The sequence below is a fragment of the Dipteris shenzhenensis genome, chromosome 19 (assembly GCF_047967505.1).
Source record: "Dipteris shenzhenensis isolate YYH24624 ecotype China chromosome 19, Dip_SZ_1.0, whole genome shotgun sequence".
NCBI lineage: Eukaryota > Viridiplantae > Streptophyta > Polypodiopsida > Gleicheniales > Dipteridaceae > Dipteris > Dipteris shenzhenensis.
This window is the reverse complement of record NC_141614.1, coordinates 44,382,126-44,454,214: the sequence shown is the minus strand read 5'-3', so window position 1 is coordinate 44,454,214 and position 72,089 is coordinate 44,382,126. Positions and strand designations below refer to the sequence as shown.

The 72,089-nt window shown below is 45.9% G+C and overlaps 1 protein-coding gene across 1 annotated transcript; it reads right to left on the bottom strand.

Moving 5' to 3' along the window:
* Positions 1 to 11,367: 11,367 nt before the first annotated feature.
* LOC147890517 (uncharacterized) lies at positions 11,368 to 71,757 on the bottom strand. The gene is made up of 5 exons (XM_087390309.1): positions 71,426 to 71,757; positions 71,170 to 71,343; positions 31,889 to 32,059; positions 12,145 to 12,300; positions 11,368 to 11,564 (listed from the first exon to the last, which is right to left on the bottom strand). Exons 1-5 carry the CDS (start codon positions 71,547 to 71,549, stop codon positions 11,368 to 11,370), a joined length of 822 nt encoding a protein of 273 aa, XP_087246435.1. The 5' UTR covers positions 71,550 to 71,757.
* Positions 71,758 to 72,089: the final 332 nt, after the last annotated feature.

The window sequence follows — 72,089 nt, the reverse complement described above, 5'->3', positions numbered from 1 at the left end:
TTGTAAAAGAGAGTTTATGCATCTCTCACAAGGTCTCGGTGCTTTCACACCCAATTTGCCACCTCAATGTTTTTTATTGATTAAGGTTACCAATTTTTGCATTCCCCCACTCTTGATCTGCTGTAGAAGATGAGGAGGTGTCATGCATAGGCCTTTCTTAGAGCTGAATGCACCTTCGTCCGCTCTAACCTATACACACACACTTATGATCTAACACTCTCCTCTTTATGTATTCATAGGTGGATCCTGGTGCAACAACTCTTCCATTGTAGTCCTAAAGGAACAAAAGGAGATGGTTGTGAACACAAGTGAGCAAGAATGTGGTCACGTAGAAACTCCAATAGAAGGTTCGATGAAATGAAAGTACAAGTACTTGGTATTTATAGAACCCAAGTACAACACTAGCATGATGCGTTTGTCATCAAGCTTTGATCTATGCTGAGATGGAATCAAAGCATAAGCAATTGAGCCAAATACTCTGAAATGATGAACCTTTGGCTTATAGCCACAAAACCTCTCAAAAGGTGTCACATTGACCAATGCTTTGGTAGGGCATATATTATGTATGTATGTGGCTGTAGTTATGGCCTCTCCCCAAAATGCCTTTGTATGTTGTGGTGTGTATGGCAATGTCTTGTGATGGTTGATCCCTTTTTCCTTCAAATACCCTTCAAAAGCATCAGGAGGAAACTAATCTTTTAGAGTTCTTCCAAACTAGACCTTGCATCCAGACTTGTGGTTGTGAACTAGGTATTATTGGCCACTGCCTGGTTCGTTTGCTCTTGTTGGTGCAGGTCTAGAGGTTGTATCGCTCAGCTCATGAGACCTATCAAGAACTTCCTATGGAGCGGTTTAGATGGCAACTCAGATGTAGTAGCTAGGGTGGCTTGGTAGACCCTCATTCTCCCCACAGAAGGACGTCTCAATATTATTGACCTGAACTTGCAGTGTATGGCCTTGCTCTGCAAATTTGTAGTACGTGGATTGATGCCTGGATAGGAGCCCTGGAAGGATTTTTTCACACGCAGCATTCATTCTTGTACTCCATCTCATGGGGGAGATTGGATGGACAGCATCAGATGGATCTTTACTTCAGCCAATCTCGTGGAATGACTCGATTTTGGATGACCATGGCAAGCCACTTGGAGTGTCACATTATATGCAGTGGTCTAGATGGGAGAGGGGACCTGCTTCTACAGAGGCACCTGGCAAGTCTTTAGGAGACTTCCAGAGGATTAGAGACTTCTAGCAGTTGGCCACCTCAAAGGGACATACAAGGCCATGTCATTTGCAAACTCTGCAGCCCAAAGCCTCCGCCACAAACAAGAAGAGGACGGGAGCAAGTGGGCAGCCTTGGTGGACTGAGCGAGAGAGAGGAAAGGCCTTGCCTGTGTGTCCTCCGATAAGCATCTGGGCTAGAGCTCCCTGCATATACAACCTGAAACTCCTATGACCCATCTGTTTGAGAAACCCAATCTCCTCATAGTGCCCTCCAAGAAAGACCACTCCACCCTATCGTAGGCCTTCTCAAAGTCCAAGAGAAGGACAGCCAATGGCTGTGACTCCTCTCTGGACCAATCCACTACCTCCCAAAACATGAAGATGTTATCTAGGATGATACGCTCCTAGACAAACCCAGTCTGTGTGTCATGGATGATGTCGATAAGGTTCTGTGTCCTGCAGCTCGAGATGAGCGCTCTCGAATCTGTCACTAAGCCACTGCGACACTAGGTCCTGCTCCTTGAGCCTCTCGATGGATGCGATGTCTCTCCTCAGAGCCCGCTCTCGCTCTTGAAGGGTACTCCTCCGCCGAAGGGCGTGAGCCTGTAGCTCCTCGCTGCTCCCCTGAATCGCATCGGCCACCCACATAGCCCAGCCCTCACAGGGTGCCGTCTCTGACTGCTCCCAAATCTCTGCCATGACCTGCTGAATCTCCTCGTCCTGCAAGAGGTCCTCTGGAATGCGGACCCCCTTCTGGGGGAGACCTCGACGGGACTGATCCAAGTGCAGTACCACTGAAGAGTGGTCTGACATCGTGGTACCTGCCAAAATCCCTGTAGAAAACGGTCTAGTCTCTCTAGCAATCCATCATGTCTCCTCTGTCCAAAGGAGAAGAGAAGGCTGCCAGGAGTCCTGCTGAAATCTGGCTCTCTCCACGGGTCTCTGCCACTGACTATGAAAATGAACTGCTCCCAGGTGCTACGCTTCGCTGCTCGCATCTCAGAAAAAGAGGTTCCACCCTGCTTGTCTTCCCCAAACTCCAAGTTGTTGAAGTCATCTCCAACAATCCAGGAGTCTACATCCGGAAGACACTCTAACAACCTCCTCCAAAAGGCCAAGTGGTGCTGTTTGCACGCTGGGGCATACACGTTCAGGATCCCGATCCTAGACTCTCCCGTCCGAACTCCCATCCAAACTACCCGTCCTCGAATGAGCTCGCCTTGGTCGTAGACCTCTGGGGCCAAAGTTTGTTAAACTGAGATGCAGACCCCTCCACTCCGTCCTACCGCAGGGAACCACTCCTCTAGACCTCTCCCTGGAAGAAGGTGATGGCGTTGTCTAATGTCTGAAGCTGAAAACATGTGTTCCTGAATCATAAGGATGTCCACTACCCATCCTACCACTGCCCTCTGCAACTCCTGCCGGAGTATCAAGTGCTGTGGCTGGCTACAAACACGGTCGTGGAGCCCGTGTACGTTCCAACTCACTATGGTCCAGCTCATGAGGACGGGGGAGTCGGGAACAAGGCTCTCCTGTGAGTGGGTGCATGTCCCATAAAGACTACTTTGTGTGATTTTGCCGGGGTTTAGAGGGCGAGTAGTCAGTATCTGTGTGTCGCCGTACTAGTGTGGATACCGGCTTAATACCGATCTTCCGCACCCACTTCATCATGAAGGAGGCTTCCACCCCGAACAGCTTCGCACATTTCTGGAGGGGCCAGAGGTGTGCTTGCTCCACCTTTGCCTCCAGCGGCAATCTGATAACCCCTATCGCCGAACCACACGCCGGCTCCTCACGCGTGAAGCTCAATTGAAAGTTCACCTCCGCACCATGGGCGTACCAGAGGTCTAGTCCATGTGGCCCCATCCACTCATCCATCATGAGTGTAATCTGATTCCCCAAAATGGCATCAAACACCTCCAGGGACCATTTCTTCACCCCTGTGGAGGCAAACGGAAATCTCCAGGGTGTGTCGGGGATCCCACTGCATTGATCAAACCCCCCTTTCGGGGCTGAAGGACCATGAGTGTTACCTCCAAAGGTAGAGGATAAGAGTCTGGAACCTCCAGGTAGTTCCAGGGTCCTAAACTCCAGAAGCCCCGTGGTAAGGGACGCCCAGGCTAGAGGTTAAGGGTTGCTGACTGGGAAGACGAGCCTCGTCCCTCAGGATCCCTCCCTGAACAAGCTTGCTGCTGCGATGAGGAGGCAGAAGGGGGCGTCATCGTTCCCTTGCCAGCTGGTAGGGGTGTCGAAGTAGAAGAACCTGCTGCTGAAGTGGAGAGGGGGACAGTAGGAGAGGAAGCGGTGAGGACACGGGGGATAGAGGGAGGGGGGCCGGTGGTGAGGGTGACTAAGGGAGGAGGGACTGAGGGAGGGGGAGGGGGCGGGGGCGGGGGGAACCCTGGAGGGGGAGGGGGGAGAGAGGAAGAAGAGGGGGAAGGGTCTACGGGGGGAGCGGGAGAAGGGGGAGGAGGAGGGACAAGGACAACCCTGCTGGTCAGGCTCGCTGGGGCTATGGACCGGCTCCTTCGCGGCCCCCAACGGGCTAGCGTCTGTGGCTTCCGCCATTGCCACATCTAGAGCTCCAAGGGCTCATTGTTGCTGCAAGGGTGGAATTGGAGGCTGAATCTCCAAAGTTGGAGGACCGTCTGGATGGGCGGTGGCCCCTGTTGCAGGAGGAGGTGACTCCTGCTGTTCCTCCTTTGGGGCCTCTCAAACAATCCTGTCCCTCTCTCTGTGATTGGCCCTCTGTCTGCGGCGCTTGCGGGCCTGCTTGCTTGGGTTCTTTTTCTTTTTAACTTGGGTCCAATCCCCTTCTGAGGGGGTAACCCAAGGGATCTGAGACTCCTTCTGCTCCTGCTTGAGAGGACGCTGGGCCCGAGCCTGCTGACTCTGTGTACTCTGCAGAGGGGGGAAGGGAGGCGCATGAGGGAGGCCACGAGGGCAATCTCTGGCGAGGTGACCCATCTGTTTGCACCGAAGACACTGGCCTGGTAACCTAGAAATCTCCAACCTCTGGCGAAGTGTGCCCCCTTCAAGGGTCACGAGAAGGATCAACTCTGGGAGGGACTCTGGGCTCTCAACCACCAGTCTAATCCTGGGGACTCCATCATCTGCTAAAATTGAAGTGGCCGACTCTGGCGGGGACTCGAGCACTGTGCCAAATGCCTGACCAATGGAAGGGAGGATGACTTGATACTCCTTGGGGAGCCCTAGAAAGCGAAGTGTAACCGGGAAACGTGGAGCATGGTGTGTCTTACCCATGTCCTCCACTATAAACCCATGATACCAAGGAAGGAGATAGACAAGATGTGGACCGAGGAGGATGGGACTCTGCTCCACAAGTTTCGAGGCAGTGTCGGGGAAGCTCAGCTGGATGAGGCAAACACCTCGTCCATAGATGGTGACCTCCTGGATGTGGTCTCCTTATAATGCCAAGCTTGCCTGGATCCACTCTTGCACCCGTCTCCGTGTAGGCGTGAGGCCCACAGATCTGCCTACAAGCGCCTTGTTCTGGAGGGACTGAACTGCTTGCTGTACCTGTTGCTTGTCAGCTGGGGAAAGAAGAACCTTAACGGCCGTGGGATTCGAGGGTGCTGCCATAGAGCCCCTCTGGCCAGACCAAGGGTCACCACCAAGGTTGTCTTTCGCCTTGACAAGCACAAATGCTCCCGCTGCAGGGAGGAAGAAGAAAAAGGGAAAAAACGTCAGAGGAGGAGGCGGCGTGAGGGGAGATAAGGGTGAAAGAGGAAGGAAGGAGCCAAGAAGGACGGAAGGCAGAGAGTGAGGGGGGGACGAGGAGGGAGAGAAGGAGAAGGCAAGAGACGAAGAGGAGGCGGAGAGGAGGTGGTAGAGGTGGAGAAGGTGGGGAAGGCGGTGGGGGGGGAGGAAGTAGGGGCGGCAGGAGGCGGGAGAAGGCCGCGGGGGGGAGGAGGTAGAGGCGGCGGGGGGAGGCGGGGAGGAGCAGCGGGGGAGGTGGAAGGAGGCGGCGGGGGTAGAGGGTGGGAGGCGGGAGGGGAGGTGGTAGAGGCGGGGGAGCGGCAAGAGGTAGAGAAGGTGGCGGAGGGAGGAGGTAGAGGTGGCGGAAGGATGCGGGAAGGGGCAGAGGGGGAGGCGGAAGAAGGGGAGGAGGAGGGGAGCGGGGAAGCGAGAGCAGGGAGGCGGGAGGGGGCAGCGCGGGGAGATGAGGCGGGGGGAGGCGGGCGAGGGGAGACAGGAAGGGGGGAGCGGAGAGGTAGCGGAGGAGGTAGAGGGCGAGGTGGGGAGGGGGAGCGGGAAGGAGGAGGAGGCACGAGGAGGGCAGCGGGAGCAACAGCCAGGCCGGAGCGTTTTTTTGCTACATTCAACGATTTTCAATATCCTTCATACAACACCTTTCTATATGACTTGACACGTCTTGGGAGATTCTGGCTAGCATTGCAGCTTGGCATATTTGGAGAGCCAGGTGTACAGAGGCGATGGAGGGTATCCAGGTTCACCCTTTCCAAGCTATGGCCAGTATTTGGATTGACACAGTACACACTCTGATGGCCATATGGGCGAGCATGCAAGGATCTAGAGCAGCCACTGCCAAGAGAGTTACTTTTTTCAGAGTTTGGAGAGGATCTCCTTTCTTCTTTGAGTCTCCCTCAAGGTTGAGGTGGCATTTTCAGCCTCCGCCTTGGTTTCTTATTAGCTCCTTTTGAGCTGTTTTTTTTCCTCATGCATTGCATGATGTACTCCCGCATTTGAGCTTGCTCTCGCGGTTTTCATTCATACTTAATGAAGTAATTTTCATGAAAAAAAGAAAACATTTGATGTGTACTCTTCCCCATTATCTGAACAAAATATTTGTATTCTTGAATTGGTTTGGTTCTCATCCAAGGCCTTGAGCTCTTTGAACCAATAAAACACTTCAGATTTAGCCTTCACGAGGAAGAGCCATATGAATCTAGAATAGTCAATTAAGGTAACAAAATACTTTGCCCCTCTATGGATTGTCACATCCATGGGACCGCGTACATCACTATGTACTATCTGCAAAAATCTAGTGTGACATTGCCTTTGGAACTGCAATCAAGTGAGAATTGTTTGGAAAGGAGTTGCTCGGATACTCATCATTTTTCATACTTCCCTTTTCTTCATGACTTGGGGCTCGGTCGCATGGTTATCCCTTACTGGGCCCCAGGTGTTTTATGAGGGTGAGCCTTCTTCTTGGGCACTCTCGATCCGCCGACAGGTGATAGAGCCCTGCTCTCTTCAAGATGTACCACATATTCCTTTCAGAGCTTCACATGTTTCAATGGACACCTCTTGGGAGATTTTGGCTAGCATTCCTCTTGGCACATTTGGAGAGCCAGATGCACAGAGGCCTTGGATGACACCCAGATACACCCATCACAGGTGTTCACGGGTATTTGGAGTGACACGGTTCACACTTTGATAACCATATGGACTAGCATGCAGGGCCCTTCACAGGCACACCCTTCACAAACTTCATTGGCTGGCTCCTGTAATTTTGGCAATTCCATGAACCATTTCATTGTTGTACAAGTAGGCCAATGCTCTATGATGAACATGACCAAACCTGGCATGCCATAAATCACTTGGAGAAGCAAATGAGACAACTGACGCATGCTGAACATAGGGCTGAGCATCAAGATTGTATAGCCCTTTCTCATAAGTACATGTTTCCTCAATTTCATACCCTTTCTTGGGATCCTTGATCTTGCATTGATCATCTTGAAACTCAACAAGCATGTGCTAATCATGGGCAAGAAAGAACTGAAATTAAATTCTTTCTCAAATCTAGGACATATCAAACATCCACCCACCGTCCATTTACCCTCAACAATCTTGTTACATCGAGAAAGAATATGGAGAGCGTTAAAGGTGATCATCTTCTCCTCCCTTTGAATTTCTATCAAGATTTCCATCCGTCAAGTTTCCACCACCCCCTCCCCCCTTCCACCCACCACCCCTCCCCCCCCCCCCTCCACCAACCTTCCTCCACCCCCCCCTCCCCCAAAATGTTCTTGAGCATAAAAGACCACAAGGCATAGTTGGGTCCTTCCAACTTATCTCCTTCGGTCATCGTAATCCCAAAGCTCTCTGACTAAGACATCTTGACTGCAAAAACAACACTGACTGCAATTGCACCTGCAAAGAAAATGCAACTGAAAGGAAAGTGCCTCTGACTGCTCTGTGCAATCACTGCAAGTATGGCATCAACTGATTGCTCACAGTGAAACTGACTGCACTATAGCATCACCCATTGCAATCAAACTGAAAATGCACCTCAAGAGCAAATGTGTACCCCTAAGCAGACCAATATTCTCAAAGAGAACCTGTACGCCGGGAGAAAGCTGGAGGTCATGGATTGTACGGGCTGAAGCGTAGCTGCACAAATTGGCTGCTGTATGGCTGAAACGTAGCTGTACGTATTGGTTACTGTACGGCTGAAGCATAGCTGTATGGACAAGCAGCGTGACAAGCATGTGGGCAAGTGTATGAGCTGTTGTACAGCTGACGGGCAAACAGCATGGGATTGACGAAAGTGCATGAGCAGGCTGGCTAGGGTGCTGATAGTCCGGTTACATGCTGAAGCTGCTAGCTGAGCTGGTCACGAGTCTACACAGACAATGGCAAGCTGCAAATCCCAAGATGAAGCTGCACTGAGCACCAGGGGAAGGAACAATGGACCGTAGCAACACACGGACACCGGTGAACTTGCTTGGTGACAGGAAGCAAGGCAAGAACCGGGTACTAGTGAGTGTAGCTCTGATACCACATGAAGGAACAAAAGGAGATGGTTGTGAACACAAATGAGCAAGAATGTGGTCACACAGAAACTCCAATAGAATGTGCGATGAAAGTACAAGTACTTGGTATTTATAGTCCCAAGTACAACACTAGAAAATAGACTAAGTCCTATTCTTGAATGGTTCCTAGGTCAATATGCAATCTGTGCATTTGATTGGTTCCATGTTTGGGTACTTAGGTGGGGTGTGGTTTCCAGATGTCCCTCTCAAAGAGAGGCCATCACTCTTGTGGGTCACTAATGCCCATAACCCCAAGATGAGGGGTCCACCTTCAAATGCTAGACCTAGTCCCCATTGACCGTAACTGAACAGTAGGAAAACATTTCATTTCTTAATAAGCATACTATTGAAAAACAAAAAGAAATAGTACCAAGCAAGTGGATACATGTTGTTGAAGCAGGATGACAATGGATCTACATTGATCCACTTCGATTCTTCTACTGAAGTCACAACAGTAGTCTCTTCCCAAATAGGGAAATGTCAAATCTTATTTCCAAACTAGGAAAGTAAAACAAATTTCCACTTCTTAAACTCATAAGTGAAATCAAATGTACACTTCCCAAACTCAGAAGTGAAATCAAATCTGACTTCCCAGACCCAGAAAGTCAAAATATCAACTCTTTAACCTCGAAAAGCCTAGTCTAGGGTCCCAACTCAAAGCAAACCTAACCGGTCAATCTCATACAAGGTTTGAGTATCAAGAGCACATATTTCAACAGACATTATTATTATTTAAGCTAGCATCTCACAAGTGTCTATATAAGTAACCTATCGTTCAAGAAAGGAAAAGATAGTCGTGTGTTCGTACGCGTAGAGTCCTAAATAAATCTGCATACTCTAGCATAACCCCACAGCATGTGATGGATTATGGTGTCCCATACCACCATAGTATACCACACACCCACGTGCTATGATTGCTACAACACCAATTTGTAGGTCTGTGGCGAACTATCATAAAATAGTAAATGCCTATGGCCAACCAAAAAGCCACAAATGGGACCCCCCCCCCCGAAAAGTATAACGCAATTCGAGACTAGGGACCAACTCTTGGTCCAAGAAATAGACAACATTTGTGCAGTTAGAAACTTCCCTCACTCGCGTCAAAGTCAAAGCATCTGTCTATACCCATCAAATCTTGGAAACTAAGTATGTTTCCCAAACTTTGGACTCGCCGAAAACCATAAGATTTGAGATCCATATGAAAGGATTCCCATTGAACAATTAGCTGTAGACATCTAAGAAACCCCTCAAATGGGTCACTCTCGATGTTGGTAATCAAAAGCTTTTCATGTCTATAAGCAACAAAATCAACAAAAATCTCAGAATCACATCCACAAGTGGGTCAAAATCTTAAGAGTTAACCTTATGGCAAGCATACAAAAACAATGTATTGAATTCAGCCCAAAATCGGGTGAGTACAAAGAAAGGCCGAGATGCCTAGAGATCAAGGGCGAGATCTCTTATGCTTATAAAGAACATGGTGTTGACGCAATGCTTCTAAGACATAACCTTGACACTTGTCATAGTGTGACCCTTCAGTCACATATGATTCTGTGGAGTCTTATAAGATTTAAGAGATTCCAAAGCTCTTCTTGCAAATTCTCCATATCTTGAAGGACAACTTACGGTCTTCGTGGAATGAGCTTGGATGTGACTCCGTCCTCCAATCCAACGAAGGAATCTTGTTACTGTGGTGGCTCTCCATCACCCAGTACTAGCGAAAAATTAAACAGCAAGCTGCAAGCTGCTTCAAGTCTATCCACCATGTACACAAGGGAAATCGTCCACTAGAAGATGATGGCTGCAAGGAATGGTAGAGGAGAAGGAGGATAGCACGGGGACTAGGAATCGTATAGGAGGAAAGAAGACTAGTCAGCCGAGGCAGGGAAAGAATTAAAGAGAGCAAATAGGCACTTAAGGGCTAGGACCAAGATGGCGATGTAGGCTAGTCGTATAGAGTGGGTGGCGCCTTGAAAAGCAATCGATGCTTTTGACCCCCAAAAGCATCTGTTGTTTTGGAACCGAAAAAAACTCTCTCCTCTAGCCTTCCAAGGCTTAAGGAAAGGCTCCTGCTTTGGCAATTAAAGCATCACCGAAAAGAAAAGTTCCAAAAAACATCCTCCATAAAAGCAAGGGCTGCTATTAAAAGATTACTTTTTTTTGAAAACCTGCCACGCTAAAAACAGAGTGCTTTGGGGACAATGACAAGCTAGACGAGAGCAACTACCCAACCATGTGGAAGTTTGGTGATGGGTTGAAACATACCCTAGGAGCATGGTGCTTGGCATAAACCAACCAGTCCTTAGATTCTAAGGAGGACAAATCAATAGGCCTGAGGTATGTGCCAGGGTTGCTCGAGAACGCTGGCTGGTCCGGGATCAAGGATGGTATGCCATAGACAGTTGGTGCTACATGGATGGTACTTATGTTCAAGATGGTTTGCTTGTACAGGACCGAACCTAGAAGAGCAGGAGCTGTGGGTTCAAAGACCAATGATCGACACCAAGGAGACTCAGATTGTGCTACGTGCAAGAGGAAGGCTTTTATCAGTATATGGGAGCCAGGCCCTTTCCTTCATTTCACAGATGGTGGTATAATATGGTATTATAAACCACCGGGTTAGCTATTTGTTCAGCACTCTGTATGCGGTAATCCCTCATAGAGTGGCCAGCCAGGGGATGTCCTTGTTTTTTTATATTGTACCCTTCATTTGGGAGTTGTATTTTTCTTGGTGTCCATGTCACTAAAGAGTTTATTAATAGAATGTTATTTTCTCTTTGTTTTTTAAAGTTCTTCCGTAAGTGTTGGCTACAGCAAGCAACCTCTGTCTGTGTTTTCTAACGCGTTCTAACAACAAGAGTCGAATGCACCCTCAAACAGTCAAGAATCAATATTTCACTTTACTTCAGTAATCCACCTGGAAACATGATGTCAATGGTGAAGCACCAATCCTTTAGCTAGGATGTACCTTTTAATGGTCAAGCATGAACCTTAGCATTTATTTGCTGGATCATGCAGTCAACAATAAGGGAAGGCAAGTTTGCATGTCCGTATTACTGTCTGTTTTGGAAGGACTGGATAACTAGTAGTCCCTTATATGAGGATTTTAGAGCCTTAAATGGAAGGGATAACTAGTAGTCCCTTATATGAGGATTTTTACAGCCTTAAAACTAGCAGCATATTTTGACTAATGTTTAGAACCAGGAAAATAAAAATCAAAATGTTAATCACATTCTTAAAGAATAGATCCTCTCTTTCCACAAGCAATCAGTACTATAATCACATTCATTCCCCATAAATTACATTCAGGTTGGGATGCCTTTGTATCATTGAATGGAATTCATGATCAGCGGTACATTTCACAAAACAATATGATACTGTTGTCAAACTTACTCTGACCAACTGGGACACCAAACTTCATTATTTTGCTGTGTGATGAGTCAAGTACAAAAACGTAATTGTTCGCCGGGGAAGCATGTATAAAATATGGAGTTACATTCAACTTATTCCCATCAAAGACCGTGTCTACAAAATAATCATCATCTGGATGAAGAAAATAAGACCACAGCATTCAGTACTTGGGTAAAGACCTGTAATATAAATTAAAACAGTCTCAGAATTAGGGGTTGATATATTTAATACAATTAGTAATCACTCTAAGAATTAGATAACATCAATTCATACATAAAAAATGGAACTCGTGCATCCCGTAGGCATAAATAAGGAAAAAGTAGGCAACTAACAGCATTGAGCACAAAGACCCTCAAAAGAGGGGAGGATAAATTAGAGTGTATGTACAACACTCATAAATTGTAACTAGTATGTTTAACATGATTAAACCCCCCCAAGAGAACATAATTGTGCATGCCATGACACAGATTAGAAAAGCTCCCAATGCATTATTACTTGGAGTGCAGATCTTCATTCAATGCATGCATACATCAATGGAGCAAGGAAAATTGAATACATAGAGATTCCATCAACAGCATGGCATGCCAAACCACTTGCTTCCACTTCACCAAAATGTATAAGCTTACATGGGCATAAGCTCTGTCAACCTGACACAAAAATCATACATTGAACCAATTTTCTCCAAATTTTTCAAAAGAAAATTAACACTTACAGACTAGCTTTGTGTGATTCCCAGCCACTATTTTAAGGCGTCGTATCATTCGGTTTCCAATGTCTGCGATGAGCAGAGCATGCAGACTAGGAATGTACTGTATTTTATAGTTTGCAGAAAACCTTGCATCTTGTCCGCGCCCGTCCACATGGCCCACTTTGCTTGTATTGCATCCAGCAATGGTTGAAACAACTGCAACAATATTTTTCATTCTCTTTCTCTCTCTCTCTCTCTCTCTCTCTCTCTCCTCTTAATCACCTACCTAGATAATGGGAGAGCTTGTGGAATGGTTTCTTATATCTGTGTTTCTTTCACTTTTGATCAAGTATCTCTCAAGATCAGATAAAGAGAGAGCCTTTTGAGATGATTTTTTATACTTATGTTTGGGTACATAGAACAAGTTTGATATTTTGGATGAAATCTCTCTCCTCAACACCTGGAGAGAGAGATATGTAGATGGAAAGACACCCCGAGACAGGAGAGGACATGCAAAATCTGCAATGACAGTTTGGTTTAGGATAGCACCACGATATTCTGCAGTCAGGGATATTTAGAGACCACATTGGCATTGGGTATGCAGACAATGATATAATGGGACCTGATGACCTTTCTATCCAATCCAGGGACACGTAGTGGAGCTATTTTGATCCAGATGGCAGCTCACATGAGGACACTCTGAGCTTCTAGGAGTGAGCATTGCTGATACAACCACAAATCTTCATGACCCCTTACAAAATCATATTTGTCCTTATCTTCATTTGTCACAAGAGTTTTCTTCGGTTACTCGTATTAGCTCTATATGTTTCTATTATCTCAGTAACTTTAGAATGATTTTGGGTAAGCTTACTTGCTCAGTTTGTAGATTGCTTTGTTTTTCTATCCAGTAGCATTTAGCAGCTACAATTTCTCAGCCCTTATTCCTCTCCCAGCCTCTCCCCTCAGCCCCTCCCTCTCCCCCTCTCAGCTTCTCCTCTCAGACCCTCCCTCTCCCCTATCAGCCTCTCCCCTCTTATTTTCTCCCCTACACCCTCTCAGCCCCTCTGTCCCCATCCCTCAACCCTTTCCATCTCCTTAGTTATCCATTAGGATCTCGGTCGTACCCTCTCCCTTCAGAATTCTAACTATGACGGACAGATCTTTCAACAGTTTTGAATCGGCCTTCCACTACCCTGATCTCACCCAGAACCTAATTGATATTCAACTTTTGGGACAAGGTTTCTTTCAAATGGCATTTGACACTCTTAAAGTCATGAGCACAGTGCTCAAGGCTAGTCCCTTAGTGCTCAGTTCTAGGAAAATTTTTCTTAAGCCCTTCTCTCTTGGATTCAACATAGTAGAGGAAGACACGCAAACAACCTCTTTTCATCAGATTTCCAGGTCTGTCCCAGCTGTACCATTGGCTCCTGCCCATGATTGGAGTGCCTTGGATTGGTCACTGAGATTCCCCCCTCCCCGGTGCACCCTCTTCAACGATAGAGGCTATCAAGTCAAATGGGGTTGCAAGCATGCAGGACTAGTGTCAGATTTGTAGGACCTTTAGGCATTTTGCTAGAGATTGCCCAAAGAAGAAGAAGAGACACAAGAAAGCTTTTGGTGCAGCCCCTTACCCTTGACAGAGTGTTCATAGGACATCACCTTATCATCCGCACCCGTTGCACGTCCTATGCCTGCTTCCCTGTGCTGGTTAGGGGTTAGAGTTGCTTCTCCTTCACCCATCACAGATCAGGAGGGCCCCTCTCTTATCCCGGACCTCGCCTCCATCAAGGCGTCTATTATTCCAGTTATGGTCGCGACTAGTGACACCCCGGAGCCTTCTCAGGTTACGGCCAGCATTGCCCCAGGCTTAGCTTTGACATCTGAAATTGGAAATGTCTATAAACTAGAGTAGTGCAGACATAGATGCCAAGCCTAGGCTCCACAGCTAGCCAAAGGCTTCCATGTGGAGGGAGTGCAAAAAAGGTTTCTGATCAAAGAGCCGGGAATCAAGGTTCAAACTTCCTACCCATCTTACTAGCTGAAACAGGCATGCTACCACAAGAAGGGGAAGCCACAAGAAGGGGACGAGGAAGTGCCTTTGTAAACATATCTGCTATGTTGTCCTCTGTGGGAAGATAGGACAACTCTATGTCTCCTGCTGACAACCGCTCCCGAACATAATGATAGTGAACTTCAATATGCTTGGTACGTGCATGAAACACTGGGTTACGTGCAATGGCCAAAGCACTCTGGCTGTCAGTGTAGACAATAGTGAAGGATGTCTGGCAAATACCAAGATCTGTAAGTAACTGTAGCGGTGAAAGCTGCCCTGTACTCAGCCTCACAGCTAGATGTGGCAACTGTTGGTTGCTTCTTGCTGAGCCAAGAGATACATGAATTGCCAAGCAAAAAACAATTGCCAGTATGTGACACTCTGGTGTTGGAACATCCTACCCAGTCACTATCCGTGTAAGCATGCATGGTAAGTGAACCCTAATCACCATAGAAGAGGGCTAAATCCTGAGTGCCTCTGACATATCTGAAGACTCTCTTCACTGCCTGCCAATGCTGTGAACTGGGCATGTGCATGAATCTGCTGAGCTGAGATACTGCATACTGCAAGTCAGGTCTGGTGTGACATAAATATATAAGGCATCCAACAGCCTGCTGATAAAGAGTCATATCACATGGTGGGCTCCCATCATGAGCTGAGAATTTGAAGCCAGGGTCCGCCGGAGTAGAGATTGGCTTGCAATCCTCAAACTGAAAACGATCAAGGAGCTGTCCGATATACTTGGACTGAGACATCATGATACCCCCCTCAACATGAGCAAATTGAATGCCCAAATAATGGAGCCGTCCCATGTCTGACATGTCAAAAATCTGCTGCAAATCAGCCTTGAAAGCTGCAATTTGCTGAGTATCAAGGCCCGTGATGAGCATATCATCCACATATAACATCAGCACTAAAAAATCAGATCCACTCCCACGGACATAAAGAGTGGGTTCTGTGGGACTATTCTGAAAACCAAGGGATAGTAAGTGTGCATGAATTTTGGCATACCATGCCCTGGGTGCCTGCTTCAAACCATAAAGGGCTTTTCTAAGCCGGCATACCTTATTTTCAAAATTAACAACCTCAAAGCCAGGAGGTTGTGTGACATAGACTTCTTCCTGCAGATCCCCATGAAGAAAAGTGGTCTTGATGTCAAGTTGGTGCACTTGCCAATGATGATGGGCTACAATGGCAATGACACATCGAATGGTAGTAATCCTGGATGTGGGAGCAAATGTCTCCTCAAAGTCAATGCCTTGTTGTTGGGCATACCCTTTTGCAACAAGACGGGCTTTGTATCGATCTATGCTGCCATCAAATTTCCTTTTTAATTTGTAGACCCACTGCGTTCCAAAGGCATGCTTACCAGGAGGGAGATCTACTAATTCCCATGTGTCATTTTTGGCAATAGCTTGTAACTCAGCTTTCATTGCATCCATCCACTCTTTGCTGTTAAAAGCATCTTTATGGCACAGAGGCTCTTCATTGCAAGCTGTAGCAAGGAGTTCAAACTCAAGAAAGTGACCATGCTGTCTATTCCCTGATCTTGTCTGGGCAGCAAAAGGCTGATCTTGTTTGCTGTCCCTCAATGTATCAAGAAGCCATCTGGGAACTTGTTTTTGCTGTCTATTGACAGCTCTTTCTTCAATGACTGCATCATGAATAATGGGATCATTTTGTCCTGGAAGAGAAACCTGCTAATCAGCATGAGGTAGTGGCTGATTATTGCTTGGTGGAGGGCCTGCAAGAGGCTCATGTTGCTGGTCAAAATCCTCTTCTGATGATGGCAGAGGTAACCAAGATTCAAAGGCATCAAACATGTCAACATCTGGCTTTGCTTTGCAGTCCACAAGAGGAGAAGCTGAATGTTCAGCAAAGATTACATATCTATTGGCAATAATCTTCCCAATATTTGGTTGATATAACCCTCTGCTCTCCTGGTTGTAACCAATAAATATGCATTTGATTGCCTTGTCATCAAGCTTGTGTCTCAGCTGAGATGGTACATGAACATATGCAAGAGACCCAAAAACTCTCATGTGTGAAAGTGAAGGCTTCCTGCCTTTCCATGCTTCATAAGGTGTAATAGTCTTCAATGCCCGTGTAGGTGATCTATTCAGCACATAGTTGGCACACATTACTGCATCAAGCCAAAATTTATTGGGCAAAGACTTGGCCTTAAGCATGCATCTCGCCATCTCCATTGTGGACCTGTTTTTCCTTTCAGAAACAGGATTGTGCTGAGGAGTGTAAGGAGTAGTGCATGAGTGAATAATGCCCCGTGAGGACAGAAATGCATCAAACTCCTTTGACATATACTCACCCCCCCTATCTGTGTTGAGGGTGACAAGCTTGCTTCCTGATTCATTCTCAACCATATTCAGCCATCTCTGAAAGCATAAGAAAACTTCAGATTTGGCCTTTAAAGGATATACCCAGCAATATCTTGTGAAATCATCAATAAGAGTCATGAAATACTTATACCCCCCAATGGCATTTGTCCTCATTGGGCCACAGACATCACTGTGTACTAGCTGCAATTTCCTTTGTGAGAGTTTTGGACAATTCTTTTGAAAAGGAAATCGATGCATCTTACCCAAAAGACAACCCTCACACACATGTTTGGAAACTGTGTGAGTCTGAGGTACATCATTTGCCATCTGCTGTGAATGTAGCTTTGCAAGAGCTCTATAATTGAGATGGCCCATTCTCTCATGCCAAAGATGAGTTTCAGGAAGTTGTGAATCTGAAATAGCCAATGCTTCAATAGAAAGTGCAGCTGGATGATGATCAAGGTGATAAAGCCCTTTTTGCAAAGTGCCAGTGAGAAATATGGCATTGTCACCACGAAGATCATAAACTAGACATCTGTAGCCATAAAAAATTACTCTGAAACGTGAAGTAGCAATTGCTGAAATTGAAATCAAGTTGACTTCAATGTCAAGCACAAAAAGGACATTTGTCAGAGTGACAGGATGGCTTGAAATGGATGTGAGCTGCACATCTCCAACTCCTTTTACAGCATATGAAGCATTATTAGCACATGTAACAGTCCCCCCTCGAGGTGCATCAGCTAAAGAATGGAACAACTGTCTGCAAGATGTGACATGCTTGGAAGCACCACTATCAAAGTACCAGGACTGAGCATCATTAGAAGTAAAGAATGCATCAGCTTTGGATGGATCAAATGAGCAATGGACAGCCCATGCCCAATCATCCTGAAGAGCATGTGCATGTGAAGCATCTGCTGGCTCATGGGATTCAATAGCATGTGAGGCATTAACTGTCAATCTTGCTTTCTTTTTCTCCGAAGCAATGCACTTCCTGCATTCTGAAATGTCATGTCCAGGCTTGCGACAATAGTTGCATCTTTTCTTCTTTGCCTTATCTGCTGTATTTTTAGATGCATGGGAGAAATTGCAGCTGCTATGTGCAGATTTTGGCTTGCCCATAGGCTTGGAAGCCTTGCCTCTTCCTGTCTGCTGTGAAGCAAATGCATGATCAGGAATAATGGCTTGTCTGTTAGCTATACTTTGCTCTTCCTGCAAAAGCAAAGTAACTAGCTGATCAAAAGAATAGTGGTCTGGATTACCCAAGGCCACTAATCGAAGGGTTGTAGCAAACCCTTGATATGTATCTGGCAGTCCATTCAATGTGGTACTAACAAGCTGTGAATTTGGCACCACCTCATCAATGTTGGCAAGCTGTTCCATGAGGTCCTTGACCTTTGTCAAGTATGCATCCATTGACTCACCTTCATTCATACTGACTTCCTGTAATTGCCTTCTCAAATATGCAACACGAGCTTCATTGCGAATCTGATAGAGAGAAGCCAATTTATCCCAAGCATCCTTTGCTGTCTTGCAAGACCGGATGTGTGGAATAATGATTCTCTTGCATGATAAAGCAATGCATGAATGTGAATTTGCATCTCTTGCATCCCATCTTGACTGTTCTTGAGTTGGAAGAGCAGCAGCAGGAGTGCTAGAGGAAGAGGCATCAGGAGGAGTACCCCCTGCAGAAGGACCAGCAGTAGAGGCAACCACTGTAGCATTGGCTGGCCTCAGATCAGCCCCAGAAACAATATTCCACAAATGCTTTGCAACAAGAATATGTTTCATGAGATAAGACCACATCGGATAGTTGGTGCCATCCAACTTATCATCTTCACGAAGAACTCCAAATAAATCTTGATTGTTCCCAGCCATAGCAAATGTGATACCCTGAAAAAGACATGAAAACCCAAAAGCCTCAAGGCTACACTGCAAAAAGCTAGCTGTCCAAAAATGACAGCAAATATCTGCAAATTTCTGACCCAAATCAAAGGGTAAATGCAGATCTGACCCAAATGACAGGCAATGTTCACTGCAAAAAATAGCAAATCTGGCAAAAGCCCCAAATTTGTGGAGGGCAAATAGGCCAAAAAGAGGGCAAATGCAGAAAAGCCCCAACTTTTGCTGAAATTTTTGCAAATGTGACCCAATGTATGCAAATCTGACTCAATGTCCTACAAATGTAACTTAATATCCTGCAATCTGACCCAATGTACTGCAATCTAAACAAGAAATTGCAGACCAAATCCCAAAACTCCAATATTCTTGCAAGAAATTGCAACCAAAGGAGGTGAAAAGAACTGAAAGCCCCAAATTTGCCAATGTCCTGCAAAAGCCCCAAATTGCACAAGTTGTTGACGGCTGATCTGCAGGTGAAACCGTACGGAAGAACGTACGAAGCAGATGAACCTGTACGGAGCAGGTACGGTGCAAGTACACTTGTACGGAGTCTTCGAGAGAAGTACTAGCTATACGAACAGCTCAAGTACCAGATCAAGTACACCGTATAATGTACAATGTACGGATGTGCGATCGTACGGAAGAGGTACTGTGTACGCTGTGCAGAACAATACGTGGCTGTCCAATGTACTGTACGCAAGTACGGTGGTTGTACGGTGTACGATGCAAGTACGGCGGTGTACAATGTACGGCAACACAGGTATGCAACTAGTATGGCGGCGGGACTCTGGATCTGTACGTGATCCGTACGGAAGTCCGTACAGTCGTACCGATTGTACGGATGGAGCGCAGGTAGATCTGAGATCTGTATGAGGTTGCGAAAGCTAGGCGCATGGATCTGCAGCACAAAATATGGTGACTGATGGCCACGGGTGCTGTAGGAGACCTAGAAAAAGCTGCAGCAGGGCCTAGAAGTAGTCGCCTCTACTGGAAAGCAGCAATAAGGTAAGTTATGGCGACAAAAGTGGCTATGGAAGCCTTAGACAGCAGTTGAAGATCCTCGAACAGGCTGGAGATGTGACGACCAGCAGAGCAACAAACTCCCAATGAGCAATGGAGGACTCGGGGGGCTGAGGAGAGCTGGAAGACAGAAGCAATACCTACTCTGATACCACTGAAGGGACGATCGCAAAAGAGAGAGAGAGTGCAAGTAGCAAAGAGTCGTACTATAGTTCAGCCGTCACGTCAAACTTAGATAATGAAAGATCTAAGTACAAGGTACTTGTACCTAGACCTAGGACTAAGTGTCCTAGGTGTCACATAGGACTAAGTGTCCTATGTGGCCTAAAAGGCACTAATACTACAAGTGCCTACACTTATGCCTACAAGGCACATACCATGGCCTATAGGGCATCACTAGAACCATCAGAAGATGGCCTACATCCACTCCTTTTTTCCTTCTCAGCTCCTCCCGTTAATCCCTCACACTCCCCTTCTTTGGTTCCCCCACGGCTGAACCTCAGACCAACTCCAGGGGTTAGTTTCAGCTAAAGGGTGCACTGAGATATGGCAAATATGGAGCAAACAGGCTCCTCAAAATCCCCTTCCCCTACCTCTTCTCCTACAACCTCAACTCTAGCCAACAAAATCCCGTATTCTAGCACCCTCTCCCTATGAAGGAAATACCAATGAGGGGGACTTAACCAGTCCATGCGTCACCTCTCCAGGTTGATGTCATCTTTTAGACAGTGACATTCATCCACAGAGTTTGGGACTTACCTCACTGGAGAGACTTTCGACGTTGGCCCTGGAGTCATCCAGACGACTAGCAGAGGGTGGGACAAACACATGGTATGCACATATATCCACCTGGCTTGCTAGGCATATCCAAATGGACAGACTTCCTCCCTTTCAGTACAACATGGACGCGACCATATCATACGGTTAGATATCCTCCAGCTCCACACATCTCGAACTTGGGGAGGCGACTGGGAGCTCCCTACCATCTACCCCGACCACTTCTTGAGAGTATCGGAGGAGGGATTCATCATCAGACCCTAGTACCTAGAGTACAAAGGAGTCTCAAATGCACTGAGGATTGTCATTGGACAGATGCAGGTTTCGTCCCATCAGTTGAGGATTGAGGTGGGGAGAGCTGCAGGTATACCCAGAGAGTAGAGGATTTGCATACTATATATGCTGGGGGCGGTTGAGACAGAGGAGAATTTGCTGTATTTGCCCAACCTATTATGAGATACGGGGATGCTACAACTGTCTCTACCTAGAGGGGAGTGGCTTCGGTCCACTATCACGACTGATCCATTTCCATGATCAGGTTTGTATTGGGCTCTATCTGATGTAGATGCGCCGGCACATGGAGACACTATTGCGACGGATCAGAGAACAGCAAGAGATGGCTAGATCATAGGACATCGAGGTTGATCGGGCACAGCGACGCGTCACGTCCCGAAAGCCCTTACACTCCTTCCCGCTCCCGGGAGAAATGGCCCTATGGGGCAATCGAGCCTCCTGTCCTAAATGTCCCTCACCCGAATGGGTGGGGGAGGCATAAGCACTATGCAAACTTCTATACATATGAGTCGGCTCTAGGACACCGTGGAGTAGAGGAGGAGCTAGCTGATATGAGGGCAGCTTAGCCACTGAGAGAGGGACACAGAGATCACGCACAAGACAGAGAGTGCCCAGAGCACATTCTATTGAGGTCCAACCTATCACAGCTTTCCTCAGGGGGGACCGACCGAGACGAGGGGTTACTCTGGACATAGCCCAAAGAGTTCAGAATTTGAGGAGACAGCGTCCCCCACCACAGCATGAGACAGCTCGACAGATGCAGATACGAGATATTTTCACAGCTCACCAGAGAGTTATCACTGTGCCGGGCTTCGGTTTCTCCCAGCGCCGAGATTGAGCTGATTCAGCTTGTGCTTGACTGATTATGATTTTGCTAGCATAGATTAGATTAGTACTCAGCGAGGGCACGAGTGCACCTGTTTCTCCAGCCCTGTTGCTCCAGCCCATTGAGGCTTGTATGAGTACTTTTTTGAGCACTTTGTCCCATAGGACCGCGAGGCCTCCTGCGGACGTTAATACATCTTTCTTTATTTCTTTCTCTTTCCGCATGCTGTATCTATTTTCTTGTTTCAGACACTAGCCTTGGGGTATGGATGCCCATTTTGAGTGGCCCACTCCTTAGCTTTCATTGTATCTGATTTTTTTCAGTCTCATAGACCCTTTGGTCTTTCGTAGACATTAATAAACTTTTCTAATTTCTTTCTTTCTCTGCATGCTGCAACTCTTCTCTGACAGCAGCAAACTCTTCTTAAACCTGTCCAATACAAAAACTATGGTATATCAATTAAGCCAAAGATGCTAGGGGAAGGGATACACAGCTCTATCATAAATTTTTCTTAAGCATTTTTTAATTCCTCTTTTTTTATTCTTTTGGTCAGACCGTCTCCTATCTATGCAGCTATTGTCCAAGGGCCAGGTTGCAGTCGTACCACTTGGTTAGACATCAAGATACTTCATTTGCAGGAGACCTACAATTACACATCATACTGTTGTTGCGAAGTTAACTGCTACTCCAGAACATTTATCAATGCTTGCTTACCATATTCAAGTCCATGCACAGTCCTTTATGGTGATCTTTGCTGCAAATCAACAGATCAAGCAAGGATCACATTTAAACATGTAACACAATGGGTTAGTAAGGTTAGTAATGGAAGGGTTTGACATTGGGGGGCTTACAAGCCATACACATAGAGGGGATTTTCAAAAATCTTACTCAGTGTAAATTGATTTTCGTGAATGTATACAAGGGACTTACCTGCAATAATATGTAGATGTGTAGAAGAGGCATAAACATTTTTATCTAAAGAAATGCAAACTTTTAAGCATAGGAAGATGTACAAAGCTGTGAGAAGTGCAGCGGAACTGAACAGAAATGGAGAGGGCAAACCAAACAACACACACTGAACTGAAAGCAGAGAAGGAGAGACTGCAAGGGATCTTAGGCAAAACCCCCTGAACTGCTGGGGAAAACCTCCACTGAAAGAGACAAGTGATGCTCCGACGACCAGCAGGCCCAAGGTGGGCCAACAACCACCTGCTCCATGGGGCCAACCCCCTACTGCATATGGGGGGCTTCCACAAAGCTCTATAAGGGCTGATCCCTTGCCTTCAACAGCCGACTGTCATGCCATGGGGCCGACCCCTCCTGCCTTATAATATGGGCTGCTACACAGCCATATAGGGGCTGACCCCCTACCTCAATCAGGCCGGCCAGCAGCCTAGGTGACCGATCACTGCTCATACATAACCTTATAGGGGTGGGGCTGTTAGCACCAAAGGGTGGCCACGCAGGCCCCCCACACTGGCCAGCACAATGTGCCTCCACAAGCGCTGCCATGCAGCAGCATGTAGGCTTGCAAGGGCCCCAAATAGCCGCACAATCCCCTCATGTCATATCTGCATGCAGCCAAACTGACAACCCCTAAGTGGGGCCACCACACAGGCAGATCTGCCCTTGCAAGGGCCCCAAATAGCCGCACAATCCCCTCCTGGCATATCTGCATGCAGCCGAACTGACAACCCCTAAGTGGGGCCACCACATAGGCAGATGTGCCCTGAGCCCTACTCTACACTTCCCTCACAAGGACAGGCACACCCACAACAAGGACCTCACTCATGACCTAACGTAACCATGGTACATCAAGAGATGCTGACCTCCAACACCCCCTCTCAGCTCCTAGATGTAACATGATCTCCAGGGAGCTGGGTGTGCCGCTAGAAAAACTAGAGGAATCTAGTATAATAATCCAACTGGTACAACAATCCGACTGATACGGAGAAAGTCTTCTTTCCTGCATGGGCACTGTATCATGGAGCTAGACAGCCCCCTTTGAAGCTCTCTCTCAGGTCCAAACAGGTACACTGACCCCAGATTGATGAACCTTTGTGCTCTAGAAACAATGGGCATTCAGCTGCTCTCAAGGATTAATCTGCCGTGTCTGGATTCCCACACTGGCAATCATCTGATGTATCCAACAACTCATCAGAAATAAGCTGCATCAGAACACAATGAAACCCCCTCTGGATCTGCCAGGTCCTCACGTCCAAACAAATACAAATTGGTAACATACTACCACCTAAGTTAGTGGGAACAACTCCTTGTTGCTTAAGGTCTTTTCTAAAAGCCTGCCTCGATCAAAGACTCCTTCATCACTGCACCTGTCTAACGGGTCCCACTGCCACAAACAAGCAAGCAATCCTCCATCTGGAACTAGAAAGTATGGTGCAGCACACCATGCCTCGTGCTACTAGAAGGCTCGAACAATAGACATGATGGCCATATAACCTTCTTCTGCACTGATCCTCTGAGGACACTGTAGGCCAAGGTGACCTTTCTACATGTACGTGAAGTTTTTAATGCTTCCCTTTCCTTATCTATCATCTTCTTTCTTCCCTTCTACTCAGCTACTAGAGCCTCTAAGTTAATGCCATACGAAGGATTCACAAAACTCTCCTCCTGGTCGAGCACCATCAATACCAACTCCTTCCAGGTCAACATATTCATCCTTCCACTAGTAATCAAGGACGAATTAAATGCGAAGGACAAGACAAGTGGGACAGCAATGTTATGGCCATGTCCTCAGATGATATCGTCTTCCCCACCTGGAGAATCTCTTCCTAAAGTTCTTGTAGCTTGTTGATGTGCTCCTGCATCGATGACTTCCAAAGAGACCCCCTTCATGGGAGAGGTTCTATTATACAAGGACACCAAATGCTCCAAGATGCTTTTGGCCACCATCATGTGCTTCAGGTGATTAATCACTTGAGGAGTACAATTTAGGAATATAAACGACCTTACCCTCGCATTGACACGGTCCCACAGCTGAGACATGGTCTCAGACTCCTGTTGCAGGATCCCTAGGTTTGACGCAAGGGGATCAGGCATGTCAACTTCCACCAATATGAAGTGTGACAAATCATACGACTGCAACACAGACTCCATCATGACCCACCAAACACCGTAATTGAGGCCATCCAATTGACAGTCTATAGGGAAGGTGGGCAAAACGGGAATTTTTACCTTGCTCTCCTCCATCTTAGCCAAGATAGACATGTAGTAGTGAAAGAGAGTCAAATTGGGAGAGAGGGTGGATGGGAAAGAAGGTAGAGAAGGGGATTGATGGAAAAAGAGAGGAGCTTTGAAAAGGAGGTGCCGCACCAAAAGACTTCTAGGGCCTTTCCTTTTTCTTTGGGCAATCTCTAGCAAGATATTCAAAGGTCTTATAAATATGACACTGATACTGCCTGTCAAAAAAGGGAGCCATCCGAACGCTGGCCATAATGTGGTCATTGGACACGATGAACCTAACTCTGGGAACCCCATCAGACCTGATTGTCTCCACTACGGAAGAGGGTAATCCACGAAAGAAGGAGGGGGAGGGGGGGGGGGGGTAGACTTCAGCGTAAAAAGTTATGGAGACGACTAGAAAAGAACCACGTTCCTCAAGAGCTTAGAGAAGTCACATACTAATTATATGAGAGGAGTGTTGGCCAAGTTAGCGCAACCACCAGTAGAGGGATCATTATCAAGGAGGAAGGTCATCATAAGAAGTGTTATAGGGGTCAAGCAAAGCTATCACCTCTCGCTAACTCTTTTCGTTGATGAATTGAAAAACCAGTTGAGAATACACAGCAGAGGATGAGTTCAATTTGCGGGATATGCCCTTCTATTGCTGCTACACGGATGACATGTGCAAGCACATTTGGATGCACTTGGGCAAATTCTGGAAACACACAGGCATGGAGGTCAACGTAACCAAGATAAAAGTAATGATAACCAAGACTCGAAATAAGGCAATGGACTTCACATTCGAAGGAGAGACTCTGGACACAATCGCCACATACAGATACCTAGGTCTGAGGTTTGAAGATAATTACAAGTGGAATGCATGAGTGAAAGAAGAATTTGGGTGGTTTGAAAGCTCTATAAAGCCTCCAAAATAAGTACAAGAAGGCACACATATGGAACTAGGAAATGATAAAACCATGCTTGTGCAAAACAGTGATCCTCTATGGATGTCCAGCCTAGATACCTGGGCTCTCAGAAACGTATTGGAGAAGAATAGAGACACTACTCTCTAGGGGTCAAAGTACAGACTCCCTACTCCATCCTATTGACTGAGGCTGGTAGGATACCGCTTGAAGGGGAAGCACCATGACAATACATGGTCTACCTCGACAAGCTCGAGAAGATGGATGCAAGCAAGATACCACATAAAGTAATGGAGGCTACAAAAACCACTGGATGGCATAGTTAAGGAAGAAAATGGATGGACTCATGGGGCATAACGGCTGCTGACATACCAGAAGATACATGTGAGATCAGAAATTTAGTAACATAGAAAATGCTGCAGAAACTATGGCAAGATCCGGGGGCAAAAATGCAGTTTTACAAACAAATTAATCCAATGGACAGTTATGAAATGCAAAAATACCTCAGGGAGGACATATCGATGTTCAAAAAGGCATTTAATCTGCAAAATAAGAACCAGCTCACATGACATTGAGGTGGAGAGGGGCAGATGGGCAAGACCCAAGATCCCAAGAGAACAGGGAGGTAGAAAATGAGCAGCACGTGCTCTTAAAATGTCGAGCCTATGAACACATCAGAGAAAAATATAGGGACAGCCAGAACTTCTGAAAACATTGTTGGAACAACCAGCTAAAGAGTTGGGAGCTACCTAAGGAAGTTTTGGAACACCGCAGCAAAGTCCTCGAGCTAGTGCACAAGTTCGCTAAGCAGGTACTCAAAACACAGCAAGCTTTGTAAAATCACTGGATGTTAAAAACGACTATTACTTAATAGTGGCCACCAAGCTACATAAAAGAAATATTGGAACACCATAGCGAATTTCTCGGATTAGCTCACAAAATAGCTCTCAGAGCAGGATCACAAAGTTCTTCCCATCGAGTGACATTGATCGTCCAGTCTCTAGCCGCAGACTTGACAGAGACCCCGACCGACGACCGCAGCACGACACACGAGACATCAAGGGGACACATAGATCACTCTGGGGGACCTCCCGGCATTGTTTAGACCCGGGATACGTCCCACGGGAGTCATGGTGGCTCTGATCTTGCGTCGAGCCTCCTCCAGGAGACCGAGACACACGGGACCCCTTGACGGACGCCAACGCCCCATCACCGGCTATGCACCAGCCAGGGCGACATGACATACGGAGGATTATGTTCCGCTCCAGTCCTTTTTCTTTTCACTGTCATACCCAGATGTATTTGATTATGTATGATCAGACTTAGGATTCAGCACAGGTGATGATGCTCGTTTTAGTAGCTCCACCCTTACTAGGATTTGTATCATGTTTTCTTTCAGTCTCATACACCCATCGGTCTTCCGAAGACTCTAATAAAATTTCTTTCTTTCTTTCTTTCAACAAATGCTCTCAACATAGGAAAGTTTTGTGAGAGTTGTCTATCATTGGATGTATTTGACCAATATTTCGTTCAATAGTTGTCACCAGTCCCATATATCCTTTAGATTCTTTCTTTTTTCAAAAAATATTACTTCATTAAGTATGAATGAAAGCCGCAAGAGCAAGCAAGGTGGAGGCTGAAAATGCCACCTCAACCCTGAAGAAGACTCAGAGAAGAACAGATATCCTCTCCAAATTCTGAAAAAAGTCTTTCTCCTGGCTGTAGCTGCTCTGGAGGATCCCTGCATGCTTGCCCAAATGGCCATCAGTGTGTGTATAGTATCAGTCCATATACAGGCCATAGCCTGGGAAGGGTGAACCTGTGAACCCTCCATCGCCTCTGTACATCTAGCCCTCCAAATATGCCAAGCTGCAATGCTAGCCAGAATCTCCCAAGATGTGTCTACCGAGGCATGAGCAGCTCTGAGGGAACATCGTGGAGAGAGCATGAATCCACAGAGTATCGTCGTATAATGAAGGATGAGTTTGAGTCATGTCCCCCTTAAAACACCTGAGGGCCAGCAAGAGATAACCATGCCACTGATCCCCAAGTCATGAAGAAGGGTGCTCTATGAAATATGCAAAGAATCTTGGCAACACCCTTCTAGATTGTCCTCACCTGTCTGTACTCCCAAAGGCAATGCTGAACTGACTCAACTGCTGCCTGTCATCTACGACAAGTAGGTTCAGCCCCGAACCTGGATCTCCACAGGTTCACTGCAATCCCTCCATGAATAGAAAGCCAAAAGAAGAGAGTGATCTTTATTTCTCAGGGATTTCCAGAGCCTCCTCCAAAGGTTTTATGCACCTCTGCAAAAATATGAAAACTATCCCAATGAGGAGCTCTGAAGGGCCTCCAACCTCTATTGCTAAGCTAAAATCTTCTGGCATTTCTGACTGTGTAACGAAACAAGGGGATGCTCTTCTCTCGGTGCCCTTCATCAATCCATTCCCACTCCCCTAGGTCACACTACAAGAACCAAATGGGAGAACCACAATACAACCAAGGTCTACAAGACCCAAGTGCCACGAGGACAGGGTCAAGATCAAGATACCATTGTGAGTCCATGCCCCACTCCATGTAACCTGCAATCCTAACAAACTGGAAGGCAACCTCCAAAAGAATATCATCTGAAGATCTGAGAAGTCTACCTCCTCATGTGCATCCCGCAAGGCAATAACTTGTAAAGGAACACCCGTCCCCGTTAAAGCTCCCAACCAAGTGGACTCTGTGATCGGCATGTCATCTGTATCTATCCACTCTACTGGTATGGCTACCTCTATTTGTTGCATCCTGACTGCACTCCCTCTGAGGTGGCCAACTAATAAGAGTCTCTGATCCTCTGGAAGCTTTCTATAAGCCATCCAGGCACCTACAATGGAAGCAAGTACCATCTCCCATCTAGACCACTGCATATAATGTGACACTCCTAGTAATTTGCCATGCTCATCCAATATAGATTCATTGCACATGACTTGCTGCCTGTCTATTTCTTCGCGAGAGGAGGGTTTAACTCTCCAAAGAGTGTCTCTAAAGCTTTCAGAATGGAAGCCATGAGAGGGAAAGAGGGAGATCTAAGATGGATTGAAGTAAAAATCCATCTCGAGCTGTCCATCCAATCTGCCCTGTGAGACGATGTACACAAGACTGAATGTTGTGTAAGAAAATAACTTTCCAAGGCTCCTGTCCAACCATCTATCCTCTCCCTACAAACTTGCAGAGCAAGGCCATACGCTGGAAGTTAGGATCAATAATATTGAGCCCTTGTGGGGAGAATGAGGGTCTCCCAAGCCACCCTACCTACAACATCTGAGGTGCCATCTAACCCACTCCAAAGGAAGTTCCTGATAGGTCTCATGAGCTGAGATATACAACCTCTAGATCTGCACCAACATGAGCAAACGAATCAGGCAGTAGCCAATAATACCTAGTTCACAATCACTACTCTGGATGCAAGGTCAAGTCTGGCAGAACTCCAAAAAATGAGTTTCCTCGTGAGGCTCTCCAACACGGGAGCAAACTGGTGTGCTGGAGAGATGCCCACCCCAACTTGGCATCCTAGGTACCTGATGGAAACACCCCTCTGAATGCAAGTAAATCCTATGTCAATCCCCCAATCTGGAGTGTCCTCATCATTAATCCAACAGTCATTGGATTTGTTCCAATTAACATGAGCCCCTGCTGCAATGCGCATCAGTTTGCTCCTGTGTTGGAGAGCATCAGGAGGAAGCTCCTTTTTTGGAGCTCAGCCAAGCTGGATCTTGCCTCTAGAGTTGTGGTGGTCAACCAGGTCCTCTTGGCCACGGCCTGGTTTGTTTGTTCTTGCTGGTGCTGTTCTAGGGACTGCATCACTCAGCTCAGGAGACCGATCAGAAATTTTCTTTGGAGTGGGCTTGATGAGACAACAGATACCTTAGCCACGGTGGCTTGGGAGACCCTCATCCTCCCTACATAGGAAGGGGGTATTATTGATCCAGATTTACAATGCAGAGCTTTACTATGCAAGATGGTGGTGCGCGGACTTATGCTAGGGCAGGAACCGTGGAAGGCCTTTCTTATTAGCAAGATACAGAGGTGCACACCTTCTTCAGGAGGAGACTGGATGAGCAGTATTAGGTGGATCTTCACCACAGCACACCTCAAATCACCTTCGTCCCCTCTCATGGTTGCCATTCTGAAAGCATGGGCCAGTTTCAAGAGCACTCTTCGGAGGATTCCTCCTTCCTCTCGTGAAGAGATTGATAGGCAACCCATCATGTGGAATGACAATATTTTAGATGATCATGGCAAACCACTTGGTGCCTCACTCTACATGCAGTAGTCCAGGTGGGAGAGGGGACCTGCATCATCTTTGGGGTCTTGGAAAGCTTTCCGCAGGCTTCCAGAGGAGACCAAGTCTTAGTTGACAGGACATCTCAAAGGGAGTGCAGGGAGGATCTTGCAGATTGAGGCAGCCCTTCCGGAGGATTGGGTAGACACGGATGATATGCCACTCACTTGCTCCACTTGGGCAGGTACTTTTATGAGAGGCGCGGTTTCGCTTTAGGTTTTGGCCTTTCCAGATGCACAGGAGGATGCTTTAGTTTTTAGTTTGATGGCCATATGGATGAGTATGCAGGGAGACTCCCGTGCAGCCTCAGCTAGGAGAGCTTCTTTCTTCAAGGAATGGAAGGATTCTCCTTTCTTCTCTGAGACTCCTTCAGGGTTGAGGTGGCACTTTCAGCCTAAGCCTTGGTTGTTTTCCACCTCACTTTCAGGGGGTTTTATTTATCCTCATGATTTCATGATGTATTCCGCTTTGAGCTTACTCTCGCGGGTTTTTTCTCCTACTTAATAGAAGTCTATTTCTGGAAAAAAGAAAAAAAGGTACTTTCCTTGTAGCTTAGGTGGAGAATTAATGAATCTAGGTACATAGATGAGGTCAACATTTTTATGCAGACTTTGGGAGGGGCTGGTTGTTCCCTTGCTAGTACTTTGATTCAAATCCTACTATACGCAAATGATGTGGTGCTTTTATCCTCCTCTGCAGAGGGTCTTCAAAGACATTTAGACGCATTGTGGTCCTTTTGTGAGTCACATGGTTTGAAGGTCAACCTTGGCAAAACCAAGGTTATGATCTTCAATACTTCTCGAGCAGCCATGCATAGAGATCAGTTCACCTTTGATGGATCGTCAGTTGAGATTGTCTCGTCATACACATACTTACGGGTTCTCTTTTCTAGCCCTATTTTAAAGATGAGAGCAGTGATGCAGCCTCATCTGAGTTGACAATATGCATCGCTAGCCAAGTTAGAGACACAGTGCTTCCACTTGCACTTGCAGGACCCGCAGACCAAGATCCTTTTATTAGATTCATTGGTGTGATGTATCGCAGCCCTTGTTGGGGGCCAGATCTTTCAAATGCAGAGTGGGCTCATGTGGAGCGTCGGATGATTCATGGTAAGCCGTCAGTTTCCCACCAGATCATCTAGGCCGAGTTTGGATCAACTTCAGGACGCTATAGACGATTGTGGCTAGCACCATCCTCCTCTATGGCCCTAGCAACTGCAGGTGATCAAAGGTACTAGGTCATTGGGAGGGTCATATTGATGTTATGCTATGACTCTATATTGGTGTCCTTACGGCTATGCAGCATGTAGCATGTAGTATGGGTGTCGATGCTCGTTTTGTAGCTCCACCCTTTTAGCTTCTTTGTATCAGGTTTCCGAAGACTTTAATAAACTTTCTTTTCTCTCTATTGCCTCTTCAGAGACAGTTCTGGGATATTTTCCCGCTTTCTCTCCTTTCCATACCAGAGATGCCTAGCTGCCTTTATTCACAAGGCAGTTAGACACCGGGAGCGTCTACTTCCATCACGGGCACAGGAGCAAACCTCCTTGATAGACTCTTCTCAGAGCTCGATCACTGATTTCTTCTAGCCAGACCATGCGGACTCCCATACCACGAGGCCCCATTATGATCGTGACACAGAGCCGACGACGCGACAGCTCAAACAGAGAGTGGATGCACATATTACACTTGGGGATATTCCTTCCTTGTTCAAAGTTGGGGCTCCACCAATAGGGGTTATAGTAACCCTTGTTAGACGTAGAACTAAGACCAAGAGACGACACAGGGCCACGTCCGCAGGCAGCCGCCCCAGCACTCTATCTCTGACTTTATGCCCTCACTACCTCATCCCCCTTGACGCTCTGATCATGAGGATGTTAGTGTTGTGTATACGATCATCATTCTGACATGACTATGTAGCATTCAACAGTTATCATTTGCAAGACTATGTAGGACTGAGCACTTATCATTTTGCATTTTGCATTGGGGTGGATGCTCGTTTAGTAGCTCCACCCACGTAGCTTGTTTGTATGAAGATTTTTCAGTCTCAAAGACCCATCAGTCTTTCGAAGATTTTAATAAACTCTCTCTCTCTCTCTCTCTCTCTCTCTCTCTCAAATAAGCTTACCACTGTCCATGACTTTGCGAATAGCATGATTTAACCTGTCCGCTACATATATAATACTCTCCTTGTCGATTGTCAAGCTATTAGAATGGTTAAAAAGAGCTTCTTTAGATGGCCCATCTGCGTATCCAGATATGCCTAATGATGACCCTGCAATCAGCTCGTATGTGCCATCTGCAAAAAAATACCACAATGGAAATGAGAAGATTGTGAATCTTTCAATCAACATAAAATGTAGTACTAAAATATGAGTAAAATAATGCTTCTTCAAATGTAATTTGGGAAGTGAAAAGCAGATCGTCAAGACTGAATCTGAAGTAGAAATATCATGGATAAACAAAGCCATCAGAGTGTATACTGTGTCAGTCCAAATACTAGCCATAGTCTAGGAAGGGTGAACCTGGATACCCTCCATTGCCTCTGTACACCTGGCTCTCCAAATATGCCAAGCTGCAATGCTAGCCAAAATCTCCCAAGATGTGTCTATTGAGGCATGAGCAGCTCTGAAAGGAGTGAGGGGAACATCCTAGAGGGAACAAGACTCCACTGAGTGTTGCCGTACAATGAAAGCTCGATCTAGATCATGTCTCTCGAAAAACACCTGTGGGCAGTGAACCCCAGGTCATATAGAAAGGTGATGTATGAAAGATGCTGAAAATCCTAGCAACACCTTTACAGATCATCCTCGCCTGTCTGCACTCCCAAAGGCAATGCTGTACTGACTCAACTGCCATGTGACAACGAGGACAAGTAGGGTCGGCCCCAAACCTGGATCTCCAGAGGTTCACTGCAATCTCTCCATGAATAGAAAGCCAAAAGAAAAGAGTGATCTTTCAATTCCTGAGGCATTTCCAAAGCCTACGCCAAAAGTTTTTCTCCAAAGCTGCGGAAATCTGGAAACTATCTCAATGTGGCACTCTGGAGGGCCTGCAACCTCTACTGCTGAGCTGAAACCGCATTTCTAACTGTGTACTTCCCTCCCTTCTAGCCTACATGTTCCCTGAAATCCTCCCTCTGCTCCAATAGTTGAAAACTTACCTGGTGCAAAAGCATCAATAGATGCTAGCAAATTAGATCATCTCCAAAGACACATGAATAGACAGACTCCAGATAAGTTCATTTCAAAACTGATCCATAATAGCGCTGTCCATAATTGTGGCACGCTACAAGTACAACTGAGATACTACTCATTCATACTCTGCTCAATGGACATCAATGCTATATGAAGTAGCGGGGCTAGTAACACAAAAGGCATCCATTCAGAGTGAATCCTCTACAAAGGAGACTAGGGATGGGTGTAGCCCAATTCCAACGGCCCACCATAGGCTAATTGGTGTTGGTCCCAAAATGACCAGCCAAGCCAGGAAGGCTGACTAGCCAAGCAGCAATCCTCCACCATTTCCCTTGTGCCACCATTTGGCTGCTCACCTTCACGTTCCACCATCACTGCTTGTATCACCATTCAACTTGCCACACCAAATTTAGGAAGGGGTAAGCTACATAAAGTGAAACCCATGGGGACATGTGAACTGCATAGGCTAATGTAGGTTCTCGGGCAAAACGGCCACCTTTTTGTTCCCTGGCCTGTGTGGACCTCTCCCACAACCCTGGCTGATATGACACCAAAAAATACATTGGAAAAACAGCAACGAAGTATGCACCGATGTCAATGCCAACGCTTCAGAACACGTGATCTTGTCCTCCTTCCCTCATGTTCATCAGGTTCTTCAATTGGGTGTCCTTCTCTACTCCAAAAGCCTTCTACTTCCACCACGTCTTGTATGTCTGCCTCACGTCCTGTGCATGTTCACACGATATAGCTACCTGTACACTAAGTTGTATTGAACATAACATGAAGATATACATGTGAACCCCTTAGGGTTAGGGTTAAGGTTAGGGTTAGGGTTTGCCCCTATGCCCTATGTAGATGGTGCAATTTACACCATCCTCAACACCCCCTGTTAAATTGTACTGGAGTAGAGGGTGCATGTACAAGACTTGTCTGTGGATTTCGTTTGGTACATATGAGAGCATCCAAAACTGAAAAGAAAACTAAAAGAAATCAGAGTAGTATGTGCGTATGTGAGCACAAATCCAAGGCTGTCCTGAACGAGGTGAGTGTCTGTGGTGTGGCATCCAAAAAAACAGCCGTATCATCTGCCAACTCACTATCCAATAGCTCATCCTCCTGCCTCAACAGAAGACTCAGCCCTATAATATCAGCTTGAGCTCTAAGGTAATAGCTCATAGCTTAGGCCATAAATAAAAAGAGAAAGGGGGGCTAAACAGCATCCCCGACGGACCCATCTGGTAATCTGAAACCTGTCTCCCTTGACTCCACCAATGAGAACCTGGCTATGGGCTGATCTTTAGAGAGCTGACACCCCTCTGATCCATCCATCTATGAATCGAAAGCGAGCGAGGATACCCTCTAGAAAGCCTCAGCCTACTCTGTCAGAAGCTTTCTCAAAGTCCAGGAGTAGAATGGCAAGCCTATGGCCATTATGCACAATCTTTACAATGCATGGCCCACTAGTCAGAAGTCTCCCAAAATGAGAAGATGTTATCGAAGACTCCTGCCATGCACAAATCCCGTCTGCATATCATGTATAAGATCTGGAAAAAAAAGTTGCAGACGTAGGCTGATTGCTTTTGCTAAGATCGGTCTCCACTGAGACACTAAATTCCTGCAACCCCCTTTTGGGATAAGATGAATGAGGCCCTCAGTAAGTGATTCTGGCATCTCACCCGAGTCCCAAATGCCCTACAGGGCTGAGATAATGTGATCACCAATCTGATCCCAAAATGAAATAAAGAAAGACTGTGTAAGCCCATTTGAACCAGGGCACTTGCGCTTGTTAAGGGCAGAGAGAGCAGCCCTAAACTCTATGTGGGTGAATGGTGCATCAAGTGAGACTATCATATCTCTAGTGACCGACATAGGTAAGTGCTGCCAAATAACAACTCGAGCATCATCTCTAGCCCGTGTGTCAGCATCTGCTGTAAGAAGGGAGGCATAGAAATCTATGGCTACCTGCAAGACGGCATCTGAATGTGTCTGTAAACTCCTGTGAGTCAACAAGCTGTGAAATGCTCTCCTTACTATGTCTAGGGCCAAGGGTAGAGAAGAACTTCTTGTTGACCCTACCTCTCGTGTGAGTCTAAAATGATTCTGTGGCATGAAAGGCATACTCTACTCTCTGATCTAACAATGACTACTGCCGAGCCCTTGCTGCAGCAAGGCACTCCTGAACCCAAGCATCTGTAGGCCTCTTCTGCTCTTCCCTCTAAAGAGCAACCAACTGCTGGCGGATACCTTTCTCTTGCCTGAGAATCTCACCTCTCCTGATACGAGAAAATGAGTGGTAAAAGTCGCTAATATCTAAGAGGGCTGCAACTATACCTGAAGGGGAAAGCTACCCATCGTGCATGTGAGATACCCAAGTCCGCAACACTGCCTCTATGAGGCCCTCCTCTGTGTAGAAGGCATTTGGAATCCTGATACTGGTAGAGCAACTCCTCACATGAGGATATGAAACAAACATATGATTTGAAGTGAACACCCCGGGTGTAATGCATACTGTCCCACCTCTATCCAGAGCCCAATCATCCACATAAAATCTGTCAATCTGTGCATGGATAGGCATCTGCAACCTCCTGTTCGACCAAGAAAACATGAGTGACTGCGGCTGAGTGTGGAAAGCATCTCTGCTACTGTACCAAAAAAGAAAGGAATCCCAAGATGCTCTCTCTAGGGAATGGATAGCACCTTCCCTATCTCCTCTTTTGTCTGTGGGCATCCATGTTGAAATCCGCCGAATGATCCAAGACTCTGCAATGCAAGACCAAGAAAGCAGGTCCTTCCATAGAAGGACACGGTCCCCCTCTTGAATTGGGGGCATAGAGGTTTAAGAAACCAACCTTATGCCCACCAATCAAAAGAATGATCCACTGAGCTCTAGAGGGAATTATGAGCCCATGTCCAATCACCAAGGGTAGCATCAAAGAAGAAACATAAATGCAAGTATCTCCCTTGCTAGTGCCCAAGGCGGGTGACCAAAAAGTATGGCCTGAGAGAAGCTTACCCGACTTGGCACAATCCTTGACATCCAGTTTGTGTTCCTAAATCATAAGAATATCAATGGGGGCCCCAGTAACACCTGGATGAAGTTGGTTACGAATTAGTTGCCTAAAGGGGCGGTGAGGTACACCTCCGAGGCCTTGAATGCTCCAACTGACAATTCTCATCGACGAGAGGACCCTAGATGAAAAACCTTACCCGACCTGGTAGCGGAGATATCCCTCTCCTGAGAAAAATTCCTCCTATCAAGAGGAGGGAAGTCAATTGGGGAAAGCACTGCCACACCTGCAAAAGGGGAAGGTCTATCCACGGTGATCTAAACAAGATGCTCCCCAAGGGTACAGGGTAAAAACTCCTCTAACTCAAACTCTACCATCTCTGCCAGAACTGCAAAAGAATTCATGAATGATGCTTTTAGCGCAGAAGTGTGGAGGATCTACGATGCAAGGGGGGCTCCTTGAAGAGAAGGCTGGACAACCAGATTTGGAGAGTCTCGTAGATGAAAGAGAGGGTGTGCATAAGCGAAAGGCTGAGCACCCAATAAAAAAAGGCCTATGTACATGATGGGATGGGGATTTCTGACCTTTCATCGATGATGGTTGTCCTAAGCGAGCTGGGTAGTGATAGAGAAGGAGAGGAGGTGGTGCTGTTGCAGCTTTGTGGGAGTTACAAGCTGTTGTCCTTGATGGAAGCTTAGGAGTGTGGGCTGTGGGTTTATAGTATTCTGAGGCTGACTGTTCTCTGAGTTTTGGGGGAAAGTTCAGTTCAGTTCAGTTCTAAGTTTATCTGTTTCGGGCTGTGTAGTCTTTTGGCTCTCTCTGAGTCTGTGTGATTCATGTTCAGTCAATTTTTGTGGGGAGACACCTGCTCTGGAACCTGGTTCATAAGCTCATCATCTACGAGCCCACATTGCAGCTGATCCCTATGAAGTCTCAGGTATCTGACGTGGTGAAGTACATAATTCCTGGTTGTCTTTCCTTTTTTTTCTTATCATCTTTTTGGCGATCCTGCTGGGGACAAGAGGAGTTTTGAATTGAGATTGGGTACTCAAGACAAAACGGCCCAGAAGATTGGCTCGGGAATGTTGCTTAAATTTCTGTGTGGTTAGGGATTGAAACTATGAAGACAAAGCCTCACATGAGAGTGATTCATTGTGAGTTATGTGGGGAGTGTGGACACAGGAGAGATAGATGCCTTGATGTTGAACTTCGGGTGATACGTCTCCGTGCTAAGGTTCAAAAGGCTTTGAAAGTAATTGCTCTTAGGAAGAAGAATGCCAGTCAGATGCAGGGTAAGTTTTCTTCAGTAGAGTGATTATTTTTGTTTTCTTCCCAGAAGAGGTTGGGTGGTATTTCTGGTTAAGATAAGTTAGTCAAGAGGAGAGATGGCTCGTGAATTTCCTCGATTTCACGGGTTGCCCAATGAAGACCGAGAGAGGTTTTTAGAGTGCTTAGAGTTCACAACTCTTATTAAAGACAAGAATGCTCCAGAAGTCCTTCTTCAGATTCTATCCTTTTGTCTGTTGGGAGAAGCGAGAACTTGGCTGCAAACTTTCTCTGCAAGGATGCGTGATGATCAGGGTGTTCACAAAAACCCGACTTATCCAAAGGTGAGGACAGCTTTCCTAGACAGGTTTATGTGTGTTAGAGATCCTGATGGCATTTGGAGAGAGCTATGTTTATTGCAACAACAGCTAACTCAGCTAGTGGATGAGTATGTGTGAGAAATGGGAGAGAGAGAGCAAATGAGAGAACAAGAGGCAGGAGAGAGTGAGAGCTGAAAGCTTAGTTGCAAATAGATGAGTATTACAACTGAAAAGAGTGATGGGTTTTGTCTAAGTGACAAAACCTTATCACTTCACTAACCATAGTTAGTGATCTAACTATGGTTAGGGGGAAAAACCTCTAAGTGAAGGAAAAGTGCCCCTAACCTACTTATTACATTACATTGGCCACTGCTAAATTATAGCAATAATTCTAACACCCCCCTGCAGTGCCAATGTCATGTACAAGGAAAAGATCAATCACCAAAAGGAGATAAGTTCAAGGCACTGCGAAATGCCTCAAACTTTTCACGTGGAAGTGCTTTGGTGAAAATGTCTGCAACATTGTCATGTGTTGACACATAGATCATGCTGATCTCTCCTGCATGCAACTTCTCTCTGACGTAGTGATAATGAACCTCAATGTGCTTCGTGCGAGCATGAAACACAGGATTCTTTGCCACTGCAATAGCACTCTGACTATCAGTGAGAATTGGAGAAGGACCCTCCAATGAAAGATGAAGATCAGCAAATAAACGACGCAGCCAAACACATTCAACTGTCGCTATGAAAGCTGCCCTGTACTCAACTTCACATGAAGAGGTAGCCACTGTAGATTCTTTCTTGCTCAACCAAGAAATACAAGCTTTCCCCAGAAAGAAACAATTGCCACTTGTGGACTGCCTAGTGTCATAATCTCCAGCCCAATCTGAAGCCTGACTGTAAGATGTGGCATCAACTGATTCTCCTGCATCATGCATTGTGAGTTTCAGCCCCGGCTCCATGGGAGTGGCTATGGGCTTACAATCATGCATGTTAAATCTGTCCAAGAGTTTCTGCGCATACTTGGACTGAGACATAACAGTGCCACGTCTCTCTTGAGAGAACTGGATTCCCAAATAAAAGTGAAGCAGCCCCAAATCTGACATGTCAAAGGTGGTCTGTAAATCAGCTTTGAAATCTGCAATATTATCTTCATTGGACCCTGTGAGTAGTAAGTCATCGACATAAAGAAGGATGACTAAAATTTCCCCCCCATCCATCTTGATTTAGAGGGTGCTCTCAGTAGGACTATTGTGCAGCCCCTTGCTGGTCAAAAAGGCATGAATCTTGGCATACCATGCACGAGGGGCCTGCCTATTTCAGCCCATACAAAGCTTTGTTTAGCTTGCATACCTGAAGTGCATTTGCTGTAATTTCAAAGCCTGGAGGTTGTTTGACATAAACCTTTTCCAGCAAGTCTCCATTTAAGAAGGCTGTTTTTATGTCCAACTGATGAACATTCCACTCAGAATGTGCAACCATTGCAATAACAGATCGGATGGTGGTCATCCAGGATGTAGGAGCAAATGTCTCCTCATAATCTATGCCCTTTTTCTGAGTATAGCCTTTAGCAACCAGCCTTGCCTTGTATCTGTCAATGGAGCCATCTGGCTTCCGTTTCACCTTGAAAACCCATCGTGTACCAATGGCATGTTTACCTGGTGGCAAGTCTACGACATCCCAAGTCTGATTTTTCTTAATGGACTGCAACTCATCGTGCATGGCATTCATCCAATGCACATTGTCCTTTGCTTCTTCGAATGTTGCAGGCTCCTCCTCATCGAGAAGAGTACCTGCATATGCTGATTCCACTGAATTAGCACCTTCCATGTGCCTTGCTGCACTACGAGTCCTGCCAGGTAATGGAGCATCAATCTTACTCTCCATGAGAGTCTGTAACAGCCAGTTTGGGACTGTTTTTGCTGCATGTATGTCTGCAATTTCTTGCTGAACCACCTGTTCCACTGCCTGTGGAGGTGGCAAGACATCTTGTGGCTGAACTGGAGCATCGGGAGGTGGCTGTAAATTCTGATTTGCATTAGAACTATCAGCAGGGGAACCCAAGGCAATGGGTAGTAACCCCTCCAAAACATCCTCTGAAAAAGAAGGCATATGAAATTCAGCCTGAGTGTGAGCTGAATTTTCTGCAAATATCACATCTCTACTGACAATGATCTTGCGTGTAGCAGGATTGTAGAGACGGTACCCCTTGCTTTCTGCACTGTACCCAACAAATATGCACTTAATTGCCTTATCTGACAACTTGTGCCGAAATTCAACTGGCACATGAGCATATGCAAGGCATCCAAAGACTCGGAAATGATCCACTGAAGACTTTCTCCCATTCCAGACCTCATAGGGAGTTTTTGTTTTCAAAGCCTTAGTGGGAGCCCGATTTAAAATGTAGTTGGCACACATCAGACCTTCAAGCTAGAATTTGTGAAGCATGTGTTTGCTTTTCAGCATACATCTGTCCATCTCCATAAGAGTTCTATTTTTCCTCTCAGCTTTGCCATTTTGCTGAGGGGTCAGCCTCACTGTGAGCTGATGCACAATACCCTTACCTTTCAGAAAAGCATCAAAATCTGCAGACAAGTATTCCCCACCTCTATCTGTGCGCAATGTCTGTATGTTGAGTCCAGTTTCATTTTCAACCATGGCTGAAAAGTGTTTAAACACCATGAACACTTCTGATTTGCACTTCAACCCAAACACCCAAGTGAAATTGGAGTAATCATCAATAAAAGTAACAAAGTAGAGATGACCACCCAATGATGGAGTCCTCATGGGACCACAGACATCACTGTATATAAGCTGTAATTTGCGGACAGCTTTAACTGAACCATCCTTTTTGAAGGGGAATCTATGCATCTTGCCTAAAATGCACCCTTCACAGGCATGTGGAGGAGGTATCTCAAGAGGTGGCAATGCATCAACCATAGAGTGCTTCTGAAGCGTCATCAAGCTGTTGTAATGCATGTGGCCATATCGGGCATGGCATAATTCTGCATTCTGCATGGCAGCAGTAGGAGTAGAAACTGCAAAAGCATGGGCTGCTCTTTTCTCAAAAAGATCAAGCTGAAAAAGCCCATGCAGCAAAGTACCAGATAATCTCAAGGCATAATCATTTTCCCTGTCTCAGACAGCACATTTGTCATCCTCAAAGATGACCTGAAATCCAGCTCTGTTAAGAGTGGACACTGAAAGAAGATTCTTGGTGATACCAAGCACATATAAGACATCTGAAAGTCTGAAAACTGAGCCATCAATGGCAGTAAGCTCAACTTCTCCTGTGCCACGTACTGAATATGACGAGTTATTGGCACAAGTGACTTTCTTACCAACGGGAGGTGGATGCAATAAAGTAAAGAGACACTTCCTAGAAGTGATATGCTTGGATGCACCGCTGTCAAAATACCAAGTATTCAATGTTTCATTGACACTGAAAGCAGATGCATCCGTAGAAGAGTCATAACTGCAAGTCAAAAATGCATATGTATCATCATTACAAGTGGCTGTACTATCCCAAGCATCTGGAGCAGCCAGCCTAGAATCTGAAATGCAAGATAAAAAGGCATAATCCTGTCCAACAAAGTTGGCTGCAGCATCCCCACTGTCAGATGCATGAGGAGCTGAATCTGAAACAGCCATACCGGAACTGTTTCTCTTCTCTTTTGCAAGCCTTTTCCTGCATTCTGCAATGTGATGACCTGGCTTTTTGCAGTAATGACAAAAACCCTTCTTCTTGGGCTTACTTGCATCATTTTTAGCCTTTTGTGAAGGCTGTCCTGACCCACTGGAAGGCTGATTTACTGATGTCTTTGCCTGTCCCTTTGTTTTTGACTTGAACTTTGAGAGCATAGCTTGTTCACCTGCACGTGAAGCCAAGTTTTTCCTAGTCTGCTCTTCCTGAAGCAGAAGTCCTATCAACTCATGAAAAGTGAGAGGATTTGCACCCCCTGTCAATGATAAGTTCAACGAGGTATGAAAGCTGAGATAAGACTCAGGAAGAGAATTCAGAGTGGTAGTAATCATCTCTGAATCAGGAATAATCTCATCTATGTTCAATAATTGCTCTCTGAGATCCTGTAGCTTTGTGAGGTGGACTGACATGGAGTCACCCTCTTCCATATGTGTATTACTTAACTCTCTTTTCAAGAAAGATACCCTTGCATCATTCCGGGCTACATACATGCTTTCTAAGATATCCCTCGCTGCCTTCGAGGTCTTACATGCTTTCTAAGATATCCCACGCTGCCTTCGAGGTCTTACACGACCGGATATGCGGAATGATAAATCTTTTCACTTCCCGTGAATCCCATCTCTTCTGCTCTGGAGTAGTGGCTATAGCTGCACCAACAACTTGTTCTGCAGCTGCACCCTGTGCACGACCTCTTCCACCTCCTTGCTGAGGAGGGGTATTAGGTGCCATACCTGCTGGTCGGATCTCACCCCCATTCACATAATCCCATAGATTGCAAGAAATCAGAATATTGCGTACCATAAAACTCCAGAGGGAGTAGTTGGTACCATCCAACTTGTCTTCCTGTGAAAGACCACCGAACTGGAAATCATTCTGATTTTGCAGGGCCATATCTGAGAAAGAGATTTTAGCAGATACAAGACTGAATTCCCTTACTGGGAATGAAATGCACAACTCCCAAAAAACACAGCCAAGCACTGGCTATAAATGCAACTCAGATTTCTGCACTTGCACTGTCAGAAATCTGTCCAAGCATCAAAAACTCTCCAGAATCTGACAAAAGTGCTGCAAAACACTTCAAGAAAGGCAGTATGAACTGAAATCTCCAAAATTGCTCTCCCAACACAAAAGCCCCAAAATAGGCCCGAAATTGCAACCAGAAAGGGGCAAATTGATCAAAAGCCCCAAATGTTGCAAGAATTGCGCTCTGTCTGCAAAAGCCCCAAATTTCACTGCGAAATTGCAATGTAATTACAAAATCCCCAAATTTCTTCAAGAAATTGTATTGCAGAATTGAAAGCCCCAAATTTTGAGCTTGAAATTATCTGCAAAGTCCCAAATTTTGTCTGCAAGATTGCAAGCAAAACCAAAAAGCCCCAAATTTCTGAAGCAGATTCTGCAAATTGATTGTAATGTCTGCAGCAAACAAGATGCCCCAAATGTACTCCCAAAAACTGAGCCAAACAATGGCTGTCTGCAAAATGTGCCTGCCAAAGATCACCTGCACATGAAGGAAACCCTGTACGGATCTGCAGGTACAAATCTGCAAGTACGAATTTTTGCAGCTGGACTGTACGATCGTACGGAAATACTGTTGCGGTACGGACTAGCAGATCTTAAGTACGGATCTACGTAACAGTACGGAGAAGTACAAGCGTACGGCGACAAGCTGTACGGTACAGTACGGAATGCAGCGCTACACGTGCAGTACGATGACAATGATCTGTACAATGACAAGTGGCGAATGGCAGGGCGTCGCAGGTACGAAAGCAACAGGTACAGTACGTACAGGTACAATAGGTACGGCAAAGTACGGGCAGGTACGGACGAGTACGGGTAGGTACGGACGAGGTACAAAACTGTACGTAAACAGTCCGTACATATTGTACGGACGATCTGTACGGACTGCGATTGTACGGATGGCGTGCTCCAACGGGAATGCAGCATACAGACGGAATGCAACAGGAGGAGGAGCTTGGGCTAGGAGCAGGAGCTCAACGAGGCTCTGATACCAAATGTGAGTATTGGGGAGAGAGAGAGCAAGAGAGAGTGAGCTGAGAGCTGAAAGCTTGAAAGCTTAGTTGCAATAGAAGAGTGTAAGAGTACAACTGAAAGAGTGAGAGATAAGGTTTTGTCCTAGTGACAAAACCTTAGTAGTCACTAACCATAGTTAGTGAACTAACTGCGGTTAGGGGAGAAAACCTCTTAAAAAGGGAAAAGTGCCCCTAACAGCTTATTAAATTACATTGGTCACTGCTGAATTATATCTATAATTCTAACAAAATCCCCCCCATCCTTCTTGATGTAGAGGGTGCTTTCAGTTGGACTGTTGTGCAGCCCCTTGCTGGTCAGAAAGGCATAAATCTTTGCATACCATGCACGTGGGGCCTGTTTTAGCCCATACAAAGCTTTATTCAGCTTGCATACCTGAAGTGCATTTCCTGAAATTTCAAAGCTTGGAGGTTGTTTGACATAAACCTCTTCCAACAAGTCTCCATTAAGGAAGGCTGTTTTTATGTCCAACTGATGAACATTCCACTAAAAATTTGCAGCCATTGCTATGACTGACCGGATGGTTGTCATTCTGGATGTAGGAGCAAAAGTCTCCTCATAGTCTATGTCCTTTTTCTAAGCATATCCTTTTGCGACCAGCCTTGCCTTGTACCTGTCAATGGTGCCATCTGGCTTTCTTTCAACTTTAAAAACCCACCGTGTACCTATGGCATGCTTACCTGGTGGCAAATCGACAACTTCCCATGTCTGATTTTTCTGAATGGACTACAACTCATCGTTCATGGCATTCATCCAATGCACATTATCCTGTGCCTCTTCAAATGTCTCAGGTTCCTCCTCATCAAGAAGAGTACCTGCATAAGCTGATTCAACTGAAAGAGCACCTCCCCCATGCCTTGCACTCCGAGTTCTGCCAGGTAATGGAGCATCAATTTTACTCTCCCTGAGAGTCTATAACAGCCAATTTGGGACTGTTTTTGCTGCATGTATATCTGCAATTTTGGGTTGAACAACTTCTTCCACTGCATGTGGAGGTGGTATGACATCCTATGGCTGAATTGGAACATGAGGAGGTATCTGAAAATTCTGATTTTCATCAGATATATCAGCAGGGGAACCCAAGGCAATGGGTAGTAACCCCTCAAAGACATCACCGGAAGAAGAAGGCATATCAAATTCAGCTTGAGTGAGCTGAATTCTCTGAAAATATTACATCTCTACTGACAATGATCTTGCGTGTGACAGGATTGTAGAGACGGTAGCCCTTGCTCTCTGCACTGTACCCAACAAAAATGCATTTGATTGCCTTATCAGACAACTTATGCCGAAACTCAACAGGCACATGAGCATAAGCAAGGCATCCAAAGACACGGAAATGATCCACACAAGGCTTTCTCCCTTGCCAAACTTCATAGGGAGTCTTGGTCTTCAAAGCTTTTGTGGGTGCCCAATTCAAAACATAATTGGCACACATGAGACCTTCAAGCCAAAATTTATGAGGCAATTTTTTGCTTTTCAGCATACATTTATCCATCTCCATAAGAGTACGATTTTTTCTCTCAGCTTTCTCATTTTGCTGAGGAGTTAGCCTCACTGTAAGCTGATGTATAATGCCCCTGTCTTTCAAAAAAGCATCAAAATCTGCAAACAAGTACTCCCCTCCTCTATCTGTGCGTAATGTCTGTATCTTGAGTCCGGATTCATTCTCAACCATGGTTGCAAAGTGTTTGAAGACCATAAACACTTCTGATATGCGTTTCAACCCATAAACCCAAGTATAGTTGGAGTAGTCATCTATAAAAGTGACAAAGTAAAGATGACCACCCAATGATGGAGTCCTCATGGGACCACAGACATCACTATGGATAAGCTGTAATTTTCAAACAGCTTTAACTGATCCATCTTAAAAGGAGATCTGTGCATTTTACCAAGAATGCACCCTTCACAAGCATGTGGAGGAGGTGTTTCAAGAGGAGGCAATGCATCAACCATGGCATGTTTTTGAAGCGTCATCAAGCTGCCATAATGCATGTGTCCATATCTCGCGTGCCATAACTCCGCATTCTGCATAGCCGCAGTAGGAGTGGAAACTGCAAGAGCATGTGATGGACTTTTCTCATACATGTCAAGCTGAAAAAGACCACGCAACAGAGTGCCAGACAATCTCAAGGCATAGTCATGCTCTCTATCATGGACTGCACACTTGTCATCTTCAAAAATGACCTGAAATCCAGCTCTGTTAAGAGTGGACACTGAAAGTAGATTTTTTGTGATACCAGGCACATACAAGAAATCAGAAATTCTGAATGTTGAGCCATCAATGGCTGTAAGTTCAACTTCTCCTGTACCACGGACTGAATAGGAGGAGTTGTTGGCACATGTGACCTTTTTACCAACAGGTGGTGGATACAGAGATGTGAAGAGACACTTCCTGGAAGTGATATGCTTTGAGGCACCGCTGTCAAAATACCATGTATTATGTGTCTCATTGACACTGAAAGCTGATGCATCCTTGGAAGAATCATAACTGCATGTCAGAAAAGCATAAGTGTCATCATTACAAGTGGCTGTACTGTCCCGAGCAGCCAACTGAGAGTCTGAAATACAAGACAAGAAGGCATAGTCGTGCTCCACAAAGTTGGCTGTAGCTTGCTCATTGTCAGATGCATGAGGAGCTGAATCTGAGACAGCCATACCGGAGCTGTTTTTCTTTTCTTTTGCAAGCCTTTTCTTGCATTCTCCAATGTAATGACCTGGCTTTTTGCAGTAATGACATATTCCCTTCTTCTTGGGCTTACCTGCATCACCCTTAGCCTTTTGAGAAGGCTGTCCTGAACCATTGGAAGGCTGATTTGCTGAATTCTTTGCCTGTCCCTTTACTTTAGGCTTGAATTTTGAGAGCATGGCATGTTCACCTGCTCGTGAAGCCATGTTTTTCCTGGTCTGCTCTTCCTGCAGTAGAAGTCCTATCAACTCATGAAAAGTGAGAGGATTTGCACCCCCCCTCAAAGACAAATTCAACGAGGTATGAAAGCTGAGATAAGACTCAGGAAGAGAATTCAGAGTAGTGGTAATCATCTCTGAATCAGGAATGATCTCATCAATATTCAACAACTGCTCTCGTAAATCCTGTAGCTTTGTGAGGTGCACTGACATGGAATCACCGTCTTCCATATGTGTATGAGACAATTCTCTTTTCAAAAAAGACACCCTGGCATCATTCCGAGCTGCATACATGCTCTCCAAAATATCCCATGCTGCCTTTGAGGTCTTACACGACCGGATATGCGGAATGATGAATCTTTTCACTAAAAGAGAAATACACGACAAAGCTAAAGCATCACGTGAATCCCATCTCTTCTGCTCTAGAGTGGTAGGTATAACTCCACCAATAACTTGTGCTGCAGCTGTACCTTGTGCACGACCTTTGCCTCCTTGTTGGGGAGGGGTATTAGGTGCCACATTTGCTGGTCGGAACTCATCCCCACTTACATAGTCCCACAAATTACGAGAAATCAGAATATTGCGTACCATAAAACTCCAGAGGGAATAGTTGGTACCATCCAGCTTGTCCTCTTGTGAGAGACCACTGAAACCGAAATCATTCTGATTTTGCTGGGCCATGTCTGAGAAAGAAAATACAGCAAATGCAAATCTAAATTCCCTTGCTGGGAATGGAGTGCACAAATCCCAAAAAAACACAGCCAAACACTGGCTAAAAATGCAACTCAAATCTATTTAATGTCTCTATCAGAAATCTGCCAGAGCATCCAATCTCTCCCAAAACCTGCCAAAAGCGCTTCAAAGCACTCACAGAAAGGCAGTGTGAACTGAAATCTGTCAAATTGCTCTCCCAACACAAAAGCCCCAATTTGTGGCTTGAAATTGCAACCAAAAAGGGGCAAATTTACTAAAAGCCCCAAATTTGCAATTCTTGAACAAAAGCCCCAAATTTGGAGTTGAAATTGAGACAAATTTCACCCAAATAGCTAATCTCCTGCAAAAACCCCAATTTCTTGGCCAATCTTTGCAATTTGCTTGCAATGTGTGCCAAAAAATGGACAAAAGCCCCAAGCTTCAAATTGAAATTGAGCACAACTTGGGGCAGTTTGACAAAAGCCCCAAATTTTAACAAAATGCCCAATTCACAGAATATGCTCAAATCTGTCCAAAAAACTGCCTAGCCAAACAATGGCTTCCTGCAAAGAAATGTCTGCCAAACAATATCCTCCTGTAGAGCAAATCCTGCAAAAATGCAAATTTCCAAGCCCACCTTCAAACTATACGAACTAATAGTACGGAATTGTCAGTCCGTCTGTACGGCAATTTGTACGGGAATGTATAGAAGATGTATGAACAATCGTACGTACTGTATGGCAAGCAGCAGCCAGCGATGTACGGATGACTTAGGTGTACGGCGCCACACGTGCTATACGAAAGATCTGTACGCAGCTATACGGAACTGTACGGATAACCGTACAGTCTAGCGATGACTTGTACGGCTCTGCTCTACTGCAATGATGGCGATGGAGCTGTACGGAAGTCAGCGCAGATACAGTACGAAAGCGGGTACTACAATTGTACGGTGCTCCAGTTGTACGGACGTATGGTTGATGCAGGCTGATAGTACAGATCTGTATGGGGCTGTTCGTACGAAATTCATACACATGTACGAACGACGAGCATAGGAGCTGTAACGGCGCACGTGTGAGCTGAGCGCAGCTGCACGGAATCACAGCTTGCAGGTGACTGTACGATGTTGGGGTAAAGGGTAGTGTGCCCACCCACTTGTACAATGCCCATGTATACTCATATATATATGATAGAGGAATAAGCTGGAGTAGCTTTTGCTCCACCACTTTTGGTGTCTCCTTATCCCTTTGTGTGTGCTCTCCTCTCCCACAACTGGTATCAGAGCCCACGGCGTTCGATCTACGAGGAACTCTCTGAGCTTAGCAATGGAGCTGTCGGGAGGGTGATGGCCGCCGAGCACGGGCATGGAAGGAGCTATTTGTTGGCTACGAGTGTGCTGCTAGCGATGGCCGTGAGGTCAGCTGTGAGTCCCATTTGGAGAGGCTGTGGACCTTGTTGAAGAGAGCTGCGGGGCGTTGAAGGTCATTGAGGCGAGCTAAAGAGCAATCGTTGAAGTGCCATGGAGCGAGAGCTTTACGAGCTGGTCGTTTGATGTGGCTGAAGCATGCTTCCATCGGTGTTTGCAGCCCATGGTTGTGGGTGAGCATTGAGGCTACTGGCTGGTGAGCAGTCCGTGGCATTGAGATTTGCAGGAGCTGGCTGGTTGTGACTGTTAGCCAGTTGTCGTTCGGCGTGGTGGCTCGATGGGTTGGCTCATTGGAGCTTTTCATTTGTGAAGCTTGAGTCACTGAGGGTCGTGAGGCCTCTATTGCAGGGTGCTTTGGAGTAGGCTGGTAGAGCAGAGCCGCTGTTTAGCCTTTGTGATTCGATGGGACGATGGAGAGGCTTAGGAGCCACTTTGGTCGTCCTCACTAGCTTTGAGCAGCCGCCGCTGGAATGTGGGCTGACAATGGTTGTTGGAGAAGATGAGCTGTTGGGGAGCCTGTGGATTGCATGTTTGATGCAGTTGTATGCTTGGGAGATAGCCGGTGTTGCATTTGAGGTCTTGGAGCTGAGCATTGGCTGATTTTGGTCTCTTTGCGGGACATTTTGCAGAAGTACACCTTGTGGACATTGTGTGGGATATGTGCTTGTGCACTATGCAGCTTCTTTCGGTTGCAGTTGAGCTTTGTTAGCTAGTGTTTTCCCGTGCATTTGGGTCCTTGTACGGACATACTCTGGTGCATCTTAGTCCTTGTGAACATTCCGTTACAGTTGGTCAGATTTTGACAGTTTGGCTTGGCTCGGGGGTACAGTTAGGCACCCTGAGCGACAGTAGGCTGACATTGAGACTCACGGTTTAGGAGTTCTCTTGTTAGAGGCCATTGCAAATACTTTTGTTGACTGTGGACACATGCTTTGAGGTCATTTTGACAGTGATTCAATGGACATTTTGACAGTTTTACACCTACATGTATGGTGGTGTTAATGTCAGTTCATTGAACAGCTGAGGAGGATGTATTGTCAATGATTTGCCGTTGTTTGGAGCACATTTCGGGGTTCAATGCTGAGGAGGATGTATTGTCAATGATTTGCCGTTGTTTGGAGCACATTTCGGGGCTGTTTCGCCAATGCTTTTGGGCTATTTTATTGCTGATCTGTGAGCATTTTCAGGGCTGATTTGGTTGGGCATTGTACTTGCCATTTTGCTGGTGTTGCAGTTGACATACGGGGTGATCTGCTGGATGTATTTTGACCATTTTTGGGGCTATTTTGCCGGAGCAGATGAGTGCTGTAAAGGGCAGCAAACATACAAGGAAGCTGCTGTTGCTGTTTCAATGACAAAACAGTCATTTTCAGGACTGAATATCTCTTTCCTAGTGTGGAATTGCACTTTGTGCCGAACTGGAAAGTTGTAGTTCACAGAACATACTACAACTTTGCTTTTGGAAGCAAGTTGATCCGGTATAAGCTGCAGGAGTTACAGCCTCTGCAAAACCACAAAAAGTTGCAGTCTACTGTCTATTTGTGACCAATGTGCAGGAAGCTGTTTTTCAGGTGAGAATATCTGAGAATCCACAAGGATTTGGCTCTTGAGGTCAACTGATAAGTTGTAGATCTTTCTACAAGCTACAACTTTGCTGTTTACAGTTTTGGCATCCGGTCTTTCGGTGAAAAGATATCACTGTTCAAAAACAAGGACAGCGTGTTATCTTGCCCAAAGTGGATGTGATTTCTCTTGCACAACAGTAAATTACAAAAAGTGATTGGGATCTCACTTCAGTCCAAGGGCATTATTGGCATTTTGACAAGTCTCTTTGGCACATTTGACAAGTGGTGAATGCTTGATTTTGTTGCCAAAGGATTGCACACTTGAGGTGATGCATTGGTGATGCAGTAAATGCCATTTCGATGCATTATGGATTTGCATTGGTGGATGCCGCACTGATGTTTATGGATAGTTGAGCCGGGCTCCTATTGCCATTGGTTGAGCAGGCATTGCTCATTTGGTTCAGTGCATTTCTTACTTGGATTGCCAGGCATTGGCAGGTTACTGGGCTGCATATATTCTTGTTTATGCCTCTTTATGGCTGAGTGCTTTTAAGCATTGGATCAGCCAGTTTATTTGGAGACCTGATTGGTCTAGACAACACTATATTTTTTGTCGTTTGGGTTGCCTATTGCACTATACTGCTCTTTGGTTGTGAGCTATTGTGCCACAGATATGGCATCTACAGCTGGTAGTGCCCTCTTTGATATTGAGAGGTTGGATGGATCAAACTTTCAGTATTGGAAAGAGTAGATTTATGATGTGTTAGTGCAGAAAAGGCAGCATAAGCCCATTCAATGGAAAGGTGTCAAGCCTAATAGCATTAAACAGAGTGATTGGGATGACACGGATGAGCAAGCATGCTCTACCATTCAGTCATCACTCTCGAAGTCAGTCTACTTACAGGTACAGGATGGTGTACAGGGTGTAGACTACCATGCATATGAGTTCTATACTCGTATATGCCGGATGTATGACCATGATAGTGTTATGTTACAGCATGATGGGCTGAAATGTCCTGATGGGCTGAAATACAGCCTTGATATGCACTCCAAAGGTCGATCAATTGGTAGAAACAGGTCATGTTCAAGGGGGAATTCCAAGAGCAAGTCTAGCTCTCGGACTTGTGTTAGATGTTTCTATTGTGGAAAGTATGGCCACATGAAAAAGTACTGCTGGAAATGGCTAAGAAAATGCAAGAAGAAGAGCAAGGTTAAGAATAACAGGAAGAAGGAGAAGAAGCATGTTGAGCTTCAAGGCGTGGATGCCAGGGTTTCCACTGACAGTAGCAGTGATGAAGGCATTCTTTTGTCTATGTTTGACACCTCCTTCTTGGCCACTGATGTACCCATTCTCGGTGATTGGATGTTAGATCCATGTGCTTCATGTCATATGACCCCTCATAGGTCATGGTTCAATGCATACCAGGAATGCATTGTGGAGAGTGGTTTGATGGGCATTGATCATTCTATGGATGTCTATGGTTATGGGGATATCCACCTTGTTATGCCTAGTGGCTCTATTCTTGTTCTACAGAGGGTTAGACATATACCAGGACTTGCTACGAGCAAGATCAGTATTGGACAGTTGGTTGAGGCAGGTTATCATGTCTCTTTGGGTGATCATGCATGAAAGATTGCTAGAGGCAATCTGGTTATGGCTAGGGGATCACGGGTTGGATTCTCTTATGCATTGCATGTATCAGGTGTCCAAGATAAGATGCTTATGATTAGTAAGCACCCATCAGTTAGTTTATGGTATGCCAGACTTGGACATATGTCTACTGCAGGTATGGAAGCCCTTACAACATTGAGATACATTCCTGTTATGGATGTGTCTCAAATTTTATGTCATGATTGTGATGATGATCAGCAGTCAGGATCCTCTTGAGGAAGACAGTCAGTGAGAGGTATGTTGAGCCATTGCAGTTGGTTCATAGTTGGTTCATAGTGCAGTTTGTGGGCCTATGCCTACCGTTTCACTGGGTGGCACCTCTTACTTTGTGACATTTATTGATGCTGCTACAAAGTACATATGGGTATATCCGATTCGGCAGAAGCATGATGTATATGATACATTTCAGTGCTTCTTGGGTAATGCTGAAAATCAGTCAGGAAAGAAGCTATTGAGCTTGATGACTGATGGTGATGCAGAGTTTACCTCTTCTAGATTTCAGCATCTATGTGATACACTTGGTATCAGGAGGGTGTTGACCACTCCTCATCTTTCTGCTCCCGATGTCTTCGCAGAAGGCATAAATCGGATTCTATTGGACAGGATTGGTAGCATGCTACGGTATGCAGGTCTTACCGAATGCTATTGGGTTGAGGCATGTAAGACAGCTGCATACTTGCTTAATAGGTCACCTAGGAGATCTCTGAATGGTAGAGTGCCATTTGACTTCTTGACAGGCAGGGCACCATGTTATGAGCATTTATGTGTGTTTGGCTGCGAGGCTTATGCTCATGGTTCCCGATCGAGGAGGTGTATCTTCCTTGGACACAGTGAGTCTAGTAGGGACTACAGGTTATGGGATTCTTCAACTAGAGAGTTGATACACAGCCATAATGTCTATTTCAAAGAGGATGCTATATTTAGACAGCCCAGGACTGTGGATAGCAGGAGAGTGGTGTTCCAGGAGGGTGTAAGTGCATTGATATCTCCGAATTCTTTGCAGGGGCAGCCCATGTCCCTTGGAGTGGGAGGTTTTTCCCATGGTGAGCAGGTTATAAAGTTGGGACAGCCACGATTACTTCCTGATTTTGGTCAAAGACGGTCAGATGTCTCGAGTATTCCACACGTTTATACTCCCATGGAGATTGTTGATGCATCTTCTATGGACAGTTACAGTTTACTCCCAGAATGCGGAGTGCCTTTTGTAGATGAGGATGAGGCTATGCAAGGTGAGGACGATACCTTGGCTAATGATGCCCGGTATGATCCATTGGCTGGTTATGCCAGGATAGATGTGGTTTTTGCAGTTATTGACTCGGGTCATATTGCGCATGGGCAGGAATCATTGATATGTTTGCTTCGTAAGTGCCTCCATGGCCAAAAGCAATCCCCTCGAGCTTGGCTTCATAGGTTTGATACCGTTATGAGAGCTCAGGATGTGATGCGTAGTGAGATAGGTTATGGTCTCAGTATTCAGGAGGTTACTATCCTTTTGAGGTTACTTGCCATATGGTTCCTTATGGACAGGGATGCTTTGCAGTGGGAGCTGCATCGTCTTGATGATGTTTGTCAGATACTTGGTTGTTTCAGTATGGAGAGGGGGAAGTTACCGAGTACTCCATTGCCTGTATTGGCTCCATACTTGAAACATAGCAGGTTTGACGATCACAGATCAGTTGAGCAACAAGTTATGGTTGATATGGCAACCATAGTACTTCATGCATCCATGACTGTGTTGAGACTTGGTTCTCACATGTTTGCCGTTGGGGCTACACTTCCGGTTCTTGCTTCTGTTGCAGTGGGAGTTGGTAGCATGATTATGGCAAATTTTGACAGTAGGAAAGCGGTTGTGGACATCAGGTCCTTACGCTTCCAAGAGCAGCATGCAGGTGATGCAGGTTGGGTAGACCAGCAGGAGCAGGGAGCCCCATGTACTGTGAGACCAAATTGGGTGTGAGAAGCTGCCTGGAGCCCATGAACTCAAAAGTGTCTGTGACATAGTCATAAGATCTGATGAATCCTGTACACAGTTCCACATCCACCGGAGGGAAGATGACCTTGTCGAACTCAGTTAGACTGAGGGTCTGGATCTCGGAAGATGTCAATACGGAGGATAGTTTGAGGTTCGGATCAAGAAGAGGTTTAAACATAACCCGAACGTGGGAGAGGGGAGGGGTGGTTACCGAATGGCTCTGTATCTCCGTTGGCCCACCCGACCCTTCTGAATGTGGTCTCCGTGCAGAGGGGGTGTAATCTGAGCCCCCATGGTCGGAAGAGGAGGCACTGGAGCTCTGAGAGTGGAAAAGAAGGTGGTACAGAGACATTTTCTTTGCACAATGACAGTTCGGGTGCTATGGACTGAGCACAGGAGCACGTGGTGGTGAGAGTTCACTCTCCCAGTGAGATCTGGCATGAGATCTTGGTTGACAGGCATCTATAGCTTGTCATTTTCTATCCTGCAAACCTGATGTCTGCTAGCAGCTTATCCTCTATGCACTTTGCACATTGTAAAGTGCTAATAGGCATAGGATGACGGTCTAGTCATCTTGTTTTTCAGCCGGCTGATTGTATTGTATGTGTACTATACTCCCTTAAAGGCACACTGCCTTTAAGTGGGAGGTTGTTGGGATAAAGGGCAGTGTGCCCACCCACTTGTACAGTGCCCGTGTATACTCATATATATATGATAGAGGAATAAGCTGGAGCAGCTTTTGCTCCACCACTTTTGGTGTCTCCTTATCCCTTTGTGTGTGCTCTCCTCTCCCACATACGATGTATGACCAGTACGGCACCTCAAAGCTTGAGCTGGAGCTACGTGATGTCGAGAGCTTGGGAGCTGAAGATGGGAGCTAGTCTGGGGGCAGGAGGAGCTGTTCCAAGAGCTTAGTCTGCTCTGATACCAAATGTGAGAAATGGGAGAGAGAGCAAATGAGAGAACAAGAGGCAGGAGAGAGTGAGAGCTGAAAGCTTAGTTGCAAATAGATGAGTATTACAACTGAAAAGAGTGATGGGTTTTGTCTAAGTGACAAAACCTTATCACTTCACTAACCATAGTTAGTGAACTAACTATGGTTAGGGGGAAAAACCTCTAAGTGAGGGAAAAATGCCCCTAACCTACTTATTACATTACATTGGTCACTGCTAAATTATAGCAATAATTCTAAAAGTATGTCGGTAAGTTCACTGTGTTGTGGAATAAATGGCAGGTGGCCTTATTACCTGAAGTTCCTCCCAGAGTCATAAAAAAGGATAGGTTTGTTGCTGGTTTGAAGCCGGAGATTAGGATAAAGATTAAATGTAAAGAGCTGGTCACTTATGAGGATGCTCTCAGGGTAGCAAAAGAGAAGGAGAGGAAGCAGATAAGATTGTCACATATGATGCAGGAGATGCCAATGGTTCAGCATGTGCCTGAAATTATCTCTCATGTGAAGCCAGAAATACAGAAGCCTAAAGTCAAGAAGGAGGTGAATATAAAAGAAGAAATTCATGAAATGTCAGAGCTTATGAAGAGTTTGAGTTTGAATTTGATGAACGGTAGGGGAAGAGGTAGATCATCGGGTGGTTATGGCAGAGGCAGCGTGCCTTCTTCAAATAATTCAGGCCCGTGGCAGGCAGGACGAGGTCAAGGATCATTTGCACCTTGTGTCCAGTGCTTTAATTGTGGAGAGTGGGGACATTACAGCACGCACTGTGATAAGCCTTCTCGTGCTGGAGGTGATGTTTATCCATTGCCAACAGGGTTAAATAATAGGATGAATGATCATAGTGTAGAAGTAAAAGATGCAGGTCAGCCTAGTACCTCTGGAATCCATAAAGCCACTGCAGAAGAGAAAGGGAAAGGTAAGGCAATTAATTACATTTGGCTTGTTGGAGTTGGAGGAAGTTAAAGATGTCATGCCATTAGGGAAGAGACATAGAGAAGAGGAGGTTGGTCCGAGTGCAAAGAAGGGGAAGCACTCTGAGGAGATGATGACCTACCAAAAGAAGAAGAGCAGGAATCCCAGAAGGAAGTACAGAACTGAAGATTATCCCATGGGGAAGGAGCAGGGAGATTATGATTTGGTGGAAGATCTTTCAACGAGGAAACCGGACATTACATTTGCCCAAATGATCGGTCTATGCCCAAAGCTTAAAAAAGAATGGAGGCGGGCTGTAAATCCAGCAAAGAACTCTCATAAAGGTACAATTAAGCTTATGTCTGTCTCAGCTTTTACCTGTTGTAGAAGCCTGGCAAAAAGAAAAGGGTTTTGGAGAGGCCTATATAGATGGGGGTGCACAGATTTGTGTGATTACCCAGGCTTGTGTAGAGAGATTAGGACTGACGATATCCCGCTCCTCTAGTTATCGCATCAGAATGACAAACCACTCCAAGGTGAAGACTTTAGGGATAGTACCTGGCCTGGAGGTTGAGGCATTCAGTGTTTCATGTCGAGTGGATTGTCATGTGATGCTTGCGGGGTTGGGAGCCTATCCTTTGATTCTTGGAAGGCCGTGATTGAGGAAGGTAGGTGATTCACAGGTAGATTTTGTGGGGTCAGCAGGGTTCAGTGAGGAAGAGGTGGATAGTTCTGAGGTTATTGAGGATTTAATGCAGCCCAAATGTTCTCAAGAATCAACGAGGTGTTCATTGAGCAATCATTGAATCCTGATCTCAATGTTGAGGAGAAAGAAGAATATTTAAAGATGTTGCAGAAATACCCCAATTTGTTTATCACCTCTTATGAGGAGATCAGGGGATTTGAAGGGAAGCCTCTGAGGATTGAGCTAAAGGAAGGTGCCAAACCTGTTTTTCAGAAAATAAGGAGATTAAGCCCGGAACAGAGAGATGTGCTGAAGGAAGAGGTAGATAAGCTTCTCAAGGCAGGAATACTTTATCCTGTAGTTCACTCTGATTGGATAAGTCCTGTGGTCATAGTGCCAAAAGGTGTAGACAAATGGAGAGTCTGTGTCCATTACAAACCTCCGAATGCAGTGACAAGAGAAACCACTATCCTCTGCCTTTTCTAGATGATATTCTTGATAAAGTGGCGGGTCATGAAATGTACAGCTTGTGTGACGGATATTCAAGGCACTTCCAGATAGCTATAGCCCAGGAAGACCAAATCAAGACTACCTTCATTACCCCCTGGGGCTGTTTTTGTTACAGGAAAATGCCTTTTGGAGTTACCAAGGGCCCCTCGCACTATCAGGAGAGTTCAAATCTGATTTTAACACCTTTCTTGGATAAATTTTGTAAAGTGTTTATTGATGACATCGGTGTCTACAGTGGAAGAAGGGAGCACTGTGGCAAGCTGGATCGGGTATTTTATGAGATTGATAATAATGGTGGTCAATTAAATCCTAAGAAAACTCAGTTAGCTCAGACTAGCATTAAAATATTGGGGCATATTGTATCTGAGAATGGGATTGAGCCAGATCCAGGTAACGTAAAAGCTTTAGTTATGCTGTCCTCTCCTGAGAATACCAAGCAGTTGCATACTTTTCTCCAGAAGGTGAAGTATCTGTCGAGATTTATTCATATGTTATCTCAGATTTTGTATCCTCTTCAGCAGGTGGTAAAATCTGAGCCTCTGAAATGGACTACAGGGAGTGAAGAGGTGTTTGAGGCAGTTAAGGAATCCTTGACTCATATTTCAAGTGTAAAGCCACCAAATTATTCCAGGACTTTTTATGTGAATCCGTCTGTAGGACCAGATGCTATTGGTGCTATCCTTTTGCAGCAAGGAGAGGGTTCCAGATATATGAGGCCGGTCTATTATGCCAGCAGGGTGAAGAGTGAAGTAGAGACGAAGTATTAAGCGGCTGAATTGGTCCTGCCTAGCCTCTTGTATGCCTGTAGGACATTTCGGTCTTATCTATTGTGAAGGCCTTTTGTGGTTCTCACCTCATGTTCACTACTGCCTCATATGTTGAATAGTACAAACATCTCCAGGAGCATGATAAAATCAATAGTAGAGTTACAGGAGTACTCTTTCACCTTCTTGGTTGAGAACTCTACCAGAGCTTCCTTGGCTAATCTCCTCACCTATAAGGAGGGACCTATTTTAGTTGAAGATGTGGAGAAGAACACTGACATGAATGAGGAAAAAGTACTAGAGGATGCATTTATTTTACACTTTGATGGATCTTACAAAAAAAGTTTAATTAAAAGTACAGGAGGAATTGTCATTTATGATCCTAGAGGAAAGGAGATTCGGAAAATGGGAATTCAACTCGATGCCAGCAGTAATAATGAAGCTGAATATGCAGCCCTCTTCGAAGGTTTGAAAGTATGCATTAGTCTGGGTATTAAGAGACTCATGATTAAGGGAGATGCTATGTTGGTTGTGAAGCAAATTTTAGGTGTCTGGAAGGTTAAGCATGTTCATTTGAAGAGATGGATAAGTGCGGTGAAGAAACTATTAAATCGATTGGATGCCTGGACACTCCAACATATTGAAAGAGATAAGAATGTAAATGCACATGATGCTGCGCAGGAAATTAGAGCAGCTTATGTTGATGCAGTAGGAGTGCAGGAGCCCTTATACAAAGGAAGGGAGACATTGGCCTGTGAGGAAAGCTTCCTGTTAACTGGTAAAGTGCTGAAGAAGTTCCGAAACAAAGAAAATACAGATTTATTAAAAGCTGTACTTATTATTGTCTGATAGATGATGTTCTTTACATGAAAGGGGCTGATCTGGTGCTCAGAAGAATTCCCTAGCATGAGGAAGTTTTTCATATTCTACAAGCTAATTATGAGGGAGTACGTGGAGGACATTTTGCTTTCAAAATCATGCTAAGGAAAAGACTTACACAAGGGTATGTGTGGCCATCCCTCCAGAGAGACATATATTGGTGCAGGTCATGCCTACAGTGTCAGCAGATGAGTAAGAGGACCTTACATCCAGAACTCAGAAATATCATGCTTGCTTATAATATTTTTGAGAAATGGGGAATACTTGCCATCGGTCCTCTACCCATGACAACCAAGGGAAGTTGTTATGTGCTGACAGCTGTAGATTATTTGACGAGATGGGCTGAAGCACGAGCAGTACGGGCTGTCAATGCGAAATCTATATGTAAATTTGTGTATGAGGATATCTGCTGTAGATTTGGTGTGCCACTGGAGTTACTTTCTAATAGAGGTCCAAGTCTCAAGAGTGAACTGATGGATTTATTATGTGGAAAGCTGAAGATTAAACACAGATATGCAAGTCCCTATTATCCTCAATGTAATGGGATGAATTAAAAATTTAATGGTGTGTGTACTAATATCATGGGAAAGATCATGAGAACACATGAGAAGGAGTGGGGCCTTGCTTTGCACTGGGCTTTATGGGCTTATAGAGTTGCAGTAAAAGAAGGCACCTAATTTTCACCATTTCATCTTGTTTACGGGAAAGAAGCTCTATTACCCTTGGAAGTAGAAATTCCTGCATTACAGATGTTAATGAAGATAAACGAGGATTCAAATTCTACTTTCCAGAGGGTGATCTAGTTTTGAGATACAACAGTAGTCTGGATTCTACCTTCAAGAAGAAATTTGTGACCAAATGGGATGGACCTTTTCGTGTGACGAAGAAATTCAAAAATGGCTCATATCAACTTGAGGATTTGGATGGTCAGCAGCATAAGAATAGAGTCAATGGCTTTAGACCAAAGACGTACTTTCATAGGATCATGAGTATAGGCAGTTGTGGACCTACTGTGATGAAACCAGACAAGCTGGAAGACCTCATGGATGAGGATATCTATGAAGAAATGCAAATCTTATATACCCCTATCTGCAAGACATGAATGTCTACAAACTTGGGGATGCGCAAAATGATAGGACAAAACCTGTATCAAGTTTTTGAGCACTGTATATAGCTGTGGGTAGACACATAGTTGCACACATCTAGGATAGGTGTGGGCTTTTGGCATTTGTGGATTTTTCTTTCACAAGCATGATGGACTGATGTATAGTTTTTTGAGACAATAAAGTATGTTTCGCAAGGACTTCATGGGAAATGATAATGCAATGTGGTTGTACCAGACTTCCAGAGCAAGGGTGTCCAGTGTGTGGTCAAGTGAAATGTTTTCGGGGTTATGTAAATCAAGTCATGAAGGGTTTCTTTATTTTATTTTTCTGAGTCAATGTGCACTTGCATGCTACGGGAATTTGATATATTTTGGTGCCCACGTCAAGGGGGGCTTTTCATGTGTGTGTGTATGGGGGTGCATGCAAGCTTTAATGTGCATGCTAATGTGTGTGGGAATTGTGTGACTAAAGGTCTAAAATGTGCATTTAATGTGCCTTGGGGGGATATTTGCATTTTTTAAATGGAAGAGTGGTAAATTCTACGTGATGACGTGGCTGGAAAATTTGGAAGGGAATGTGCACATGCAAGGTGTCTACGTGAAAGGATGAAGCGGAGCTTCTGGACTATGAGCTGGAGCTACGTGAAGATGGCGGCTGGGAGCTGATTCGGTTTTACGCTGGAAGGATCTATGATGCAAGGGGGGCTCCTTGAAGAGAAGGCTGGACAACCAGATTTGGGGAGTCTCCTAGATGAAAGAGAGGGTGTGCATAAGCGAAAGGCTGAGCGCCCATCAAAAAAAGGCCTATGTACATGATGGGATGGGGATTTCTGACTGCATGCCTGGCACAAAGGGACTCCAAGTTTGGAAAGGATAAACTCGGGGTGCTCCGTTGCTACAGCTATGTGGTGAATTTAGATCAAATGGGAGAGAAGGGCTATTGCTGACGCTGTTGATTGTCTTCACGTAAGGGAATTTGTGAGCTTGTGTGCGCTGAGAAGACCTTGGCGCTGGAGATCTCCAGAAATAGCGAGCTGTTTGTAGTTGGCTGAGCATGGCTGCCACACAGGCAGGACGGTCGTTGTTTGAACGTGAGCTGATGCAGAGAATACGTGGTCTGGCTGAGATCCTATGGAAAGGCTGTTTTTTTTTCTGATTGAGGAAGCTACCTGGCTGTGCGGGTGACGCTATACATGTGAGCTAAGCTCTCCGTAAGAAATGAAGATAGCAAGGCTATTGCTGGAAGTGTCTTCCGTCAGGTTGGTGCATGGTTGGTGATGATTCATGGATTAGGACAGCTTGAGGCATAGCTGTGTATCGTTTTCTGCTAGCTGAAGGACTTTGGGCAACAGAGACTCCATGAACTCCGTATGCAAAGAGATAGAGGGACCAAGGAATTGCAGGCTAAGGCACAATGGAATGTGACCTTTCATCGATGATGGTTGTCCTAAACGAGCTGGGTAGTGATAGAGAAGGAGAGGAGGTGGCACTGTTGCAGCTTTGTGGGAGTTACAAGCTGTTGTCCTTGATGGAAGCTTAGGAGTGTGGGCTGTGGGTTTATAGTATTCTGAGGCTGACTGTTCTCTGAGTTTTGGGGGAAAGTTCAGTTCAGTTCTAAGTTTATCTGTTTCGGGCTGTGTAGTCTTTTGGCTCTCTCTGAGTCTGTGTGATCCATGTTCAGTCAGTTTTTGTGGGGATTTGTCTCGGTGCCTAATACAAAGACACCTGCTCTGGAACCTGGTTCATAAGCTCATCATCTACGAGTCCACATTGCAGCTGATCCCTATGAAGTCTCAGCTATCTGACGTGGTGAAGTACATAATTCCTGGTTGTCTTTCCTTTTCTTACCTTATCAACGTGGTACCCCGTCCGACCTGACTGCCTCCGCTGCCAAAGAAGGCATCCCGAGGAGAGGGGGATCTCGGTGACCATCCCAAAAGCGGCTCCAATGGAAGATAAGAGTTGATAGTACACCTGAGGGAGGCCGGGGAATCTGAGGAAGAGTGAAAACGTCCAACCATCCTCCTCCACAAGGTCGAAATCCAACGAGAAGGGTGTCAAGAAAATCCTCTTGGAGCTCAGTGCTAAAGGACTGGCCTGAAGCATTGTACCTGCTGCATCTGGGGAATCAAAAACAGCTTGAAAGAAACCTCCACCAAGGAGACGAACTAAATCCTCTCTAATGACCTGGTTCACCTCGTGATAGGTGAGCGGAATGGATGGAGCCTCAAGTCTATACTAGAACCACGACAATTTGTCCATATGTAGTCCTAAGCTTGCAAACCATCTGCGTGTCCAAGCATACCACCTCCGTTGCTCGTCTCTGCCTCCATTGCGATAGATGAAATCAAGACCAGACATGGCAATCTGGACCATCCAAATGTCGTGGTGCAAAAGTCCTCGACTCTATGGAAATAAGTGACTATATGGAAAACTGCATCAAGCTGTAGAGGAGTAACCCCAAACTCTACTAGTTAATATGATGTTGGAGCAATGACTTTCTCACGATCATCTAAGCAAGAAGAAGAGCATGTAGTCTCTATATGTAAGACAAGTCTTATCTATGATAGATCTCTTCCTAAAAGGGACTACCGGCACTAGACAAACACGCAAGTCAAAGAGAAAAGACTTGGTTCTAGGTCCTGAAAATGTGAGTGAAAGCACTGACACTCGACCTTTTGGCTAGTACTATATACCCTTTTCTCAAACGAGCTTGCATGGTTGGTCGTATCGTGAAGATCGGGCCAGAGAAGAGGACCCCAATTATGTATAAGGATGCAGCAATCTTGACCAGAGCCCTGTCCGAGGTAAACTACTCTCAATGCACAGCCGTTCGCGATTTGTTGAAGATCATGACTTTGGTTTTGCCCAGGTTTACCTTACATTGCATTTGGAGAGTAAGACCACATCATATGCGTATAGTAGAATCAACGAAGCCAACAACTCCCAAAGTCGTGATGATGGACTCCAACCTTGCTCTGAGTATACGTCTCACACCTAATGCAATGTAAGTATCTACAAATATCTCAAGGCTCTAAAAGAAGGGATGGCGTAGGGCAATGTAGCATCAGAAAATATCTGAGGGCACTAAAAGAAGGGATGGAGTAAGGCAAGGGCAATCATTACCATGGATAGGTCGACGCATCCATTTCCACCTCTTCTAAAAAATCCTAGGTATCTCATCCACCCATTACAAGTAGAAAGAGTAACAACAATATGAATTCTTGGTGCTTCGGTTCAAAGTTCAACTTTTAATGTTTCAAAATTATAATTTATACTATGTGGTTTATAGCTTAAACCTCACAAGTCACAAGGACATCATAGAAGTGCAGTTACCTCTCTCTAGAAAGAGTCGTATTGCCATCAAACTATGCATGGACATTGCCAATTTAGTGATATACCAAGCCTATGGTAGACCCCTCCATGTCAGTCAACCGTAGGAATATGAAGAGAGGTGCCATGGCTTTAATAATAACATGCATCTCATTCCAAAAGCCTTCTTTTAGGTACAGGCATTGCATTGCTCTACTCTCTAGAAGAGAGGAGTCCCAACTCTTATGATACAACAGCCCTACGTAGCTCATCATGTACATAAAGCAACCGCTCTACGACAAGAGACATGTATGCAAACCTGATTTTTGCATATCGAACCACTCTACCTCATAGATCCGTAAGTTGGCCAATGCCTTGGGTTTCTTCTTAAAGAACTTCAGAACGAGTGTAGCACTCTCAACTACTATGCTCACCCAAGGGAGCTTCCCTATGTCCTCCATGAGTAGATCAATATACCTTTGTAAGACTAGAATATATCCAATCATACAAATTTAGATTTTTTGTTGTTCAAAAGTTCAAAAATAAGTCCAAATATACCTCCATGAGTAGATCAAGACAATGAGAAGCACATGGAGTCCAAACAATCATGGAAAGCTCTCTCATTATAAGAGCTGTCATGACCTATGCAACATTTTTTTATCCCACCTACAATTCATTATTTGTAATCCATCTAAAGAAATTTAAGGGCCACGTCCTGCCCACAATGCCAAGAATGATAAATCAAAACTTCAAAAGCATTAGACTCAATAGCGTCACGCACATTGCATTATGGCACATGCAAGCTTACCCCTATGATTGCCTACCACATGTAATAAACTCGCTAGTGGCCTTCCTACCACCCTTTCTTGCATCAACACCACTCAAGAAGTGTGTTCCAAGGCAAGAGGAGGCAACAAGGATATTAATGATACTCCTAACATCAGACCACCCATTAGGTAGTATGGTGCGGCCAAACTTCTTCCAATCTTCCTTAATGGGACTGAGGGCCCTATTTATGGATCCACTCGTATTATGGTACTCATAGCCCTAAAGTCCACTCCTTTCCAAACCTCACGTGGGCCGACCGCTGCAGCATCTTTGATCATCTTGTACCATTAAGAAGTGTTTAAGACATTGAAAGAGATGACACAAGATCAGTATTCTCCCTATCTCCTTCCCCCTCTCTCAAGTTCTCTCACGCTGCCTACGTTCTCTCTCTCTCTCTCTCTCTCTCTCTCTCTCTCTCTCTCTCTCACTGCCTCTATGCTCACGCTCACGCTCTCCCGCTCACGCCTGGCTGCCCTCTCCCTCGCAGCTCTCAACCCCTCGCTCCCCGCTAACCCCTCGCTCCCCTCAGCCACCCCTCGCTCCCCGCTAGCTCCCTCCCTCGCTCCCCGCTTCCTCGCTCTCCCACTCCCCGCTCAGCTCCCTCACTCTCCCGCTCCCCGCTCCCTCGCTCCTTGCTCCCCGCTCAGCCCTGCCCCCCGCTTAGCCCCTCACTCCCCTCAGCCACCCCTCGCTCCCCGCTACCCCCTCACTTAGCCACGTCCCTCCCTCCTTTTCCGCTCATCCAACGCCCCCCCTTCTCTACTCCCCTCGCCACCTTCGCTCTTTTTTTTTTTTCGGAACTTCAAAAAAAAAAAAACCACCACTCAAAAAAAAAAAAAAATCCTCGCCATCTTAGCCTCGCCTCCTTCTCCACCTCTTAGCTGCCTCTCCACCTTAGGCTTCTGCCCTGCCTCTCCACCACCTCGCACTAGACGGCCCTCCCATTATGGGGGGGGAACCGGTGCTCTCGCTCCCGGTCGAACACTAAGATCTGCACCCGCACCCCAAGAGAAATGGGGGACAAAGCCAAGAAAGACGACAATAACAACAACAACAAAAAAAGCAAACGACACAACTGAAATTGGAGGATGTGAACACACGTTACAACCGGAGTGGACTCAGGGTAGACAACAAGGCAAAGGTAGGACCCGCCTCAGCTTCTTCAGCCTCTATCTCTACGTCAATCTCAACTCCCACTACAGTGTCAATTTCGTTTTCAGCTCCAACCTCAGCTCCCTCTATCTCTATCTCTACTTCGACTTCAGTCCCCGCTTCAGGGCCAGCTCTAGTTCCAGTCTCAGCTCCCTCTACATCTACGCTCAGTGACATACTCATGCCCATGGCGCTGGTTGTTGTTCCCTTCCCCTCTTCTCCTATTACAGCTCTCGCACAGCTTATGACCCCTACTTCGGAGGGGTCATACACTATGCCGCATTATGCTTCACTCTCCCCTCTCCCTCTCAGTCAACCCACCCTCCCACACCCCGTTGGGATTGCCTCATCCATTCCACTGTCATCTCCGTTTCTCACTCAGTCACCGTCTAGTTTCCCGACTCAGTCCCACTCTTTCATGCCACAGTCACCACAGTTTCAGCATGGACATGGGTGGGCTAATACACCAGAGGCCCGTGAGACCTTGCTCATGGAGATACATAGTTTCCATGAGCGTGAGATGGAGCTGACTCGCTTCACATGGAAGCAGATCCGCTTCAACCAAGAGCAGAGCCGCATCATATAGGAGCAGGCTAGGGCCATTCGGGAGTAGGTGGGTCTTATTCAGGGACTCAAACAGGATATCATGCAGCTCCGACAGGAGGTCACAGCCATACACACTGTCCCAGGGAGTACCCCGGTGGTCGAGGCACACATTGCGAGCATGCAATCTGCTATTGAGGAGACTTCCAGATGGGTTGACGTGGCCAAACGGGAACCCACAAGGGTAACCGTTTCGGCTACCCTCATGGAGCAGCAACAGAGAGCCAGTAAGGCTCTCAACATCAGAGTACGTGGGATCCCACGCACTGAGGCTACACCGATGGTAGATGCGACTGCGTTCGTGGCCGCTACCCTAGGTGTGGCTGAGCACAGGATAGAGAGGGCATGGCGGGTGGGGAGAGATCCCAACCGAGAGCAACCCCTGATCATACGATTCCATGACACTCAGGCACGACTTTCAGCTCTACGACACAGGTCAGTCCTTCGAGATCAGCCAGCGATCTCCATGGATGAGGACCTCACATCTCTACAGGTTGAGGGGAGGCGCTCTTTGCTGCAGCAGCGGGATTAGGCTCGGAAGGAGGGAAAGTGGGCAGTGGTACGAGAGGGACGACTTCTTACAGGCCCCCGTAGGGCACCTGCCCCCTCCCCTACATAGGGAAGCGGGGTCTATGAGACTCAAATATCCGAGACCCTGTCCTGCACCATTTGGAATTGTAATGGTACCTTATGGTCAAAACCAGGAAACTTCTCCGAATCCTATACAGGCCACGACATAGTCTTCTATATAGAGACACATCAGAGTCCAGAGCGCCCTCTTCCAATAGTCAGCGGATATACATGGGAGTCTGCCTACAGAGATGAGACGAGGGGTACAGGACGAGTTCAAGGTTCAGGTGGAGTTGCAATCCTTTTCAGATCCACACTTCGGGGAATCATTTCAGTAGAGCAGAGAGATACACATTCCAGATTTCTTTGGATCCGGATATGACACATGGACAACCGGGATCTATTTGTCACCCCGGAGACCTCCCACTTTGCCAGAGATATTCGAGGTGATGATGAGACATCTCCATTTGCTGCCCTTTATCAATCCATCGTTGACTTTTCTAGCCGCAGAGAAGTCCTTCTAGTGGGGGACTTCAACGTGAGGACAAAGGCCCGTCAGGTACCACTTCTTGACTTCAGAGATGTGTTGACCTTGAGGAGGCAGGTATGCTACGGGGTTTCGGCTGATAGGCGAGGTCCATTCTCATCTTATGGACACGTCCTATTAGACCTAGGCAGGATACATGATCTCATTATCTATAATGGTCTTGACAGATGGCCCGCTTCAGGTGGTTTCACATGCTTTCCACATGGGGGGGGCTCCAGTGTTGTTGATTACATCATGGGATCCCCTGTCTTCACATCTCGCATTACTGAATTCACTGTAGCACCTCTCCTCCCAGAGGCTGATCATACATACCTTTTCTTTCGCATCTCCACCTCCCTTCGCACAGCACCTTCCACCCCACTCAGTGCTTACTCCACCTACCACGATATACGCTTTGATCGGGATCACTCACCTTCTTACTGTGGCCGTCTGTACATACTTCTCGCTTATATTGACTTCATACTCCTTTTAGAGGATCGTGTTGCCCTTGTCACCTGCTCACTACACGAGACTGCCATTCACGCTTTTCCCCACACCACCTGCTCCACCCGCCCACCACCCCCTAGAACTGTACCCTATGATAGTTGGTACGATGATGAGTGTAAGGCCTTACGCCATCAACTCAAATTTGAAACCAAAAAAAGTCTTCCAAGCGCACCAAATACGCGACGTGAATACCGTAGACTGGTAGGAAGGAAGAAACTAGACTTTGTTCGTCGAAACGAGGAGGAGCTACTGAACATTTTGTTTAGTAACAACTCTAAGGACTTGTGGCGGAGATTTCTAGAAGGACAGTCCCCTCCGCCACTCACTGACACGCAGATCTGGTTTGATTATGAACGCACACTTTATGACATCCCAAATCAATTATCAGCCAGTCCCTAACCTCTCACACATGCCTCGTCCCACATCCTGCACCCTCTTCACTAGAGGAGGGGTAAAGGATGCCGTAATGAAACTTCATAATGACCGAGCGAAGGATCATGAGGGGCTATGCACAGAGTTGATTGCATATGGGAATTACCTCCTAGCCCCGATCTTAGCAAAGCTTTTTAATGAAGCGGTTTGTTTGGGATTTCCACACACTTGGACCATAACACTATCTCACCCATCCACAAGGCAAGGGATCCCATGAGCCCGGAGAACTACAGGACCATTATGATTGGACATGTCATGTCCAAGATTTATGCATCAATACTTGACTCCGAGGTTAGCAAACTTGCAGAGTGTCGTGGACTTAGAGCAGCAAGACAGGCCAGATTCCGACGTGATCATGGAACCATGGACCACATTCTCACGCTCAGATGTATCATCCAGGAGGCGAGGTCACGGAAGTAGAGGGTTTATTGTTGCTTTGTGAATTTCCGCAAGGCATTTGACACGGTCCCGAGAGCCCGCCTCATACGGCGCCTACAGGACTTGGGTTATGACTAGGAGATCATTTGGGCTGTCATGGCACTTTACGAGAGAGTTTCTGGCAAAGTTCGGGTAGGATCCGGGTGGACAGACGAGATCATGAGTACCATCGGGGTCAAACAAGGGTGTCCTTTGTCGCCTACCTTGTTTGGCCTCTACATTGACGAGCTTGAGACAGTGATGCAGACACAGGGGGGTGTAGGTTGCTCTTTTGCGGGCACGCTGATCCAGATTTTGCTCTATGCAAATGACGTGGCTCTCTTGTCTTCCTCAGCAGAGGGGCTTCAGAGACACCTAGACACACTATAGTCCTTTTGTGAGTCTCATGATTTGAAGGTCAACTTGGGTAAAACCAAGGTCATGATCTTCAATATATCTCGAGCCATCATGCTTCAAGAGCAGTTCACATTTGCGGGATCATCTGTTCAGATAGTTTCATCATACACTTATCTTGGGGTTATCTTCTCCGGACCGTCGAGCTTCACTATGAGACCCGCGATGCAGGCACGCTTGAGTAGAGGGTATGCCTCATTGGCCAGGCTAGAGAGGCAATGCTTCCCCTCGCACTTTCAGGATCCACGCACCAAGGGGATGCTTTTTGACTCCTTGGCTCACCCAACGGGGATGTACGGCAGCCCTTGTTGGGACCCAGACTCGTCGGATACAGAGTGGGCCCGTGTGGAGCGACTACACGTTCTCATGTTATCACGGATGATTCGTGGTAAGTCATCCGTTTCTCACCAGATCATTCAGGCTGAGTTTGGGTCACCCCCTTTACAGCTAGATGCTACATTTCAAGTCATCACATATATGTACTGAGTTAGGGAATATGGGGATTATACCTCGGGGCGTAGCAAGCTACCATGGATAGCTCTATCCACTTCTATGGCACTTGCAATATGAGGAGATTAGAGGTGCTGGTATGCACGTACAGAGAGATAGTTTGAGCGACTAGGGCTCCACATGGATAGAATACCTCCCTTCAAGTATAGCATGGATGCTCCGTTCTCTCCCCTCTTATCACACGAGGTCAACCAGGTTATCCGTGAGGATCTACTACAGCTACACACTTTTCGGACCTGGTTGGAACCGAGTGAACTCCCAGTGAAGCTTAGCTTCTACAGAGATCACTTCTTACATATCACAGCGGAGGGTTTCATTGACCCACCAGGATACACACAGATTCACCTACCCCACTCACTAAGGATCTCTCTTGTACAGAGATCACTTCTTACATATCACAGCGGAGGGTTTCATTGACCCACCAGGATACACACAGATTCACCTACCCCACTCACTAAGGATCTCTCTTGGGTAGTTCCGAGTCTCTTTACACAGACTTCGCATCGAGAGCAACAGAGCAGAGCGACTACCAAGGGAGCGGCGCATATGCACACTGTGTGACATATAGGAGGTTGAGACATGCTCCAGGTGTCCTGTGTACTATGAAATCCGAGGACGTTTCCACTACCTCTTCAGGGATAGTTATGGGATTTTAGCCTGTTTCCTCTCCTACCCAGACTAGCGGTGTTTGGCAGGTTTCATTCATGAGGCACTTAGACACCGCGAGAGGATACTCCGAGCACGGAGACAGGAGCAGACTTCTTCCTCGGTTGATCCCTCTCAGAGCTCTATCACGGAGTTCTTTCAGCTAAATCACATGGATCCCAACGAGACGAGGCCTCGACATGACCGTGACCCGGAGCTCGTGACCCGACAGCTCAGACAGAGGATCGACACATAAATCACACTTGGAGACATCCCCTCCTTGTTTAGAGTCCGAGCCCGACCGACGGGGGTCACAGTAGCCCTGGTTAGACGTAGAGCTACGATCAGGAGACGTGCCAGGACCGCACCTCTGAGTGGCCGACAGCACTCTATTGCTGACTTCATGCCTCCACTGCCTCATCCATCCTGATATCTTGCTGTTGCTGGGGATGATGATGATATTGATGATGATGCTAAGATTGATATATAGTCAACCATCGACATGACTATGTTGTACTTAGGACTTAGTACTGCCATTTTGCATTTTTGCATTTTTTGCATTTTGCATTTTGCATTGGTATAAATGCTCATTTAGTAGCTCCACTACCACAGCTCGTTGTATCAAGATTTTCACAGTCTCATAGACCCATCGGTCTTCCGAAGACTTTAATAAACTTTCTTTCTTTCTTTCTCTATCTGAGTCATTTTCATGCACTCTTTCCTTCAAGCTTGAGTGATATGTAGGTTATGGAGGGTGCACTCCCTAATGCGAGGGTGCCAAGGGAGGTAGGTCACCGGTGTTTGGGATGGGGATTGGATTCAGTTGGGTATGGGGATGGGGATGGACATGGACATGGATATGAGAAATATTTGAAAGCATATCCTCCTCTAACTCGGGTGAATCCCCAAGAGCACATGCTACTGCTATGTTTGCAAGATCGGAGTGTTCTGACAATGTTTTATCAGCTATATCTTGGGGGGATAACTGGCAAGGCTCTACACCCTCGCCTCCCAGCTTGGAAACATGGGTGATAGAGCTGTTCCCCACTTTGCCGCAAAAATTGCACCTTCGTTTCATGATAGTAGAAGGACCAGAATAGGTAGTGTATACATCCCATAAGGGGTTAGGCATTGTGAATTTTGAGAGGACTGGTCGTTGGAGAAGGAGCTGAGAAAGGGTTGAGTATGTAATGTTACAAAAGTGCAGAGATAGGTATCATGTAGCATACACATTGCGAACGACAGAGAGAGCCTTCTTCTTCTTCTTCTTCTATTGAGCTCCAAAATAGACTTTGTGCGCCTTATATACATAGGCATTAGGGACAACAACACACCTGCTGAGAATGCGGGACAAGATAAAACTGCATGTCCCGCTTATTGGTCATCGGTATGCTTCACCTATCAATGATGAGCTGGCGGATAGAGACTTGTGTCTCCGTGCATCTCAACACTCTCCTCAAGCTCAAGTCACAAGGAGGATGAGTGCTTGAGCTTACACCACACAAGCAATGTACTTCCATAACTGGCGGAAGTAATCAAACTTCTCTCGGGGCAATGCCTTCATGAATATGTTTGCAATGTGCTCCTTGGTAGACACATGCTGCAATCTACGTCTCCACTGAGAATCTTCTCTCGAATGAAATGGTAGTGGACGTCTATGTGTCTCGTACGAGCATGAAACACAAGATTCTTAGCCAGCATAAGCTACTAACATTATCACGACAAAGAGATCCGATTGTAGCCAATTTGTGCTAGCAGAGTGCATACTGCAACAAACACCAGAAAGCGTGCCCTTCGAGCTCTCCCAAAAGTAAAATTTTGCAGAATTTCCCAAGCACCCACACCAGCAGGGAACTCTAAATTGTTACGTAAAACAGATTTCAGGTCAAAATTCATCATTTTTCCACTTGCTTTGAGAGTTCAAGGGCAAACTAAATTTGAGAACGTTGCTCCGTATAGTGTCCAGCACGTAGACAAGGTTTTCGCTCGGGTGGACGATTATTTCTGCCGGATATGTGTCGATCGACGTCCCAACAAGAATCGTGTGTACGTCGTATCCTGACTCGATTTGACGGTTTGAAGTATCTGTCAGTTCAAGCAAACTGCTTTTCTTAGCACATTTACAAACCCCAGAACCCACGTTGCGCGATCGTGAACAAAGACCAACCTGAGTCAGATGCAGCTGAAATCATCGAGGTGACGAAGAAAAAAAGTAAAATCTTTGCGGAATGCATGGCACTCTGTCTCTCTAGGGCTCTTTTGAGTTCTCTGTACTGATGTCTTCTGTTCATAGCAAGAGTGTTCACAGCAAGAGAAAAGTAACCCGGCTCTCTGCGCGTAGCAAGAATCGTACTTCCTCTTGCTATGTGCCGTCTCTTAAAGCGTTCCTCCTCCTCCTCCTTCTTCACCGTAACCAGCGTTGTCAGATCGCTAGCTCAAGTTTGTAAATGACTTTATGCTAGACCCATTTTGTGAAATGACTTGAGAGATGACTTTGAAAGTTATTTTACTTATTTCTTCAAGTGGAGGTCGCTGTTTGGGTAGCTTGGCGTCGCTGGTCTTTAAAACGACGTCATTCTCGCCGCTCTAGCGATCTCTTGCAGGTTCTTTCTCTGAGGTGTTGTCGCTTATCTTTTAGATAGTCGGCTGTTCAAAGCTAACTCATACGAGATTTTGGGCGAGCTCCAGTCTCACCATTGGAGATGCTTTTGCTACTACCTCATCAGTGAAAGTTGGCCCGAACTACATATTGTCTCTCTCCGTCGATGCGTCCAACCTCACCCCGGTCACTCAAATCAATCATCAATCCATCACAATCACAATCGAAGTCT

Bases quoted from the DNA above. Each gene is read 5' to 3' on its own strand.
- LOC147890517 (XM_087390309.1), bottom strand. From the start codon at position 71,549: ATGAACAGAAGACATCAGTACAGAGAACTCAAAAGAGCCCTAGAGAGA. The intron at 71,344-71,425 runs GTTGGTCTTTGT...TTGAACTGACAG, and splicing joins TTCAGCTGCATCTGACTCAG to ATACTTCAAACCGTCAAATC. The intron at 12,301-31,888 runs GTAAGCTTATTT...ATACAAGCAAAG, and splicing joins TCGCAAAGTCATGGACAGTG to TGGGCCATGTGGACGGGCGC.